At 40.0% G+C, this 72,089-nt stretch overlaps 1 protein-coding gene across 2 annotated transcripts; it reads right to left on the bottom strand.

The window, feature by feature from the left end:
- Nucleotides 1-21,152: 21,152 nt before the first annotated feature.
- Nucleotides 21,153-49,609, bottom strand: LOC133072446 (hyaluronidase PH-20-like). Of its 2 annotated transcripts, none has more exons than XM_061165715.1 (4): nt 49,498-49,609; nt 24,664-25,825; nt 23,871-23,960; nt 21,153-22,471 (listed from the first exon to the last, which is right to left on the bottom strand). In XM_061165715.1, the coding sequence occupies exons 2-4, from the start codon at nt 25,612-25,614 to the stop codon at nt 21,860-21,862; spliced, it is 1,653 nt and encodes a 550-aa protein (XP_061021698.1). In that variant the 5' UTR covers nt 25,615-25,825; nt 49,498-49,609; the 3' UTR covers nt 21,153-21,859. The 2 variants fall into 2 exon arrangements, with proteins under 2 accessions (XP_061021698.1, XP_061021699.1); XM_061165716.1 differs by lacking the exon at nt 49,498-49,609 and adding an exon at nt 40,438-40,523.
- Between the last annotated feature and the right edge of the window lie 22,480 nt (nt 49,610-72,089).

Here is a 72,089-nt window from a genome sequence, read left to right as displayed (position 1 = left end):
TCCAGGCAAGAATACAGGAGTGGATTGCTATTTCCTCCTCCAGGGGATCTTTCCAACCCAGGGATTGAACCCACATCTCCTGCATTGGCTGGTGATTTCTTTACCAATGCCCCACCAGGGCGGTCTGGCTCCAGAGACCATCTTCTCAAAGTGATAGGCACACTGTGTCTGACTATTATTGTTTTCTGTTGTTGATGACAGTTGCCCTACTCTTTCCCATGAGCTCCAAAATCACGTGGCTTGGGGGAAAAAAAAAAAAAAAACCCTTATATGTAAAACAGATAACCAACAAGGATCTACTATGAAGTGCAGGCTACTATACTCTGTATTTTATAACAATCTATAAGGGAATAGAATCTGAAAAAGATTAGATGTATGTATATACTTATGTATTTATATATATATATATATATATATATATATATATATATATAACTGAATTACTGTGCTATACATCTGAAACTAACCAGACATTGTAAATCAATTATACTTCAATAAAAAGAAAGCAAAATAAGCACCTGTCTGGGTGCTGCATAGGCACCTCAGATACAACATACACAAAGGAAACCCACAAGTCTCCTCTCCACCTGTGCCCCTTTCTCAAGAGTGGATGACACTGGGGAAAACCTGGAGTCACATTAAGTTCCTTGCTTTCCCATTACCTTCTCACCTCCAAGCAATCAATTGTTGATTTCTAGTTCTAGTCTCTTCTTGTTAGGGGAAGCACACTGATTGAAACCGCCCACCCTGGCCAGCCACCATAGTAACCATTTGCATGAGTTGTTTTATGACAGGAGATCCTGATAAGGAATACGGAACTAATAAGCCACCACCAGCAGGAAGAGTTGGGGAAAGGTCAAAAGGAGACACCGCATGTCCGTCCACTTCCCAAAATCCCTCTTGCTAGCATCCATCTTGGCTGAGCGATGTGTGCGCCACCAGGAAAGACTCAGAATTAGAATGATTGGCCAAAGACCACCCAGAAACTAATCCCATCACCATAAAACCCAAGACTGCAAGCCACGCAGCAGAGCAGTTTTCCTGGGTTCCCTTACCCTCCTGCTCTCCACGCGGGTGCCCTTTCCCAATAAAATCTCTTGCTTTGTCAGCACATGTGTCTCCTCGGACAATTCATTTCCGAGTGTTAGACAAGAGCCCAGTTTCAGGCCCTGGAAGGGGTCCCCCTTTCTGCAACATTCTCTTTATCCCTAATATTAACATTTACTTTGTTCAAGCTGTCATCATTTCTGCTGTAGATAATACAGCCTTGTCACCAGTATTTCTGCCTCCAGGCTCCAAAACTCTTCAGATTTAAAATATAAAGCTGACCATCTCAATCCTGCCTAAAGAATGAATTATGTGTTCATTAGCAGAACCCAGAAGATCCCTCATATCTGACTTCATTCTACCTTTCCAGCCTCAACTTCCACCTCACACCAAATATCACTTCTGTCTCTTCTCTCTCTCTTTCTCTCTCTCTCTCTCTCTCTCACACACACACACACACACACATACACACACTATTACAACTAGTATATTAGTGTCTACATTTAAAAATTTTATTCAGCTCACTAAGAATACATAAAACAATCACTCACAAGGAAATGATGATCACTCAATTTCCTACCCACTGTTTTCCTTCCTGCAAAAATACCCACAAAATTAACCTTCTTTTTATTTGCAGAGAAAAAAAAAAATCACTTTTAAATCGGTTTTATTAGTAAGGAAAATTTTTTTTAAAGTCATCTTTCAAAGACAGAACCTACAAAACAATCACAAACCAGCAATTGTATTTGTGTATTTTATCATCTTAACCCACATTTTCTGTCTGAAAGAAAAGCTGACTGATTCTTCTAATGACATAAATGGTTAGCATTTGACTAGATAGTTCTGCTTGCTGAAACCAAAAGCTTCAATGATACAGAGATTTATTGTTGAAGAAGCCAAGGTGGTTGACCCTGCCCTTCTACTGCCCCTTGCTGCTGAAAATGTGAGGTTTTCCATTTTGTTGTGTATGAGGCTGGGGATAGATCAAGGTGATGCAAAATCCTAGTAGCTTTTCTTAAGCTTTCTTCCTTTGAATGTCATTTTCTCCTTTAGTCTGCACAAGCTGCACTTTGAAGGTATATATAAAAAATTAAGTGTCTCCTGATCACCTGTGCCCTAGGATCAGAAAAGTCTCAGCAGTTGGCAGACATCCATGGTCAGGTACTGTTGTGGAGTAGAAAGAAGGAATTGGAAGTAGTTTTAAGTTCGATGTGCTGTAATGTTACTTCATCTTATAACTTTATGGGAGAGCTTCGTTGGGTGATAGTGCAGAGCACAGGCTTGTGGTCAAAGCCACTCACGTCTTCATTTCAGCTCTGCCACCTATGGGACCTATTTTAAAGCTCAGTTTCCTCACCTGGAAGAAAAAATAATCAAATAGAAGTTGTAATGAACATTAGAGTACATGTGTCTTTTTCAGTTATGCTTTCCTCAGGATATATGCCTAGTAGTGGGACTGCTGGGTCTTATGGTAGTTCTATTCCTAGTTGTTTAAGGAATTTTCATACTGTTCTCCAGAGTGGCTGTACCAGTTTACATTCCCACCAACAGTGCAAGAGGGTTCCCTTTTCTCCACACCCTTTCCAGCATTTATTGTCTGTAGATTTTTTGATGATGACCCTTCTCATTGGTGTGAGGTGATACCTCATTGTAGTTTTGATTTGCATTTCTCTAACAGTCAGTGATGTTGAGCATCTTTTCATGTGTTTATTAGCCATCTGTAGGTCTTCTTTGGAGAAATGTCTGTTTAGGTCTTCTGACCATTTTTTTGATTGTGCTATTTATTTTCCTGGTGTTGAGTTGTATGAGTTGCTTATATAGTCTGGAGATTTATCCTTTGTCTGTTGTTTCATCTGCATTTTATCCCATTCTGTAGGTTGTCTTTTAATCCAGTTTATTGTTTCCTTTGCTATGCAAAAGTTTTTAATTAAGTCCCATTTGTTTATTTCTGTTTTTATTTCTGTTACTCTAGTTGGTGGGTCAAAAAGGAGTGTACTACCCATGTTTTCTTCTAAGAGATTTATAGTTTCTGGCCTTATATTTAAGTCTTTAATCTATTTTGAGTTTATTTTTGTGTATGATATTAGGAAGAGTTCTAGTTCCATCCTTTTATATGTAGCTGTCCAGTTTTCCCACTATTTACAAAGACTAGGACATGGAAGTAACCTAGGTGTCCATCAACAGATGAATGGATGAGCAGGTTGTGGTACATATGTATTCACTCATAAAAAAGAACACATTTGAGTCAATCCTAATGAGGTGGATGAACCTAGAACTTGTTATACATAGTGAAGTAAGTCAGAAAGAGAAAAACAAATATCGTATGTTAGCACATACATATGGAATCTAAAAGGATGATGCTGATGAGTCTATTTGTAGGGCAGCCATGCAGATGCAGATATAGAGAACAGACTTGTGGACACAGTGGTGGAAGGAGAGGATGGGACAAATTGTGAGAGTAACATGGAAACGTATAAGTTAGCATATGTAAAATATATAATCAGTGGAAATTTGCTATATGACACAGGAAGCTCAAATCAGGTGCTCTATGACAATGTAGAGGGTGGGATGGTCAAATTAAACATATTTAGGTCTTTTAAATAAAGAACAACTGTGCATATATTTTAGTTATCCTATTCCTCAAACTGAAAATTTTACAATCAGTTTAGATTTCAAATTTAAACTCACCTCTCAGAGGGAATACCCTGGAAAGTATATCAAGGCTTCAGATAAATGATGATCACTATCAAGTACCTACCATTTTCATGACAAACATTCTGCTGATTCCTGTTTATTTTCTCTAATCTTCTCAACAGCTGGCCCTTCAGGTTGAGGCAATAGACTCGGAATATAACTATCTAGCCCAAGGTCAACAACTTGCAGATGACTAAATTGGGATTAGTTTGTCTTTTCCCTATATCCTTCAGCCAAAGATAGGACTTCTCATGAAAAACTACTAGATTTTTCTTTAAAAGACATCTTGTAAAATAATTATTTGCCAATTTTATTAGATTTTATGGCTACATGAGTGCAAAGAGATTCATTGGATAGATGAACTGGTAGCTCCTAGTGACTGATATCCCTGATGACTCATGGTAAAGAATCTGCCTGCAATACAGTATACTTAAGTTTGACCCCTGGGTCAGGATGATCCCTTGGAGAAGGAATGGCAACTCTGTCCAGTATTCTTGCCTAGAGAGCCCCATGGGCATAGCAGTCTGGCAGGCCACAGTCCATAGAGTCACAAAGAGTCGGACAGTATCAAGCAACTAAGCGCATGTGCACATACACATGTGTGTGCGCGTGCACACACACACACACACACACACACACACACACACACACAGTGACTGATGTGGGCTTCCCTGGTGGCTCAACAGTAAAGAATCCACTTGCAATACAAGAAAGTTCTTGCAATTCAGGAAACTCGGGGTTCAGTTCCTAGGTCAGGAAGATCCACTGGAGGAGGAAATGGCAATCCACTCCAGTACTCTTGCCTGGGTAGTCCCATGGACAGAGGAGCCTGGCAGGCTACAGTTCTTGGGGTCAAGTGTATGACATGACTTAGCAACTGAGCCACCACCACCAACAGTGGATGAAGCTGGTTTAAAAATACAGCAATAACAAAGATCAAACACAAAGAACAAATATTAAAAGCAGCAAGGGAGAAACAACAAATAACACACAAGGGGATTCCCATAAGGATAACAGGTGATCTTTCAATAGAAACTCTTCAGGCCAGAAGGGAATGGCAGGACTTACTTAAAGTAATGAAAGAGAATAACCTAACCCAAATTACTGTACCCAGCAAGGATCTCATTCAGATATGAAGGAGAATTCAAAAGCTTTACAGATAAGCAAAAGCTGAGAGAATTCAGCACCACAAAACCAGCTCTTCAACAAATGCTAAAGGATCTTCTCTAGACAGGAAACACAGAAAGCTTGTATGAATGTGAACCCAAAACAACAAAGCAAATGGCAACGGGACCATACCTATCAATAATTAGCTTAAATGTAAATGGGGTGAATGCCCCAACCAAAAGACAAAGTCTGGCTGAATGGATACAAAAACAAGACCCCTATATATGCTATCTACAAGAGACCCACCTCAAAACAAGGGACACATACAGACTGAAAGTGAAGGGCTGGAAAAAAATATTTCACGCAAATGGAGACCAAAAGAAAGCAGGAATCGCAATACTCATATCAGATAAAATAGACTCCCCCCCCCCACCATGGAAAAAACTCTCTTGTTTATTTGATTAAACAAAAATAAAATAAGCTGCATAGGAACAATTTTAAAGTCCAAAGAGACACCAACTTTGTTTTAAGCCTGCAATAGCTGATACATCATCTCCTTGCTACCTTGTCCAGCTTCCGCTGTGGACCACAGAGATACATTCAGAAGCATGTTAGCTAACACAGGAGTTTTTGAACACTTTACCATCGGTTCTTCACCTGCTAATTGCCTGTCATGCCTGAGACCTGCAGTGTATCATTTTGCCTGAGGCCTGCAGTGTATCATTTAAAAGTAAAACTCCAGAAGGGAGGAGGAAATAAAAAAAAAACACACCCCAAACAAGAACCCACCTTAAAGGTCTGAGGAAAATCCTTCAGTTCCCCTGTTCTCCACTTAATGGACAGGATCCACACCACCGCTGCAATGCCCATTTTGAAAATAGACTTTAAAATAAAGGCTGTGAAAAGAGACAAAGAAGGACACTACATAGTGATCAAAGGATCAATCCAACAAGGTATAACAATTATAAATATAAATGCACCGAACATAGGAGCACCGCAATATGTAAGGCAAATGCTAACGAGTATGAAAGGGGAAATTAACAATAACACAATAATAGTGGGAGACTTTAATACCCCACTCACACCTATGGATAGATCAACTAAACAGAAAATTAATAAGGAAACAAACTTTAAATGACACAATGGACCAGCTAAAACTAATTGATATCTATAGGACATTTCACCCCCAAACAATCAATTTCACCTTTTTCTCAAGTGCACATGGAACCATCTCCAGAATAGATCACATCCTGGGCCATAAATCTAGCCTTGGTAAATTCAAAAAAATTGAAATCATTCCAGTCATCTTTTCTGACAACAATGCAGTAAGATTATATCTCAATTACAAGGAAAAAAATATTAGAAATTCAAACATATGTAGGCTAAATAACACACTTCTGAATAACCAACAAATCATAGAAGAAATCAAAATATGCATAGAAATGAATGAAAATGAAGACACAACAACCCAAAACCTGTGGGAAACTGTAAAAGCAGTGCTAAGGGGAAGGTTCATAACATTACAGACTTACCTCAAGAAACAAGAAAAAAGTCAAATAAATAACCTAACTCCACACCTAAAGCAACTAGAGAAGGAAGAAATTATGAACCCCAGGGTTAGTAGAAGGAAAGAAATCTTAAAAATTAGGGCAGAAATAAATGCAAAAGAAACAAAAGAGACCATAGCAAAATCAACAAAGCTAAAAGCTGGTTTTTTGAAAAGATAAACAAAATTGACAAACCGTTAGCCAGACTGATTAAGAAACAAAGGGAGAAGAACCAAATCAACAAAATTAGAAATGAAAATGGAGAGATCACAACAGACAACTCTGAAATACAAAGGATCATAAAAGACTACTATCAACAGCTCTATGCCAATAAAATGGACAACTTAGGAGAAATGGACAATTTCTTAGAAAAGTATAACTTTCCAAAACTGAACCAGGAAGAAATAGAAGATCTTAACAGAACCATCTCAAGCAAGGAAATTGAAACTAATCAGAAATCTGCCAGCAAACAAAAGCCCAGGACCAGATGGCTTCACAGTTGAATTCTACAAAAAGTTTAGAGAAGAGCTAACACCTATCTTACTCAAACTCTTCCAGAAAATTGCAGAAGAAGGTACACTTCCAAACTCATTCTATGAGGCCACCATCACCCTAATTCCAAAACCAGACAAAGATGCCACAAAACAAGAAAACTACAGGCCAATATCACTGATGAACATAGATGCAAAAATCCTTAACAAAATTCTAGCAAACAGAATCCAACAACATATTAAAAAGACCATACATCATGACCAAGTGAGCTTTATCCCAGGAATGCAAGGATTCTTTAATATCCACAAATCAATCAATGTAATACACCACATTAACAAACTGAAAGATAAAAACCATATGATTATCTCAATAGATGCAGAAAAAGCCTTTGACAAAATTCAACATCCATTTATGATAATAACTCTCCAGAAAGCAGGAATAGAAGGAACATACCTCAACATAATAAAAGCCATATGTGACAAACCCGCAGCAAACATTATCCTCAATGGTGAAAAATTGAAAGCATTTCCCCTGAAATCAGGAACAAGACAAGGGTGCCCACTCTCACCACAACTATTCAACATAGTTTTGGAAGTTTTGGCCACAGCAATCAGAGCAGAAAAAGAAATAAAAGGAATCCAGATAGGAAAAGAAGAAGTGAAACTCTCATTGTTTGCAGATGACATGATCCTCTACATAGAAAACCCTAAAGACTCTTCCAGAAAATTACAAGAGCTAATCAATGAATATAGTAAAGTTACAGGATATAAAATTAAAACACAGAAATCCCTTGCATTCCTATACACTAACAATGAGAAAACAGAAAGAGAAATTAAGGAAATAATACCATTCACCATTGCAACAAAAAGAATAATATACTGAGGAGTATATCTACCTAAAGAAACAAAAGACCTATACATAGAAAACTATAAAACACTAATGAAAGAAATCAAAGAGGACACAAATAGATGGAGAAATATACCAGGTTCATGGATTGGAAGAATCAATATTGTGAAAATGAGTATACGACCCCAAAGCAATCTATAGATTCAATGCAATCCGTATCAAGCTACCAACGGTATTCTTCACAGAACTAGAACAAATAATTTCACAATTTGTATGGAAATACAAAAAACCTCGAATAGCCAAAGCAATCTTGAGAAAGAAGAGTGGAACTGGAGGAATCAACCTGCCTGACTTCAGGCTCTACTACAAAGCCACAGTCATCAAGACAGTATGGTACTGGCACAAAGACAGAAATATAGACCAATGGAACAGAATAGAAAGCCCAGAGATAAATCCACGAACCTATGGACACCTTATCTTTGACAAAGGAGGCAACAATATACAATGGAAAAAAGACAACCTCTTCAACAAGTGGTGCTGGGAAAACTGGTCAACCACTTGTAAAAGAATGAAACTAGAATACTTTCTAACACCATACACAAAAATAAACTCAAAATGGATTAAAGATCTAAATGTAAGACCAGAAACGATAAAACTCCTAGAGGAGAACATAGGCAAAACACTCTGACATAAATCACAGCAAGACCTCTATGACCCACCTCCAAGAATATTGGAAATAAAAGCAAAAATAAACAAATGGGACCTAATGAAACTTAAAAGCTTTTGCACAACAAAGGAAACTATAAGCAAGGTGAAAAGAGAGCCTTCAGAATGGGAGAAAATAATAGCAAATGAAGAAACAGACAAAGGATTGATCTCGAAAATATACAAGCAACTCCTGCAGCTCAATTCCAGAAAAATAAATGACCCAATCAAAAAATGGGCCAAAGAGCTAAACAGACATTTCTCCAAAGAAGACATACAAATGGCTAACAAACACATGAAAAGATGCTCAACATCACTCATTATCAGAGAAATGCAAATCAAATCCTCAATGAGGTACCATTACATGCCAGTCAGAATGGCTGCTATCCAAAAGTCTACAAGCAATAAATGCTGGAGAGGATGTGGAGAAAAGGGAACCCTCTTACACTATTGGTGGGAATGCAAACTAGTACAGCCACTATGGAGAACAGTGTGGAGATTCCTTAAAAAACTGGAAATAGAAGAACTGCCATATTACCCAGCAATCCCACTTCTGGGCATACACACAGAGGAAACCAGATCTGAAAGAGACACGTGCACCCCGATGTTCATCGCAGCACTGTTTATAATAGCCAGGACATGGAAGCAACCTAGATGCCCATCAGCAGACAAATGGCTAAGGAAGCTATGGTACATATACACAATGGAATATCACTCAGCCATTAAAAAAATTTCATTTGAATCAGTTCTAATGAGATGAACGAAACTGGAGCCCATTATACAGAGTGAAGTAAGCCAGAAAGATAAAGGCCAATACAGTATACTAATACATATATATGGAATTTAAAAAGATGGTAATGATAACCCTATATGCAAAACAGAAAAAGAGACACAAATGTACAGAACAGACTCTGGGACTCTGTGGGAGAAGGCAAGGGTGGGATGTTATGAAAGAATAGCATTGAAACAAGTATACTATCAAGGGTGAAACAGATCACCAACCCAGGTTGGATGCATGAGACAAGTGCTCAGGGCTGGTGCACTGGGAAGACCCAGAGGGATGGGGTGGGGAAGGAGGTGGGAGGGGGTTCAGGATGGTGAACACATGTAAATCCATGGCTGATTCATGTCAATGTGTGGCAAAAACCATTACAATATTGTAAAGTAATTAGCCTCCAACTAATAAAAATAAATGGGAAAAAAATTAAAAAATAAAAAATAAAGGTGAAGAATATTGAAATGAATGTGCAAAAATAAAGTGCCATCTTAAAAAAAATAAATAAAATAAAAATAAAAATACAGCAATGAAAATCAAAGCTGATGCCACATGAGAAGTAATAGACAGAAGAAATAAAATCTTCTTTTTAAACCTGGTCTTTGATTTCCAGTTTCATACTGTAATCTGTTGATCTCTGAAAAAGGTATACCTTACTTTTCATAAATGGCAACATCTCCTAAAAATAGACTTTGAGCAATATGAGAAACAAAACAAGCTTTACTCCTAGGGAAAAAAAAAAATATGGCAAGAAAAACAGAATACCCTTAACGAAGTATGAAAAAAATATGTACTTTACTTTGTAAAATCCTAGTTCTTAAACTGGGATGCCATTTTTACTTATGGATAACAATACAGAATTTGATAGCCCCCAGTGCTGGTAAGTAAAATTGGCCCTCCCATTCACTGTTGGTGAGATCCTTAAATAGGAACAAACTTTCAGAAGAAAATTTGGCAATAACTCTCTAAGTTAAAATGTGTACATCTTTTACATTAGCCATTCCATTTCATCCTGGCAAGAACATGTATCATCTAAATACAAATACAAATTTGTTCTAAATACAGATCTCTCAAAGCTGCATTTTTGATAGAGGGGGGAAAAATTCTCCAGAACATGAAATGTCTGTCAATAAGAACTTTCAAAAAAATTTTCATGTGACATAGTGGAATATAGCATGGTCACTACGAAACATCCTGATGTGGACAGACACCTAAAATATACAGTCATGTGGAAGAGCACTATGTAGACAACTATGGACCATAGCCTTATTTGTGTTTAATATGTTGTTTAATTAATTAAACAAAGAGGCCATTAGAGTAAGGTGGTTCTTAACATACATAAACAAACCAAAAATCTAAGCCTGTAAGTGCCTCAGTGTTACAAAGTCAAGACACTAAGGACAACCAATCACAAACAGCCATCTAGGTGTTAAGCTCCAACTTTAAAAGAATAAAAAAGCCTTTAAACCAACATAATATAAAAGACTTATGTGTTTCTGGGTTTCTGTTTTTTAAAAAAATATTGGAGCTTAATATTTCAAACGGATGAACAATGAAGTCCTACTGTATAGCACATGGAACTCTGCTCAAAGTTATATGGCAGCCTGGATGGGAGGGAAGTTTGGAGGAGATTAGAAATATGTATGGCTGGGTTCCTTCTCTGTTCACCTGAAACTATCACAGTATTGTTAATTGGCTATATTCCAATACAAAATAAAAAGTTCAAATTAAAAAAAAATTATTGGAGATTAAAAATGTAAAATAAGACTTTGAATCATCTTGATTGCTCCATCTCGACTCAAATATTAAACAAAGTTTAGACATAAAGAGACAAGTTCTGTAATAAAACTTTTTCCTCTCAGGAAATACAATGCCTCAAAGTGTTGACTTTTTACATTTTTATTGGAATATAGTTGCTTTGCAATGTTGTGTTAGTTCCTGCCATGCAGCAAAGTGAAGCAGCTACATGTTCACATGTATCCTCTCTTTTTTAGATTTCCTTCCCATTTAGATCACCACTGAGTAGAGCGCCTTGTTCTATATAGCAGATTCTTATCAGTTATCTATTTTATACGTAGTACGGTATACATATCAATCCCAATGTCCCAATTCTTATTCGTTATCCCAATCTCCCAATTCATCCTCTTCCCCCCTTGGCATTCATAATTTTTTCTCTACATCTGTATCTCTATTTCTGATTTGCAAACAAGTTCATCTGTACCAGTTTTCTAGATACCAGATTCCACATTGGTAAGTGATATTATATAACATTTGTTTTTCTCTGCCTGACTTACTTCACTCTGTCTCTAGGTCTATCCACATCTCTGCAAATGGCACTTTTTCTATGACTAAATAATGTTCCATTGTGTATAGGTACCTTTTTTTTTTTTTTTTTTTTTTAACTTTTAAAAACTATTTTATTTGACTGTAAATCTTAGTTTAGGCATACAGGGTCTTAGTTGAGGCTTGTGTGGGATCTTAGTTCCCCTGCATTGCCAGGTGGATTCTTAACCACTGGACGGCCCAGGAAGTCCCCATGTGGACCACATATTCTTTATCTTTTCCTCTGTTGTTGGACATTTAGTTTGCTTCCATAGCCTGGCTATTGTAAATAGTGCTTCAATGAACATTACAGTGCATACATCTTTTCGAATTATGGTTTCCTCCAGGTATATGCCCAGGAGTAGGGTTTCTGGGTTTTATGGGAGTTCCATTTTTAGTTTTTTTTAGAAGCTTCCATACTATTCCCCACTATGGAGATTGTACCAATTTACATCTCCCCCAACAGTGTAGGAGGGCTCCCTCTTCTCCTCATCCTCTTAGGATTTATTGTTTGCAGATTTTTTGATAATGCCTTTCTGATCTATATAAAATGATACTTAATTGTAGTTTTGATTTGCATTTCTCTAACAATTAGTGATGTTGAGCATCTTTTCGTGTGTTTGTTGGTCATCTGTGTCTCTTTGGAGTACTTTTAAGATCTTAATGACTTTGTACCACAACCTGCAAGTATACAGCCCCTTGTGAATTTGTTGCATCCCAAACAGTGCCACCACTTCGTGCCTTCATCACTTTTGCCTCTTAAAGGAAGTCTGAGGCAAGGGAAGAAGGAGACATTTATTCAGGTGAGCCCAAGTAGGGCATTCAAGTACAACTGCTCTTGGCTTTTACAGGGAATTGAAGACTGATTGTGTCTGCATCAGATGTTTCTTTTAATCCTGTGCAAATTACAGTCCTCAGCAGAATCAGAGAAAGCATTCTAGTTCTTTTTCTTTATCTCTTCTCTCCTTTTATTTTCTTCTCTCCCACTCTTCCCCACCTCCTTCCTTCCCTTACCCTCTGACTGCAAGCAGAGGAGAAAAGATAAGAATCCAGGTTCTCAATTTCATTGATGGGTTTTATCAATAGATTTTCACTTTCCAAAGTTTAAACACACTATATGAAATTTCAGTGTCATCAAAAATGTCAGTATCTTGTGCAGGATGACTGTGTTGACACAATCCCAGCAGCTTTGCCTGTGAAACAGATCATGTAAGTCTTAAGTCTTCTAAGCTGGGGCAACTGGTGGGCAAACTGCTGAATCCTGAAATATCAGTCCTGGACCCAGGGTTGAGATTGCACTGCTTGTCAAGTTCAAAAGGAAATTGCCATTCACCAGGTATGGTGAATTCAAAAAGGTCTTTCCAAAAATGACCTCTCCATGAGAGATGAGCCTTTCAGAGTTAGTCTACAAAGAACACTTTAAAATGGGCATATTGTTCATTTACTCTGATAGGTAGACTTATGAACTTACACAAAAGAACAAAATACTACAAAGAGAAAAAGCATTTCTGCTTCCCCATTTGTTCTGTGAGTCTTCATTTATAAAGGAAACTGAGTGGCTATGCAGAGGACCATGTGAAGAACACCAGGTTTTGGACAAAACACAGATGCAGGAGTAGGGGAGAACGGGTATTTATTCCAGGGTAAACAGGTAAGTATTGGCTCATTTGAACAACTTTAGCAGGCTTTGGGCTGCAGGGAGGAAAACATTCTATTTGATCCTCTTACTGTCCTTGCATGTGTGTGTGTGTGCACGCGCGCTCACGCTTACTGGCTCAGTCATGTCCCAGTCTTTGAGATCCTATGGACTGTAACCCACCAGGCTCCTCTGTCCATGGGGATTCTCCAGAGAAGAATACTGGAGTGGGTTGCTATGCGCTCCTCCAGCTTGGAGTCTTTAGTTGGGTCTAAAAATTAAACTGACAAAGGTGGATTAACAGGAGAAAAGCATACAAATCTATTAATATATTTTATGGGACACCAGTGCCTTCATCAAAAATATGAAGACCCCAAGAAAACAGTTCAACCTGTGCAGTTTTATTCTAGGCTGGATGAAGAAGGGCAGTGGGGGAGAAATACAATGAGTTAAAAAGAGTATGAGCTAATTGTAGGAAACTGGAGGAAACAGCAAGGTGAGTTGGTTAGGTTCTTTTTGGCATTCTTTGGTCTTCAGAGAAAAGTCTGCTTCTTTCCTCCAGGTCCACAGGGGACACCTTTCACATGAGGGTCTTTTGGCCTATTTCAGGGAAGAAAAGTGGAATGGGGAGTGACTTAAAGTGAACTTCTTGCTTCCACTCTTTTCTCAAACTCTTTCAACTTAAAATATTCAGTAATCAATGTGCCATAATTTGGGGTTGTGTGTCCTGAACCCCAACAGGGCTAAAGAGGTGCTCTCCAGTTCTCTGGAATCTGGTCCTGGGATGATGAAGGTAGAAGAGTATTGCCTCCTGGTGTGTGCAGGGCCGTAGAGGAGGTAGGACTTGGATTGGTTTCCATATCAAATTGCATGCTTCTTGCTATTCATGAGAATTGACTAGTCCTGGGAAATGCAGTCCGTTCCCTGCCAGAAAGGTGTTTAAGATGCTAGAACATCCAAAGATGTAGAAAATAAATGACTGTTACTATTATTATTAGACAGGAAGTTAGGAGTAAGATCATTTTCAACAAGTACCCCCCAAAAACAGAGAAGAGTGATGGGGAGCATTTCCAAAGTCAAAAATAATTTTAAATGAAGGGTTCCAAAATAAATACCCACTGGCAAAGTAAAGCAAAAATGCATTCATCACAAGGTAGCTAACCAAATGAATTAGAAACATCAAATTTACTTTCAGTCTATAGTAATTATATTCAATAGTCACTACAACCTTTTTTCTACAACTTTTTATTGAGCATCTATTCTGTGCCAGAAACTGTGCTGTGTCATAGGATCCCAGCATGTGGTTATACCTCCGCTAAGCTTATCTGGGAGTGGGGTAGAAAGAATACAGGCTGGAAATCACTTCAAAAGTGCAACGTGAAGATAAGTGGCAATTAAATGTCCTCACAGTCCTCAACTATCTAGTGACACCACAACAGGGTATACCTAATAGTCCTCTTCCTCATAATGGGTCAAACATCTGCTAAAGATCAATTAATTTGCCAACAGCCAATTTATTAAAATTTGAGAAATTCATTTTTTATTACTACTACATTACCAAATAAAGGCTAGTATTTTGGAAATATTTCTTATTTCACATCCTTCTGCTTTTCATTTTTTTCCTATATATTCCTGTGGGCTGTTTCCTGTTAATCATTTTTGTGCTTGCATAATATCTGTGTAGATTAAGAATCCAACAATTAATTTTCCTAAATGGACATACTGATCTGAAGTTCACTGGCAAGAGCTTTTTTAAAAATAATTAATTAATTTTTGCCTGTGCTGGGTTTTTATTGCTTTGCAAGGGTTTCTCTAGTTGTGGTGCATGGGCTTCTCATTGTGGTGGCTTCTCTTGTCACAGAGTACAGGCTTTAGGCATGTGGGTTCAGTAGTTGCAGCACACAGGCTCAGAAGTCGTGGCTTGCGGGCACTAGAGTACAGACTCAGTAGTCGCGGCACACAGGCTTAGTTGCTCGGTGGCATGTGGGGTCTTCCAAGACCAGGGATCAAACCTGTGTCCTCTGTATTGGCCGGCCATTCTTATCCACTGCACCACCAGGGAAGTCCTTAAGGGCATTTTTTAACACCACTTTTCATGATTTCATTACTGCTTAGCAAATATCTTTAAATCGTTTTTCAGCATCTCTTAGGAATGTCTGCTTAATTCTCATCAGTCAGTTAGTTCAGACACTCAGTCGTGTCCGACTCTGCGACCCACGAACCGCAGCACACCAGGCCTCCCTATCCATCACTAACTGCGGGAGTCTACCCAAACCCACAGTCACTGAGTTGGTGATGCCATCCAACCATCTCATCCTCTGTCATCCCCTTCTCCTCCTGCCCTCAATCTTTCCCAGCATCAGGGTCTTTTCAAAGGAATCAGCTCTTCACATCAGGGGGCCAAAGTACTGGAGTTTCAGTTTCAACATCAGTCCTTCCATTGAACACCCAGGACTGATTTCCTTTAGGATGGACTGGTTGGATCTCCTTGCAGTCCAAGGGACTCTCAAGAGTCTTCTCCAACACCACAGTTCAAAAGCATTAATTCTTCGGTGCTCAGCTTTCTTTATAGTCCCACTCTCACGTCCATACATGACTCCTGGAAAAACCATAGCCTTGACCAGATGGACCTTTGTTGACAAAGTAATGTCTCTGCTTTTTAATATTCTGTCTACGTTGGTCATAACTTTCCTTCCAAGGAGTAAGCATCTTTTAATTTCATGGCTGCAATTGCCATCTGCAGTGATTTTGGAGCCCAGAAAAATAAAGTCAGCCACTGTTTCCACTGTTTCCCCATCTATTTCCCATGAAGTGATGGGACCAGATGCCATGATCTTAGTTTTCTGAATGTTGAGCTTTAAGCCAACTTTTTCACTCTCCTCTTTCACTTTCATCAAGAGGCTTTTTAGTTCCTCTTCACTTTCTGCCATAAGGGTGGTGTCATCTGCATATCTGAGGTTATTGATATTTCTCCTGGCAATCTTGATTCCAGCTTGTGCTTCTTCCAGCCCAGCGTTTCTCATGATGTACTCTGCATATGAGTTAAATAAGCAGGATGACAATATACAGACTTGATGTACTCCTTTCCCTGTTTGGAACCAGTCTGTTGTTCCATGTCCAATTCTAACTGTTGCTTCCTGACCTGCACACAGGTTTCTCAAGAGGCAGGTCAGGTGGTCTGGTACTCCCATCTCTTTGAGAATTTTCCACAGTTTTTTTTTAAATAATATTGAATATATGTGAAGAACTGACTCATTAGCAGAGATTCTGATCCTGGGAAACATTGAAGGCAGGAGGAGAAGGGGCAACAGAGGATGAGATGGTTGGATGACATCACTGACTCAGTGGACATGAGTTTGAGCATGTTCTGGGAGTTGGTGATAGACAGGGAAGCCTGGCGTGCTGCAGTCCATGGGATGGCAAAGAGTCAGACACGACTGAGACTGAATTGAACTGAATGCAATAAATCCAGTGGTCTACTATATGTTATTCTCCTTTCAGATTCACTTACAGAAATAAAGGCATATGTTTTCTCTAATAACTTTGGGACTGAGCCCTCTGCCAGTAAAGAGACAGGTTTTGTATGATACTGAAAGTTTAGAAATGTTATCTGCATCTTACAAATTAATTCCCTATCTTTTAAAACTAAATTACTCAGGTCCTTTAGTGAGTGCATGTGTGTGTGTGCCAAGTTGCTTCAATTGTGTCTAAATCTTTGCAACCCTATAAACCATAGCCCACCAGGCTCCCCTGTCCATGGGACTCTCCAGGCAAGAATACTCTGCCCTTCTCAGGGGTCTTCCCAGCCCAGGGATTGAATCTAGGTCTCTTATGTTTCCTGCATTGGCAGATGAATTATTTACCACTAGCACCACCTGGGAAGCCCCAGTTCCATCTCTGTTAATTCAGACTTAAATTGAAGAAAGTAGGGGAAACCACTAGACCATTCAGGGATGATCTAAATAAAATTCCTTATGATTCTACAGTGGAAGTGAAAAGTAGATTCAAGGGATTATATCTGATAGAGTGCCTGAAGAACTATGGACAGAGGTTTTTGACATTGTACGGGAGACAGGGATCAAGACCATCCCGAAGAAAAAGAAATGCAAAAAGGTTGTCTGATGAGGCCTTACAAATAGCTGAGAAAATAAGAGAAGTTAAGGCAAAGGAGAAAAAGAAAGACATACCCGTTTGAATGCAGAGCTCCAAAGAATAGCAAGGAGAGATAAGAAAGTCTTCCTCGGTGATCAATGGAAAGAAATAGAGGAAATCAACAGAATGGGAAAGACTAGAGATCTCTTCAAGAAAATTAGAGATACCAAGGGAACATTTCAAGCAAAGATGGGCACAATAAAGGACAGAAATGCTAATGGCCTAGCAGAGGCAGAAGATATTAAGAAGAGATGGCAAGAATACACAGAAGAACTATACAAAAAAGATCTTCATGACCCAGATAACCATGATGATGTGATCACTCACCTAGAGCCAGACATCCTGGAATGTGAAGACAAGTGGGCCTTAGGAAGCATCTCTACAAACAAAGCTAGTGGAGGTGATGGAATTCCAGTTGAGCTATTTCAAATCCTAAAAGATGATGTTGTGAAAGTGCTATACTCAAAATGTCAGCAAATTTGGAAAACTCAGCAGTGGCCACGGGACTGGAAAAGGTCAGTTTTCCTTCCAGTCCCAAAGAAAGGCAATGCCAAAGAATGTTCACTACTACCACACAATTGCACTCATCTCACATGCTAGCAAAGTAATACTCGAAATTCTCCAAGCCAGGCTTCAACAGTACGTGAACCGTGAGCTTCCAGATATTCAAGCTGCATATAGAAAAGGCAGAGGAACCAGAGATCAAATTGCCAACATCTGCTGGATCATTGAAAAAGCAAGGAGTTCCAGAAAAGCATCTATTTCTGCTTATTGACTATGCCAAAGGCTTTGACTGTGTGAACCACAATAAACTGTGGAAAATTCTGAAAGAAATGGCAATACCAGACTATCTGACCTGCCTCTTGAGAAGTCTGTATGCAGGTCAGGAAGCAACAATTAGAACTGAACATGGAAGAACAGACTGGTTCCAAATAGGAAAAGGAGTACATCAAGGCTGTATATTATCACCCTGCTTATTTAACTTATATGCAGAGTCCACCATGAGAAACACTGGGCTGGAAGAAGCACAAGCTGGAATCAAGATTGCTGGGAGAATTATCAATAACCTCAGATATGCAGATGACACCACCATTATGGCAGAAAGTGAAGAAGAACTAAAGAGCCTCTTGGTGAAAGTGAAAGAGGAGAGTGAAAATGTTGGCTTATAATCAACATTCAGAAAACTAAGATCATAGCATCTGGTCCCTTCACTTCATGGCAAATAGATGGGGAAATAATGGAAATAGTCAGAGACTTTATTTTTTGGGGGTCCAAAATCACTGCAGATGATGACTGTAGCCATGAAATAAAAGACGCTTGCTGCTTGGAAGAAAATCTATGAGCAACCTAGACAGCATATTAAAAGCAAAGATATTACTTTGCCAACAAATGTCCTTCTAGTCAAGGCTATGGTTTTTCCAGGAGTCATGTACGGACGTGAGAGTTGGACTATAAAGAAAGCTGAGCGCTGAAGAATTGATGTTTTTGAACTGTGATGTTGGAGAAGACTCTTGAGAGTTCCTTGGACTGCAGGGAGATCCAACCAGTCCATCCCAAAAGAAATCATTCCTGAATATTCATAGGAAGGACTGATGCTGAAGGTGAAACTCCAATATTTGACAGCCTGATTCAAAGAACTGACACATTGGAAAAGACCCAGATGCTGGGAAAGATTGAGGGTAAGAGCAGAAATGGACCACAGAGAATGAGATGGTTGGATGGCATCACTGACACGATGGACATGAATTTGAGTAGAGCTGGTGATGGACAGGGAAGCCTGGCGTGCTGCAGTCCATGGGGTCACAAAGTGTTAGACATGATTGAGCAACTGAACTGAACTGAACTGTAATTAGATGAACCTGTGTTCTTATAGCCCTTCAATTTTTATACTTTATATATATCACACATTCTACGGGCAAGTTCTGTTTACATGCCAGCATCCCCATCAGTGTGAAAGTTCATAAAGAGCAAGGATACTGTTTTATTCTCTTTGTGTCTCAGACACAAACATGATCCCTGGCAAAAAATTCTGGATCTAAATGGAAACAACTTTGCTTCTATGAACCTAACCATACACAAAGTTGTGCATTATACAAAATATTCCTGCCAAGTGTCTTTTTCTATTTAGTAGCCTCTTTTTCCACGGGGTTCATGGCAAAGTCTGCCTTGATTGAAGTCTATTGTTTTGATACTCCATCCAACAACAGTAATACAGGCATCTTCGATAATCATTAAAAATATGTCCATCCCTTTCCTAAAGACTTTTAGTCTGTTGTTTCTTATTTATTTATTTATTTGACTGTGTTGCACCTTGGTTGTGATGCATGGGCTTCTCTAGTAGTGGCTTGTGAGCTCCAGAGCACTCAGACTCAGGAGTTGTGACACACAGGTTTAGTTGCCCTGTGGCTTGAGAGATCTTAGCTCTGGGACCAGTGGTCAAACCACATCCCCTGAATTGGAAGGCTGCTTCTTAGACACCAGATCACCAGGGAAATCCCTATTGTGTTATTTCTAAGGCTAAATTTCTTTTCGTGTGTTATATGAGCCAATCCTCTCAAGAACCCTTAAAAGATATGTATTGGTGCCGTTTTATTAGAATAGAAGCTGAGCCAGGTTAAGTTTCTCAGGCTCATAAGCTAGTAAATGTTGGAAGTTGGGATTTGCCCTTGTAACTGTCCAACTCCAAAATCTATACCTTTTCCAATTCACCTTACTATCTCCATTCTATCACTTGATGGCCATTTATGCATTCTAAGGAAAATAGTCCAACTGTAGCATCCTTTTCAGATCACTATCAAATTGTCTCTTTTTGTGGCTTTGTCAGTAGAAGCATAATTGGAACAAAGACTGAAGGACAGAACTAAGGAACTAAGCATTAGTTCAAGAGGATCCAATTTGTCATGACAGCTCCCACACCTAAAATTTCTCCCCATTGTCTTTTATTTGTTCATAAAATATTCAGTGGGCACCTACTAAGTCTCAGAGGCTATCCATTACCCTGTGGATACAGCAGCAAGAAAAACAAACACCTGTCCGTATGATGTTTACCTTATAGAAAGGTGATGGGAAGTAAAAATAGAGAAATTTTTGTGTGATAATTGTGCATGGGGAAAATGGGGCAGGTCAAGAAGTTTGGCAGCATCTTCCTTGTAAAGTCCAAACTTCATGGTATGGTTTAAATCAGGGCAGGTCAAGAAGTTTGGCAGCATCTTCCTTATAAGGCCCAAACTTCTTGATGTGGTTGACAGCAGCCTTCACCATATGGCCATCGTCTATTGAACACCACTCCAATCATCACAATCAGCATTCTGTTCTAATAAGGCTTCTTCTGTCTCATACCAGCAGATGCATTAATTGCTATTCAGCCTTCAAGGTAATGGACACCTCATATCTCTCATGGTGTCTGAAATCCTTCTCTGACACCCTCAGGCTCCTGTTTGTATACAAGAGAATGCTAAACTATAGCACTTCTCACATGTTTTGTTGTAAGTTTCCACTTTCAATGTCTGTCTTTTTCAAATATACAACAAACTCACAGATAGCAAGAAGCATGCTGCTTCACCTTGAACCTGCTTAATATTTAGCCTAACAGAGAAGAAACATTCAACAAATGCTATATGAAAGATGTGAATAGATGCTTAGATGAAACAAGGCATTTTAGGTACACAAGATTGTCAATTTTGACATCAAGAATTAAAATTAGAATAAGGTATATGTGAACTTTGAAGACATTGTAAACTATGTACAAAAGTTAACAGGATTATTTGTAAAGTTTATCTTTTTATAAAACACAACTTGAACAAATTATCAAGGTGAAATAGCTAAAAAACATAGCTCTGTGCTGACACAGACTAGTACACTTAAGATATTACTTAAAAAAAATATGATGCTGCGCTTTAATATTTTTGATATATTTTTTAATTTTTGATATTTTTATTGCAAATTACCAACTACTTATAAAGACATTCATTTGCAGTACATTGATATTATTTAAACTTTCACTTTTTGCAGAACAACATAGTATCTCTAAGTATCATAGGCCTTATAATCAGTCTCTGATAGAACCAAGACTATAACAGGCATCTCTCAGTATGTATTCATCATTCTATGTGAAATATTTGCCATACACTCACGGCAATTTAAAAAAAAAGTGGTTATCATCTTACAAAGTAAATTCTATGCTATCTTAATTATCAAGAGTCTACTTTGATTTTCAAAGGTAAAATGTAGCATCAGTGGATTTAGTAATAGCACTGCCCTATGATTTTGAATATTAAAGGTGCTGATCACAATTCTTTGTTTATCAACCAATACTAACATCAAGTTAAATTTGATTATGAAAATGCAATCTTTGCTCAAAAAATTAAAACACTATCTTGGCCATGAGTTTTGATTTACATTTCAAATGTAAAACTTCAAATAAATAGGTAACATCATTTGCCTAAAAAGTCATTGAAGTTATAAACTATTATAATGTAAAAAAATCAAAACATAAAACATGCAGGCAGGAAATCTAATAATCACTGAATTTATATTTTAATAGTTTGTCTCATTTTTAATGTTTTGAATGTATAACTGACGGAATGTATTTTTCCAGTCAACACTCTTATGGCCCCTTTGGATGGTGTTGGAGAGGGCTTCCCCTGAAAGCCTGATTTTGAGGGACACATGATCTTTCCCAGGAACACGTGCAGACACTTTGGCAGTTGGTGTGGAGGATGAGACACTGTTAAAAGTGGTAGAAGATATCTTTTTCTGGCCAGAAGAGTGCTCACTGTGGTCTGAGTTTAGAGAAGCTTCAATACAAATATCTTCAGCAATACATACATTAATAGTATGAATGTTTTTTATATTTCTTTTCTTACAGCGGATGTTGGCATAACAACTGCAATAAAATTTTTTAGAAAATTGTAACAGGTCTTCAAGTGTGGGTTTCCCATGTACGGTGTATTTTCCACATTTCCCTCTTTGAATAGCAAAATTCATTGGGTTCAGGTGAAGATAGTCGGGTGAATTCCGGTCTTTCCTTGTACACACTCCTTTCTCCTGGCACAACACTTGGCTACACATTTTGGCTGCTAGAGTGACGTTGATAATATAAGGATTCAGTATGGTGTTCAAGTAATTGCCTAGGTTCATGCAAGATTGCTGTAAAATTGCAAGAAGATCAGATTATTAAGATCCAAGTGAGTTCATATGTGAATTAATTCACTATGTTAAGCAATTTCTTTCATGGAATTCTCCAGGCAAGAATATTGGGGTGGGTTGCCATTTCCTCCTCCAGGGGATCTTCCCAAACCGAAACTAAAGCCCGGTCTTCTGCATTACAGGCAAATTCTCTATCATCTGAGCCACCAGGGGAGGCCAGACAATTTCTAAAGAAGCACGCACATTAAACCAGACTCAGTAAAAGTAGGGAATGTTTTTATCTTTCTTGCCTTTAATAAGCAAGACAATTCTAACTGTTCTTTGTAACATTTGTAAGTTTCACATGCTATTTCATGTCATGAAATAATTAACCAGTTGAAGTTTAATATACCCAGCCTTGGGCTTCCTCAGTAATTCCTACACTAACAGGGGTGGAAGGGGCAGAATATACAGTGTGGGTGGAGGGAGTAGAGCATGGGGTCTGGAATCTTTCTGCCCAGTTTGGAGTCACAGATCCATGAATAGCTAGCTGTGTGAGCTTGGGAATTCCTTAAGCTTTCTTAGATTCCTTTCTGGGTGACCTTGTAGAAAGTAATTAAGCTGGCTATGATTCAGCTTCATCACTGCAAAATACAGATAATTAGAGCACTTACCTCAGAGTTATTGTGAAGCTGAAAGGATGCAATGTATGTAAAAGGACTAAGCACAGAGCTCAGGACGTCATAGTTAAAAGCTTTTTGAAGAAAATGTGTTAGGAGAAAAGTAATACAATTCATACAATATAGAACAAAATAAACATTTTTCCTAATAAAACATTTTTTACTGAAGATATCACTTAAAATAGACTCTATTACATATAATCTGTGGAAAATAAAGAAGGATTCCTTTTTCTCCCCCTTAGGGAAGCTTTGAACAATTTAGTAAAATTTTCAGAAACTAACTCCTAGCTGCCCCCCACTAGTTGCTGGTCCATGAAATAAACTGACATTTAATGACTAAATAAATAAATAAGTGCTCAATAAACAGTAACTGAATGAATGAAAGAATGAAGGAATGCATATGGGCTAGTTGAGCTCTTCTGAGAAACAACACAACGTGATATAGTAGAAAAAACACCAAAGACCACATAAGGAAACTAAGAAGGGTAGTCCTGTTTTTGCTACTTCTTAGTCATGTAGCCTAGGCAATTTCAATTAATCTCATCAAACTTCTGTTTCCTCACTGGAAAACAGCCTTACAATACAACCACACAAATGACAGTTTGATTTAGCCACTATTAACTGAGCAACTACTACTTTGTGCCAAAGATCATGTTTATTTTATTATTCAATCCCACAGAAACCTTAAAAAACATTAAAAGCAAAAATATTTTCATCTATTTCCTACCATTTCAACTTACCCTATTTCGGCTTAACTTGATGCTTCCCCACATTATGATTCCAGAAGCACCTAGAGCAACGCTCTCACCAATTGTATTCACAAGGTCGTCCTGGCAAAGGTGAAGAGTTAACAGGGAGGAATAAAATGAAGTGTTATACATTGGGCAGTAACACCAAAGCCAAGAATGCTGACCCTACAAAAATTATGTAAATATTTCTCCACTATTCATTTCTATCTTTTAAGCCACCACTGCCCTACTATAACAAAAATTCAGATTTTCTGCTATTATTTTAATTACTTCTATTGACAAGAGAGCGGGTCTGTAAAAGAAAAGAAGAACTGAATTAATACATTATCTATATTATGAAATCCTCCATGGTTGCTATGACATTATATGATTACATTAAAATGAAATAGAGTCTTATTTATTTTACATCCATATAATGAGGCAGAACTAACTGAGTGCATATTCCTAAAGGTTGAAAAGTGAAAGTGAAAATGTTAATGGCTTAGTTGTGTCTGACTCTTTGAAACCTCATGGACAGAGGAGCCTGGCAGGCTACAGTCCATGGGATTCTCCAGGCAAGAATACTTAGGCAGATTGCCATTCCCTTCTCCAGGGGACCTTCCCGACCCAGGGATCAAACCTGGGTCTCCCGCATTGCAGGCAGATTCTTTACTGTCTGAGCCACCAGGGGAGCTTAAAGGTTATTAAACCTAAATTTCACTCCTTTCAAAAATGATGTTCAATTGCACTAAATGCCACTAAATGCGGACAATATTCCAAAGCCTTCTCTCCTTGCTTTTCTTACCTGAGAAAGAAATTTCGAAGGCATATCGGTAAAAACTGGACGGGTGTATACAAAAACTGGAAGCGGACTTTTAACACTGGCAATTTTAGACATCCGAATGGCTTCCTGAACACGATTACGAACGAAAAGGACAGCTTCTGGAGAAGATTTTAGCTTGGTATTCAAATAAATAGAGGGGTAAAGGGCAGTGCTTTCCTTCCACAACCAGTCGAGTGCATCATTTCTTCTTTTCTCTACATCAAAGCAACTTCCATTGTAATTAGGTTGGTTATATTGATGATTGTAACAATCAGGAAAAAGATAATAACCCCATAAGCGGTTTGGCCGAAGTAACTTTCCCAATTTTAAAGTCTCTTGCATGAAGCTCTTTGCTGCCTTTTCAAAATCCGCTTTCGCTATCTTGGTAGCCTCTTGGAAAGTAAGTTGTAGATTTTGCTGCAGAACCAACTCAATAGACTCATCCCGGTAAACATCTTTAGGTTTCCAGTTTCTTACCCAGGTAGGCCTCCAGTTTTCCCAGTCAATGACCGCCAAGCCCACGTTGTTGGTTGGCATGTAATAGGCAATGTCTTTTGCAGCTTTGTCCAAATGATTTTTTAAGGAACCCATCTGAGGGATTCCTCCATTCTTACAGGCACCTGTTCTTTCATCTATGTGAGGATAGTAGCCAAGCCTATCAGCATAAAATAATGTAATAAGTTGTCCTGTAACATTTTTTTGGGGATTTCCTACTAAGGAGAAGAGGCTCAGATCTGGAGGCATGTCATATACTTTACCACAACGGTCAGTTGGGGCATTCCAGGCCCACAGGAAAGGAATATTTGGAATAAGAGGGGGTGCTGTAAAGTCCAAAGCCAAACAACATGGAACAAGAAGGAAGGTGAACACTGCCTGGGGTGCTCCATTGGACCCAACAAAGTTCCTAAAAGAGATATACTGGTGCCTTAGCATTCCCACCACAAAGAGTAATGATTTGAAAAGCACTTTTTTTCTCCTACACACTTTGGTTTATCTAATATTTGATGTAGGATATAAACACAGAAGAGAAAGTGTGGAATGAAGCCACTTTGACAGATAAAAATGTATAATGATGATATGTATGTAAATATTATTCTTCTTGCTTCTTGTTTTAGCAATGTTTTGCAAGTTGCTTCATCTGTAACTGAAAAAAGAAAAAAAGAAATGTAGAATAGATTGTTATACTCATTTCTGCATAAGAGATTGTAAGCTCTACCAAGTTCTCAAGTTCAAGCGCAGGAAGTTTAAGTCAATGTTTGAAAATGGAGGACTTCTGTGTTTGAATCCATAAAATTATTTTCTCTCATGCATGATACAAAACCTATAATAGCTAACAATTTTCTTGTCTTTCCAATCATTATTGAATCTACAGAGAAGTGAATGAAGCTATTTTTCCTTGTGCTTTCCTAGTTGTGAAGAATGCTGTATCAAGCAATTCCTTAGCAAAAGACTGTTAAGTAAAAATAAATTCCAAGTTGAACCTCTTAAGCTTGTTTGTTATTTCCTAAAAGACCACTTTATAGTGGTCTGCCAAAAAAAGTGAAAACATCCTCAGAGAATTTTGAGGTTTTATATATATATATATATATATGCTTTTTAAGGGAGGAGGAGGCAAAAATCACTTTTGCCAGAGGTAATAACTCTAAAATTTGACTGAAACTATTAAATCAAACAAAACCTCCCACTGAGGGGTAAGTTGAAGTGCTATTTAGAACGACGCTCCATCATATGTCAAAGAAAGTAAAAGTGAAGTCCCTCAGTTGTGTCCAACTCTTTGCGACCCCTTGGACTGCAGCCTACCATGCTCCTCCATCCATGGGATTTTCCAGGCAAGAGTAATGGGGTGAGTTGCCATTTCCTTCTCCAGGGGATCTTCCTGACAAAGGGATCAAACCCAGGTCTCCTGTGTTGCAGTCAGATGCTTTACCATCTAAGCCACCAGGAAAGCTCACTCTACTATATGTCAAAGTAATGTCCAATCACGTTTACAGTTGATAAAATATCTTATGAGATTATATCATCCACTGGAAGGATTGGTTCTGGTTTTGCTTAATAAAAGCAATATATGAACTTTATTCTTTTATAGCCTTTGATAATTGAGATTGTAGTGTCATTCTTATTGTCACAGTATGAAATGTTAGGGTATATTTTGTGGTAAAAGAAAATAGTCAAGGATAAGAAATTAAGCTATGTGTTATTTAACACTTGGTATCTGCAAAAATTACCTATAAGAAGGCATATTTAAATATGCTACATTTCTAGGAGGAAACTATAGAATGCCTATTTTAACTAGATTAGTAGCATGAAAAGTGAAAGTGAAGTCATTCAGTCATGTCCAACTCTTTGCGACCCCGTGGACTGTAGCCTACTAGGCTCCTCCGACCATGGGATTCTCCAGGCAAGAATACTGGAGTGGGTTGCCATTTCCCTCTCCAGGGGATCTTCCCACCCAGGGATCGACCCGGGTCTCCCACATTGGAGGCAGACTCTTTAACCTCTGAGCCACCTGGGAAGCTGATTAGTAGCATACTGCTATATAAAGGTACAGTGAGAATTGTACCATTTTTTCCCCCAAACATGTGACCTTACCATAGCAAATTATCCCCATTGCTATAAAAGGAATTACTCTAAAGAGGACATCACAAACAGAATAAATAAAATCCTAGGAATTGTTATAGTCTCATTCTTTGAAGATAATGGATTTTTTCCCCTTAATGTTTAGAACATGTAAAGGACCTAAAGATTTTTACAGTTTAAGCCCTTCTAAACTTCCTTATTTAGGACCTAGAAAATCTTCACCTAAAATAATGGTGGAAGAAAAACTAATTCCTTTCAACTACTGATTACCAACACAAGTGCCTGAATGGTAGCTAATGAAACAAATACATGGAATAAAGAAAGGATTGGATGTCCCTATATCTCAGTGAAGGAGTAAGTTAAGCTTATTTATATAATTAACATTCAAACCTAATTTCTACATGGTCATTTTATATAAGGAAAACATGGGACAGAATGAGCCTGTTAGGAAGAATTCTACCCACAGAAATCGTCAAAAAAGAATGGGCATTTGTGTCTTCCTTATGAAGAAATAATCAAATAGAGCAGATTGTTTAAAAAAAAAAAAAAAGAATAGACACTTCTATCCTTGAAAATTGTGAATCTAAAATTTAAAAAGTAATCAAGTTGTTGACATTTAAAGAAGGCTGGGTACTCTACTGGGTTTAACATGCGCCCCCCCCCAACCCAAATACACTTCCACCTCAAACCTCAGAATGTGACCTTACTAGGAAATAGAGTCTTTGCAGATAAAAATAGTTAAGGATATTAAGATGATATCATCTTGGATTTAGAGTTGGACCTAAATCCAGTGACTGGTATTTAAATAAGAAGAAGAGAGGACACAAAGATAGAGAGATACAGGGAAGAAGGCTGTGTGACTATGGAGACTGAAGTAATGCAGTGTGGACCAAGGAATGCCAAGGATTTCCAGGAGCCAACAGAAGCTAAGAAAAACCAAGGAAAGGCTATTTTCTGGAGTTTTGAGAGGGAAAATGGCCCTTCTGACACCTTGATTTAGAATTGCTATCCTTCAGCACAGTGAGATAATAAATTTCTATTGCTGTAAGCCACCAAGCCCTTGGCAATTCATTACGGTAGCCCTGAGAATCTCATTCTAATCACCAAACGTGAAGAACGGATTGTAGTTTCTACAAGTCTGTTTTCTCAAACTGGTTTCAAGAGAAAGATTAGTATACAGATATGTATCATGAATTAACTCATTTACCCAAACTGACCTAAAAACAACAAACCAGTGACAGAGCCAGAACCTGCATCTTTCAGACTCATTCTGTGGAATAAAACCTTCTTGAAGTCTTCAGAGTTTAAGGGGGAAAGGAGAATTCCTTCATCATTTGGGCCACCTGATGATTGTCAACATAACCTCCTCAAATGTCACTGTTTCACACAAAGCAAGACAACTGGTATCTGTGTGAGCCAAGGTAATGATCAGAATCCAAAGCACATGAGGCCAGGAAGACTCACTTGAACTTGAATGCAGGGTTGAGTCCCAGAGGTGAGAAGAGTTCTAGAGAAATTTAATGTCTCTGGGCAAATAGACAGATAGTTGAGAGACTAGGGTGTTAATATATAAGTGAGAGAAAAGAAAGGAGGCAGAGAGAAACAGTTTTAGGTCTGAAGTACAAAGGCCATATCCCAAAATCACAGATCATAGATTTGTAGTCAAAGACTTAAATGAATCCCACCTAAACTGTTAGCAGAATCTTAGGGATTCTCAACATTCATTTCTGAGGCCCAGTTAGAAGAACCTGCATAATTCCAGAGTAATATGAGTAGGAAAGGTACATTTGGGCTGGCTGAGGTTTTAATTGTCCCAAATACCTCTCAATATACTTGGGGCCTTATTACCTAAAGATAATAATAAAATCAGCCAATCATGCATGCAACATTCACTGAACCCCCATAGTATGCCAGGTACTGTGGCAAGCAGTAGTAACAAAGAAGAAGAAGAGGGTTGAGGGGAAGGAGAGGGAAGAGGAAAAGAAAAAGAAGGAAGATGAGATGAAGAGAAAGATGATAGCACACACTTGCTGACAGGTATTCGAAATGCAGAAATTGATGGCCAGATGTAAAGGGCACAGTAGTGCTTTAGGATGTGTCCAAAGCTCCATGAGAGTCAAATACCAAAGACCTCTGGGTAGTTGAGCTATGGCTCCACACAGAGAAGAATGCTCAAGCTGGACAAACCGAAGTAGGAGTGGGGGCTGGGAATGGAAGCAGGGATTAGACACAGAGGAGTAGCGTTTGGAGCAATATATTCAATAATCCAGTAGGGAGAAAGAAAGATAATGTTGGCAATGAGGAGGCTCAGATATCATACCAAGGATTTCTGATTGTAGCCCTTAGGCAAGTGACAGAATAAGTGAAAACGCAAGATGTGTGGAACTATGGCCAAGGTCAAAGGTCATATCCTGTTCTAAATGAACATCTGCTATTTGGCTTGAGTTGTTTGGAATGGTGCCAAATCCTTCAAGTTTTAATATGAAAAAATTTTTAATGTGGAAATAATTTTACATAAGGACAAATGTCTTATATATAAATGTTGGTAGTGTTCAAACATTGTGGCGGGGGCGGTGTAAAATATATCAGCTAACAGAGCTTTGGGTTGTCTCTCAGGGATCTTTGCTCCAAAATAGTGTTTTGTTAGGGTAGTGAGATGATCATATTTGTTTCATAACAATTATTATAACCATGCTATACCCAACTAGAGAGAGGCATGATAAAAGGAGTAGAAATGAGTTAGAGAGTAGAACAGTGATAGGGGGATTTCCCTGGTGGCCCAGTGGTTAAGATGCCACACTTCAAATGCAGGAGGTGAGGATTCAGTCCCTAGTCAGGGAGCTAAAATCCCACATGCCTCATGGCCAAAACAAAAAACAGAAGCAACATGGTAACAAATTCAATAAACACTTTTAAAAAGGCCCACATCAAAAAAATCTTTTAAATTTTACATTAAAAATAAGAAGAGTGATAAGGATGGGAAAAGAACAAGACTTAACAGCCATTGGTCACCAATTGCATTTGGAAGATTAAGGAAGGTGGTAACTTGAGACTCTTTGGTTTCTGGCTTGAACAGTTAGAAGGGATCAGACTGAATCAAAAAGACAGTCACTCAGTCTCTTTATCCCCATAATTCTCCATCTGTTCGAAAAATAGTAACAAACTTGACAAAGATAATGGTAGTAAAATTTTCTATAAAAATAAAATATCTTAGATATCTGAAATATTTTTAAGCTCTTTTTAGATGTCATTTTATGCCCTGTTCAGATCTACTACAAAATAATTTGGGTTGGGGAAGGGTGACTAGGTGGGAAGGAGAAGATTTGAGTTTAGGTGAAAAAGATCGGCCATGGATTAATAATTGTAGAAACTGAAGGAGTCTTTTGGGCCTAGAAAAGAAAACAACAGTCTCAAAGGCCCTTGCTGAATCATCTAACTTCGGAGAAAACAAAACAGAACTTTAGGTCCCGCCCTGATGCTCCAGGCCAGTTGCATCTATCTGGGACTTATCAACCCCTGTCCAGAAACCTTCCACTTCCTACACCTGCCCGGAAGACTTATCACCCCCTGCCCAACTACAAATGCCATCTCAACTAAAGAATACCCAAAACATCCTGCCTGATTAACGTTCCCCTTATCACTTTCACAAACCTTCCCATAAATATGGAGCCTCCCTGATCCCTTTCGGCGCTCAGCCTGGTCGTTAGGCTGACTGTCGCCCCTCCTTGCCTGAATAAAGGTAACCTACTTCTGTTGAGATCTTCTTTCCTTTTCTGCCTCGGCCCTAACTATACCTTACATTCTTGGCGCCGAAACCCGGGAGGGGGTGAGGCACTCATCTCACTCTGTCACTCTCCCTCCCTCTCATTGTTTTCCCTTTTCCCGGAGTCTGGAAGCACGAACATCCATGGAGCTCACTTTTCTGCCAGGGCTCTTAAGTTCCCCTTGGGGATGCCTAGTGCCTTCTTGAGCGGTGCAAGCCTCGTGCTAAGGTTTTATTGGTGCTTTGCATACCCCCAGGCCTCGGCTCTACCCCCTTCCCCTCTCTCTCTCTCTCTCTGAAGACTTCCGGAACAGGGAACTCTTGCCATTCGATTGCTCTACATGCAACACTCCACTCAAGCCGGCCCCTAGATTAAGGTAAGATCCAGACGGTGTTCTAGAGGCACCCTAGAACTCAGTCCTCTCCGGGTCCCGGGGACCCCTGGCCCAGGGCCACTCTGTAGGCAACAGCGGGGGACTCTCCACCTCGACACAGAGCTTTCTTCTCATAACTCCTGTTGCAACTTTGGGCGATGACTTGACCTCCCAATAGGAACCTCTGCTTGCCTTTCAATTATGGGGTCTGGCCAATCTGTCCCAAAAGATTCCCCTCTGACCTGTGTTCTCAAAAATATCAAACCACTCTCACTCACTGAACTCAAAGCTAACCACTTAAAACAACTCTGTACACAGATTTGGCCTCAATACCAATTAGACAACCAAGACCGCTGGCCTGAAGTTGGCACATTTGACTTTAACATTCTTCAAAATCTCACCAACTTCCTTAAATGGAATGGCAAGTGGTCGAATATCCCATATGCCCAAGCCTTTTGGGCTCTTCGGAGCAGGCCCTCCCTATGCCAGGCCTGCTCCACCCACGAGATCCTTCTACGCACCTTGCCTCCCAAGCAAAAGGGCTCTTCTTCCTCAACTAACCAAGGACCGCAACCTTCTGCACCCCTAGAGTTCAACCCCATGGACGAGTCCCCTCCCTACCCACCACCCAGCCAACCCTCTCCTTCCCCTTCATCCAACTCGCCCCAAACCTCTCCTGACTCCCCCTTGACCCCGCTAAGTCCATGTGCCATTTTCATTGTCAGATATGAGCCAGATAGAAGAAAAGTTAGGATCATTTTCTGAAAATCCTACCAGATACAGAAAAGAATTCCTGAGACTCTCCCAGGCCTATAACCTCACATGGAGTGACATCTATTATATCCTAAATGCCACTCTCACCCCAGATGAAAAAGACCGTATCTGGCAAGCGGCAAAAGCCCATGCTGATCATTTACATAACCAAGACCAGGATAGCCCAGTTGCTGATGAAGCGGTGCCTCAGTTAGATCCCTACTGGACTTACCAGCCTGGTGACCCAGGTATCAGAAGACTCAATCATATGATTATCTGCATTCTAGAAGGAATGCAGAAAAATACTCACATCCATATCAGTTATGACAAAGTCAGAGAAATCACCCAAGGGCCAGCCGAATATCCAGCCAAGAATAATCTTGGCACGCCTCGCAGAGGCAGTCCAGAAGTATACCAACCTACATAGCACCACCCCTGCTGGGTTACTCTACCTTCAATTCTATGTTCAATTCTAATTCAACTCTACTTTACGTTCAATTCATTAGCCAGTCCGCCCCTAACATCAGATGCAAGCTTTGACAACTAGAAAAGGGCCCTGAGACCCCCCCCCCTCCCCCGAAAGATACCTTCTAGAAGTAGCCTTCAAGGTGTTCAATAAAAGAGAGGAGGAGGCTAAGAGAGAAAAAGAATGTGAGAGAAAAGCTAAATATGCCTTTTTGGCAGCAGCAATTAAGGGAAGAGATCAGCCTGGCCCAAGTCATCCCAGAACGGGGCTTAAGAGCCCCCAGCCCCGGACCCTGCTTCCGATGCAACAAGTCAGGACACTGGGCAAAGGCATGCCCAAACCCAGGGCCCCCACAAAAGCATGCCCAACCTGTGCCAGGGACACCCTGGCACCCCTGGGGAGGTCCCCACCTCCCAGACCTGGAGAGTGGAATGTCCACAGGGACACCCTGGTGCCTCTGGGGAGATCCCCACTTCTCCCCAGAACCCCAGCCCAACCCTACGAGAGTTGTTCCAATGATGGGGCCTGGGTTCCAGCCCCCGGCCCGTATCCCGAACACGAACTTGGAACTTAGGGCCGACGGGGTAGTGGCCGGAAAAAAGACCTCTTTTATAGTAGACAATGGAGCCATTTTCTCTCTCTTAACCCCTTACTCTGGCCCAACTCAAGACTCAGAACTCACAATCAAGGGGGTCTCTGGAGTTCCCCTAAGGCCAAAAATCAGCCCTCCATTACTCTGTCAATTTGGAAAATCGACCCTTATACACTCATTCCTCATAATGCCTCAGTGCCCAATGGCACTCCTAGGGAGAGATTTGTTATCTAAATTGGGGGTCTTTATTACTATACCCCCGTCGAAATAGTCTCTATATTCTCCATGCAGATGGCACCTGGATGGTCACTATCCCTCACCCCTGACCTTCCCTTGGATCTACCCACCTTAGACCCCCAAGTCTGGGACACTGATCACCCATCCATAGCCAAACATCATCCCCCAGCCCACATTACCCTAAAAGACCCCTCGACTATAATCACCCAACAACAGTACTCTCTCACCCCGGAGGCCCACAAGGGACTTAAGCTTATCATAGACCATCTTCTTCAAGCCTCTATCCTAATTCCTACCCATTCACCACACAACACCCCTATTCTAGCAGTAAGGAAGGGACCAAACTCTTGGACACTGGTCCAGGATCTGCGAAAAATCAATGAGGCCATCATGCCGACATTCCCAGTAGTCTCTAACCCTTACACCCTTCTGTCTGCCATATCCCAGACTGCAACCCACTTCATGGTATTAGATCTCAAAGACGCCTTTTCCACCATCCCCCTCCACCCCCTCTCCCAACCCCTTTTCGCCTTCACCTGGCAAGACCCTGAGACTCAGGTTTCCCAACAACTAACATGGACAGTTCTCCCCCAGGGGTTCAGAGACAGTCCCCACTTTTTTGGACAGGCTTTACAAAAGGACCTACAGACATCTGTAGGTAGACATCTACCTACAGACCTAGCCCCGAGTCATCTCCAATACATAGATGACCTCCTCCTTTGTAGCCCAACCGGAAAACTCTGCCTCCAACATACTGCCAGACTCCTTGGGGCCATGGGATCCTGGGGTTATCAGGTATCCCAATCTAAGGCCCAAATAGCCCAGACAAACGTCACCTACCTGGGGCTCTCCATAGCCCATCAACAAAGAACTATTCCCCCAGATAGAATCCAGGCCTTAATTAGCTGTCCATTTCCAAAAACAAAAAGGGAACTCCTGTCTATCCTCGGCCTCCTAAATTTTTTCTGTATCTGGATCCTTAACTTCTCCCTCATTGCAAAGCTGCTCTATGAGGCAACTAAAGGATGTCTGGATGAGCACCTCTTTAATCCCTCCTCGCTGGCCAATCTTCTTTGCCAGCTCACCTAGAGTCTCCTCTGAGTGCCAACTCTCCACCTGCCAGATCACACCAGACCATTCTTTCTCTTTGCACATTCCAACCAAGGACAGGCCCTGGGGCTTCTGTGTCAGCGGACTGGGGACACCTGGGGTCCCATAGCCTATCTATCAAAACAGCTGGACATGGTGACCAAGGGGTGGCCCCCCTGCATACAGACCATGGCTGCTATCGCAGCCCTCGTACCTGAAGCAAATAAACTCTCTATACATGCCCCTTTAACAGTCTGTTCTCCACACACCTTCTGAGACTTACCATCACATCGGGCTTTCCTCTCCCTTCCCCCTTCCAGGGTACAGGTCCTACATGCCTTTCTCCTCGACCCTCAGGTCTCATTCTCCCCCTGCTCTCCCCTTCACCCCGCCAGCTTATTACCCATGTCCTCTACAACAGACTCCCTCCTACATAGCTGCAGCCTAACAGTAGATCTTACCCAAAAGCCCTTCCAACATTTAACAGATCAGCCCATCCTAGACCCAGACACCCCACACTGGTTCGTTGATGGCAGCTCTCAAAAATCCCCACCTTTTGCAGCAGGATATGCCATCATCCAGGGGGACCTTTGACACAATCATGGAACCCAGACAATTGAAGCTTCACCTCTGCCACCTCACACCACCTCCCAACAGGCAGAAACGATAGCTCTCACCAGAGCTTTAACTCTGGCTAAAAATCTAAGGGTTAACATCCACACAGACTCCAAATATGCCTATAACATACATCACTCAAACATCCTAATGTGGAGAGAAAGAGGTTTCCTAACCCAAAAGGGATCCCGCATTATTAATTCAGGCCTGATCCACAAACTTCTAGAGGCAGCACTCTTACCAAACAAAGCCGCCATCCTCCATTGTAGTGGACATCAAAAGGGAAGTCTCATATCAGCCTACAACAATGCTGCCGACCAGAAGGCAAAGGAGATAGCACTGTCCCACCCTTCCCTCCAGTCCCCTGTCATCTTAGCTCTGACTCCACCCGACCCTCCCACCACCAGAGAAATCCTCTCTCCTCTACACTCACTTTTTCATTCCTCGTCCAAGACACTCCAACAGTTCCTCCATAGCCACTTCCCCATATCCAATGCTGACCAACAATATTTAGATAACCTTACCTTCTCCTGTCGAACATGTCAATGTACTAACCCCAATTCCAACCTTAAACTGACATCCTTTCCAACCCATCAAGTGCGAGGCAACCTCCCAGCACAGGACTTTACTCATATAACTCACATAGTTACTCATATAACTCATATTTACTCACATAGACTTTACTCATATGCCCCTGGTCCGGAGAGTCAGATACCTCCTGGTCCTTGTGGACACCTTTTCGGGATGGCTAGAAGCATTTCCCACTACAAACAAAAGAGCCCACACAGTGGCCCAAATCCTCCTCACAGAAATTATCCCCAGGTTTGGCCTGCCTTCATCCCTACAGTCTGATAATGGCCCAGAATTTACATCCAAGGTCACCCAACAACTTGTCCAATTCTTACAGATACCCTGGAAATTTCACATTCCATACCATCCCCAGTCCTCAGGAAAGGTAGAAAGGATGAATAGAATAATCAAAGAAACCCTTACCAAATTAACCCTCGAGGTACATCTGGATTGGACTAAACTTTTGCCGATTGTTCTCCTCAGAATACAGGCTTTGCCCAGAAAGCCCCTGGGGCTGAGCCCCTTTGAGGTGATGTATGGAAGGCCCGTGCTCCCTCCTGGACTCCCCCCTGAACCTCCTCCCATACCAAGCTTTCTACACTCCCCTCCGCTGGTGGAACTCCGCAATGCCCTCTGGAAATACGTCAACCACAATCTGCCTGCCCCTGACCCCCAAGCCTCCCTGCCCCCTTTACAAATTGGGGACATGGTCTATCTATCTGATAACCCCCAGGGTAACCTAACCCCAAAGTGGCAGGGACCATTCAAAGTCATCCTCCTTACCCCAACTGCAGCTAAACTCGAGAAGGTCACCTCCTGGGTACACCTCTCTCGCCTAAAACGGGTCACCTCTAATCCTGCGCTGCCCTCCTTAAATGACACCTATCAGGTCTCCCTCACAGGACCCACCTCCTTAAAATTCACCCGGCGACAACCCCTGTCAACCATCGGAGAGGACACTGAATGACCTGGACTCTCTTCAACCTACAACAGTTCCTGACCCAACTACTACAAGACCTCTAGATCAGCGCTCCAACAGGAACCTCCTTCAAAGACCTGACTACACTGGTGTCTCAACTGTGGCTCCAGGGAACCTTCTACAACCTGACTCCAGACGAAATTGATTTCTTTACTCTCATTCTCTACATCATTCTACATCCTAATGAGCACTGTTCCTCCTCAGATTCAAACAACCACCAACCTGGGGCCTTCTGCCCCTCGCCCTGACTGGCCTCTCCCTGTCTCTCTAACTATAACTGCACTCTTAATCTTAATCCTTGCAATAGGCCTAGTAACCGTCTCCCCTCAGGACTGGCCGCCTATCCTTCGTCTTTCCGTGGGCATCGCCTACGTTGCTGGCTGTGTTCTGCTCCTAGGGCGCTATTTCCTCTGCACTGCCTAACTAACAGCCCATGGCCCCTCTGTTCCTCATCCTTGCTGCGCTCCCCAGCCTTCTGGCCACTCCCTGCCCCTGCTCAGACATTTATTCCTACGTACATTCCTCCTGTTATAATACAGCTCCAAAACCATGCACCATGAACCTCGGGGGCGGGAAGTCCAAATCCCTACTCACTGTTAAAGTACAAAAGAGAGGGAGTTTCATGAGTATCTGCCATAAGCCAAATGGAGGAAACATATGTTTCTATCCCATTACCTACTGGGGGTACTCAGATGGGGATGGGGTACTAGATCAAAATCAGGAAAAGAAACAAGAACAAGTCATAAAGAACATAATTTCCCCGTTACAGGCGACCCCTGAGACTTACAAATGCCTAGACCTCCTTTCCCAATTACGGCCTGTCCTAAAATCTCCCTCTGGCAATCAACACCTTACTCGCCTTTTCAGCTCTTCCTTCTAATTCTTCCAGGACACACAACACACACCCCAGTGTTGGATATGCATGTCACTGTCTCCCTCACTGCACATAGCAATTCTTTACCTTCAACCTGGCTGTCACAGGGCAACTACACCTCCCCTTCCCAACAAAAAACTACGCAATTCATTGGGCCAGTCTCTGACAATGTCCTACTCTCAGGGTCTTCAAACCTAACCTGTATTAACTACTCTAGTCCCAACTACATTGGTCTTACAAACTCCGCTCTCTCCTTCTGTTCCACTTGGGTTCTCTGGAACAGCACAAATAATTGCACCAATCCGGGAATCTTCATTCTCTGTGGGACTTATGCATATTCATGTCTCCCCTTGGACCCCCCTGGACCCTGCATCTTGGTCTCCCTGACCCGGGCCTAACATTCCTCAAAGAAGAGGTAGAACAAATAGTCTACCCCCAAGGGGAACTTTCCTACAGAAAAAGACGAGCTGTCGTAGCCCCCCTCCTGATTGGGACTGGCAAAGCAGCAGCCCTAGGCATCGGGATTGGAGGCATCTCGACCTCTGCCCATTTCTACTATAAGCTGTCCCAAGAACTTAATGAAGACATGGAGCAAGTAGTGGAGTCCTTCATTTCAATCCAAAGACAAATTAACTCATTAGCTTCTGCGGCCCTACAAAATAGGCGAGCCCTGGACCTTCTCACCACAAAATGGGAGGGACCTGCCTTTTCCTAGGAGAGGACTGCTGCTATTTTGTTTATGAAACGGGCATAGTCCAGGGTAGAGTCAAAGAACTTAGAGACAGAATTGAACGCCGCAGAAAAGAGTTACAAAACCTTTACAGTCCCCAAAACCTGTTCCAACAGATACTCCCTTGGTTGCTCCCTTTCCTGGGGCCATTGGTACTTATCATTCTATTCCTCTTATTTGGACCCTGTCTCTTCAATCTCTTTCAAAGGTTTCTCCAAGAACGGATTCGGGCCATCTCTCGAGATCAGGTCAAGACTATTCTTCTTCTCAGGAGCCTCACCCCAAGCTCAGAAAAAAGAGACCCTGGGCCCTAGGACAATCCTCCATTCCAGACCCAAAACTGTCGCCCCTATCCAGCAGGAAGTAGCCCGAGAGATACGGCACCCTTTTTCCCATTTTTTATGATTTCAGGGTCTGGAATGAAGGAGTCTTTTGGGCCTAGAAAAGAAAACTCAAAGGCCCTTGCGGAATCATCTAACTTCAGAGAAAACAAAACAGAACTTTAGGTCCTGCCCTGATGCCCCAGGCCAGTTGCATCTCTCTGGAACTTATCACCCCCTGTCCAGAAACCTACCACCCCCTACACCCGCCCAGAAGACTTATCACCCCCTGCCCAATTACAAATGCCATCTCAACTAGAGAATACCCAAAACATCCTGCCTGATTAACATTTCCCTTATCGCTTCCACAAACCTCCCTATAAATATGAAGCCCCCCTGAGCCCTTTCAGCTTGGTCATTGGGCTGACTGTCGCCCCTCCTTGCCTGAATAAAGGTAACCTACTTCTGTTGAGATCGTCTTTCCTTTACTGCCTCGGCCCGAACTATACCTTACAGAAACTGGTGATGAGGATATGGAGGTCAATTTTTTCTACTTCTGTGTATGTTTAAATTGAAGGAGATGAGGATGTGCCATCTTCAAATATGCCCCTTCAGCGTGTTGATGATTTTGAGCTGAAGACACTTGAGAAACAGCAAGTATAGGAAAGACTTTCTGATCTCCCTATTTCTACATAAAAGCAGGAAACAAAATTTTCCATAAGAAAGACGCCCTCTTTGGTACCAGAAAGATAACATTCTTATCACTGGCAATGGGGAAACGGTGCCAAGATAAAATCTTAATCGTCTATGAGCTTCCTTTTACGTCTTCTTTCCTAAGCACCTCCTCAGTCTCCATTACCTCGCAGTCCCCAGATCAACCAAGCATGATAAACACACTGTTACAATACCCAGCAAACAGCCTCTAGCCTCATGATACTGAAAGGGATTATATATATATAGTATAAATATATATATGAATTATATATATATGAATATATATAATATGGATATAAATTATATTCATAAAATCTTTGGGAACCATTCTTTAACATGAAAAATAAAAAGCATAATTCCAAGTGAAGCAGCAGTTCCCAGATGTATTGCCCTGATAGCACTTATATACTAATCATATCAGAAAAGCATGTGCCCTTTCTGAACTGTTTAGTTTATTACTTCAACCCAAAGGCTGCCTTCTACCTCCAATAACAAGTTAGTGAATCCAAACTGAATTCTGAGTAAACTTCTGAAATAAGAGACCAGTGTAATATCCTCAAAGCAGAAAAATCCCCTAAGCAGTTTCTTCTTTTAAAGCAGAAATTTATGTTTTCAGGAAAGAAAGGTGCTTTCAAGCAAGACCTTTTTCCTAGAAAATTTCACATTAAGCTATGATATTTTATAATGTAACTTGGCCAGAAATAGATAAGGTGATAAACTTAGTTCAATAAGAGAAGTTAGTAGCATTTTTGGTGGCATTCCATCAACTCCTTTTCCTTCCCCATTCCTATCATTATTATTACTATCATCATCAGTATTCCTTATTATTGGTTCCTTCCACTTTGTCTCAATTTTGTCAGTTTCTCCCCCAGATAAATTTTGCACAGGTTGGAGATCCTCAAGACTAAAACATATTGCTAATCCTTAATCTGTGTATTCCCTACAAGGCACAAGTAAATGCAGAAAAATTTTCCTCCTAAAGTCAAATACGTAGCTTTAAAAACGCAGCACATTATACAACTTTTAATTATTTTTTTTCACAGAAAGCCATACCTCATTTTCCCTATCAGGCTATGCAGCAGAAATTTGAAAAGACTACTTACTTTTGAAGTGAAATTTAAGTTTTCTTCTAAAAAGTCTTTAGGTCAGAAACAGTTCCAGATAATCTAATAGTTCTGCAGTATTTAACCTGCTGGATGAGAAAAGACAGCTCTTTGCCCAGTCAAAGAAAGATTTAATTTTTTGAGATGTTATTGTGTGATGGGGGAAAGGGGAATTTTGTATGTGTGGGTGGGTGTATATATTTCAATATGTGTGTTTGAATTCCAGCAAATTCAAGTGCCTTCCTAGTAGAAAGAATTAGCCAGGATAAGTTAATATAAGAATGCTATAAATGTTTCATTGGCATTTGAAGTAAGTTTAAGAACCCAATGATAGAACAAACTCTTACGGCAGTTGTTTTGATGGTTAAACATTTTGTGATATAATGACAGATTTCTGCAGTGTAATATAGATGAAGAATCAACTTTAAGACACTGGTTTCAAGGAAATATAGCATTCAGTGTAAAATTAGTATTTTACTACAAAGTTTTTAAAAATTAATTAGACTGAATATTTTCAAAATGATGAAGAAAGCTATGTTTGATATTTGTTAGCCATAAGAAAATAATTTTCTGAGTTCTGCTTCATTCCATAAGGTGGGACTGGAGAGGGAAGAAGAGAAAAAGAAGAGTCAAATAAATAACATAGTTCCTCAAGAGAAGTCCCCAAAATCTAATTTTATTCAATTGCTGTAGTGGAACAAAGAGATGTAATTTATACAAGCTCATTTTACGCAATAAAAGCTTGCCCTGTTGAGCCATGGCATAATCAGAAAGTAATATAGTTAAGAAGCTAGAAAACCATAGTATAATTAAACATGAATTCTAAATATCGAAACTGTAAACAAGTTATGCTGATATATTGTAAAAGGTATAAATATTAACCTATTGAAAATGCATGATAGGGTTAATACCAACAGTGTTTAATTGAAAATAAGAAAGCAATTCCTCTTATTCTTGGACAACAGTTCCTTTGAAAAGTATGTGAATGTGCCTACTAAGGATTTTCTGTGTCCAAAATATCTTTGTACACCCTAGAAGTATTATAAAAGATGTACATAATATACCTTTAACTGTAGGATTAGGTTATTGTCAACTTTCTAAGTCACTTATTTGATACTCAATAGATACACATAGGAGTTAGTTATTAAAGGAATGGACTCAACATACTTTGAGTCCCAGTAAACTCAAAACCATGGCTTATGATGACACTTTAAAATGAAGATTTTCAAATAAGAACTGAAATGTATCATCCAGAAGCCTCAGAATTATCAAACAGAAACCATAAGGAGACAGCAATTAAAGCAGTAAAAACAAATTTTGTGAAGAAAAACTACTGCAATAGGGGAAAAAAGACCTCAGCATACAACTGGGCTCAATTTTTGAATACAGCAAGGACTCTTAGAATTTATAACCGAGGAACAGAGGGCTGAGGGTGGTCAGTGGGTACAAAATTACTAAAGGAAACATCAGGGGTGAGAGGAGAGTCTGGCTAAAGTCACCCGACAGGATTCTTGCTGATGCAGGCCAGGTGGTCAGAGGTCACATGGGGGTGGTGGCACATGAGGAAGCTGCTACACGTCCCGGGGATCAGAGGAGGAGGATGGGGGATTCGTGGTAAGCTGCCTTCCCAGGGTTCCTGCTTTAATTGGACTCTATGAGGAAGGCCACAGAAGCCCAGTGTTTGAGGCCATGGCAAAAAGATACTTCAGTGAGCCTGACACGTAGGGTCCAGTGGAGAATCTTTGTCAGCCCCCTGTTTGTGGATGCAAAGTGAGTTAGCTAGTTAATGAAATAAATGACTTTGATGTACCTGGAATTTCAGTAAACTCAAAATCATGGCTTGTGGTGACACTTTAAAATGAAGATGTTCAAACATAAAAAAAAAGGTATAGCATCCATAAGCCAGAATTCAAACATTACTCAGAAGACAAGTAATATCTTCTATAGCCAAGCATGACTTCCTGACACACCCAGATATGACTGAAATGAAGTAATTGAACAGTGGAATAGAGCCATGAAGAGCCCCTAAATCCTAGAGGCTAATTAGAAGCACAGTAGCTTCCCGGGGGGCGCTCCTGTCAGACCCCAGGCTGAGCGCCATGACTCCTGACTTGCAGTCATCCCACTAACATTCCATCACGTAAATCTGGGACCAGGGCTGGTTTTTCTGTGGTTCCAGTGCCTCAGCTGCCTGGTACTGATGGACAAAGGGGGCTTAGCAGGTTGGACTTAAGGGCACATAGCCTGTCCCCAAAGATGCCAAAGCTGCATATTGATTATTTCTAGTTAAAGTTACTTGGAAAGCAGCACATATATGAACCCTTTGATCCTTCTTTGTCTCCCTGAATACAGGAGATAAATCTCCCTTGTGAAGAGTACCCTCCCAGTAACAGGATCCTAATAGAGACATCCGTATCACCAGAGATAATTCATTTCAGGGCTGAGAAGCCCATATACACAAACCCTGTTCCTTCTTTAATACTTTACTATCCAAGCCTAATTTTTGCTTTATTTCCTTATTTATTAAGGCCTCAAACCTAAGCCTCTTTGTCTTGGCAAATGCTCACAAATGTATTGTTTCTTTACATAAAAAGATACAAAAGCTTTCCACTTCATATCACTCTCTGAGCATCATTTTATGATCTCTTGTGCACATGAAATTTTCTCCTGTTAATGTGTCTTGTGTAAATTTTATTACCAGTACAGGCACAAGAACTCAGAAGGGTAGCAAGGAATAGTTCCACCTCCTGGACAGTACCAGTCAAGTTCAAGTTTAAGAAAAATAATGAATACCTCCATCATTACCAGTGCTTTGCACAATGAAATTCACATCAGTAAAATAGCTATAACATGAGATATGAGTTTGCACTTGATTTCCTATTAGCCATAAGAGTTGTCTTCCCTGGACCAGTCAGATGACATTATTTCTCTGAATCGTCAAAGTCCTGGTTACTATATCTTCTACATATGAGATTATATCAAAGGTCCAAATGGTCACTGTAGTCTAACACAAACAGAAAACACCTGCGTATTCATAAATTTCCTTTGTCCAAAGACAACAAGGACCCAATGGCATTAAATGTACCTGAACACATTTACTAAGGGTGAAGATAAGTACCATTAAAGAACAGATGGGCTCAACTTCAAAAGACAATGCGACAAACAGATGTTTTCTTCTTATCTGCTTAAGATATCTGGAGCCTGTAGAGATAACTTCTACATGGAGCACTCAGGGTGCAGACTTATTTTTTTCTTAGGATAGAGGACTGGTTCAAACATGTTGTCAAGAGTTTTAAGTGACTTAGCATTTATCATCCTAGAAAGCCATGTTCTGCAGTCTGCCTTAAGAACACATATTTGGGGGACTTTGTTGATCCAGTGGCTAAGACTCCACACTCCCAATGCAGGGGTCCCAGGTTCAATCCCTAGTCAAGGAGCTAGATCCCACATGCAGCAACTACAACAGCACCGCCATATAAATGAATAATTTTTTTTAATGCCTATTTTGTGAAAGCAAAAGTATGGTTAAAGTCTCAAGCAATCAAGTCTTCCCAGCAGGAATGTGTGGCAATCCAGTCTAGGCCAGCTTTTCAGCCAGGATGTAAACAAAAATAAAAGTCAAAATTTTCGTTACCCATGAAAGTCCCTATTCCTTTGAAGGAGAAGTTTGGGGAGTTACAGGTTCTCATGGACAGAATTAATTACATATGGGAATTCTATATATCTTATTCCAGTGGGATCCTGTTGTGCACCTCTCATGTTAATCTCTTTTTCTTAAATTTTAAAAATCTCTATTCCGAGCCTAAAAATATATCTCTCCATGTCTGTTCCTACCGTGCAGCCTTTCCAAATACCAATAGATATGATTACTAGGGCTCTCCTGGTGGCTCAGCAGTCAAGAATCTGCCTGCAATGCAGGAGCTACAGGAGACACAGACTGGATCCCTGGGTCAGGAAGATCCCTTGGAGAAAGGCATAGCAACCCCCTCCAGTATTCTTGCCTGGAGAACCCTATGTACATAGGAGCCTGGTGGGCTATAGCTCATGAGGTAGCAAACAGTTGGACATGACTGAAGCGACTTAGCACGCATGACTATTGAAGGGTTAATCTCTGATTGCCACCAAGGTTATTTTAAGTCTATCAACACGGTCAGAAAAATTGTACTTTTTTCTTAGTACCAGCCACACTTTGTGTTCAAATTTGAAATGTCTGCCTCCCTCAGTCAGTTCAGTCATTCTGTCGTGCCTGACTCTGCGACTCCATAGACTGCAGCAAGCCAGGCTTCCCTGTCCATCACCGACTCCCAGAGCTTGCTCAAACTCATGTCCATCAAATCGGTGATGCCATCCAACCATCTCATCCTCTGTCGTCCCCTTCTCCTCCTGCCTTCAATCTTTCCCAGCATCAGGGTCTTTTCCAAGAAGTCAATTCTTCAAATTAGGTGGCCAAAGTATTGAAATTTCAGCTTCAGCATCAGTCCTTCCAATGAATATTCAGGACTGCCTCCTTTTCTAGACTGTTCCAATTCCCAGTACTGTGCTTGGCCTCTAAGTTTTTAACTGGGTGTGTGAGTGAGTGAATCTATCTGCTAATCCTTTCAACTAATTACTTTTTGCTTATCCTAAGTGTCACTAAATTACTTTTAATCTTCTATCATTCTCGCATATCTATTGCATAAAACTCAAGTTATCATATCTTAAATGTTAACCAGATAAAGAGTTGAGGATGTGATAATTATCATTCTTCAGTAACAATAGCTATGTTTTACCTTACCTTGTTATCTGGAAAGTAAAATGTATCTTAGAGGTTATAATTAGCAGAGATTATTTTCTTTTTTTTTTTGGCCACATCCCAGAGGTTGCAGGAACTAGTTCCCCTACCAGGGATCAAACCCCAAGGCTGAGCAATGAAAAGGCCAAGTTCTAACTACTGGACTGTCAGGAAATTCCCTAGCAGGGACTTTAACTAATCTCATTCCCTTAGAATTTTCTTGAATTGCCACCATTCTACCTAATGATATGATATAATCCAAGATTAGAATACAGCATACACAGCAGCAGTGGAAACATTTACTGGTGTTTTCCTTTACAAGGAGACATTTTTTCTCTCTACTTACATTTATTTATTTTTTTTTTTACATTTACTTTTAACTTTTTTCTTTCTGTCTTAACTGAGTCTTCCATTCGCCAGTGGGACCTGAAGGCTGGTGACTTTGGGGATTAAAGAATCTATATTCAAAAAAGGGTTGAGCATTTATTTCCAGGCTCAGATGGTAAAGATTCTGCCTGCAGTGCAGGGGACCCAGGTTTGATCCCTGGGTTGGGAAGATCCCCTGGAGAAGGATATGGCAACCCACTCCAGTATTCTTGCCTAAGAAATCCCATGGATGGAGGAACCTGGTGGGCTACAGTCCATGGGGTCCCAAAAGTGTTGGACACAACTAACACTTTCACACTTTCACACTTTCACTTAGCTTTATTATCCAGTGATTGGATAGCTCAAATGATTCAACCTTTAGGTATTACTCAATTCTTTAAATAAAAATATATTGGTAACACCTAGATTAGCCTAACTCCCAGAGATGCTAAGATGATGATACCTATGAAGTATTCTTCCCAAGAAGCTCTGTATATCTGAAGTGTAGCGTTATTTCCCCTCTCTTACCTGTATTATTAAATCTTGCTTATTGTGGTTCATTGTATTTGGCCCCAAACTATAAGAAAGATAGCAGTAACAAGTGTGGAGAGAATTGCTTTTGACTTATAGGAGCCCATAAAAGCCAATATGTGTAGTTAGACTAGGGATATCTCTAGAAAAAAGTTGGGAATTGTGAATTCCTAGTCCAAGAACGAGGGGCTTCCCAGGTGGCTGAGACAGTAAAGAATCTGCCTGCAATGCAGGGGACCTGAGTTCAATCCCTGGGTTGGAAAGATCCCTTGGAGGAGAGCATGGCAACCCACTCCAGTATTCTTGTCTGGAGAATCCCCATGGACAAGGAGCCTGGAGGGCAACAGTCCATGGGGCTGCAAAGAGTGAACGACCAAGCACAGCAGTAAGCATAGTCCAAGAACAATAAAGAAATGTTTATCATGGCTACTGACATAGCTAGACAATACAGAGAATTTGGGGGGTAATAACAGTAATCTAAGCCTCATTTAAAGAATATAGTCAGTGAAAAGGGAAGAGTCATACCTAGCAAAATTCACTTCAAATGTGGAAATTCAGTACAAGCTGCATTAACAATTTCCTCTTTCTCTCCATCTATAGATTATGAGACTGCATTGCCTGATGACTGTAACTTTGCCTCAACAAAGATCACAGGGCACCGGTTGAAGGAAATAGGAGAGTTCAGTCAGCGCTTCCACAAGAGAGCACAGCTAATCTCTGCACTGAGATCGTCACTAGTCAAAATCCACACACAGTAACTAACATTTCAGAGCAGAAACTAAATCACCTAAGTAGTCTGTGCATTTTAGGCACAAAAGCAGGGTAACTGTGAACATAAATATCTAAGAAAGTGATGTTGAGTAGGCTTATCTCTAGCATTTTCCTCCAAACTGTAGGTCACAAACTATTAGTGGACCACAGGATTGATTTAATTGGTTAGAATAAGCTTTTTAAAGAAAATAAGTGAAACAGACAAGAGTAGAGTGAAATAGAAAAAGATGGAATAGAATGGGACAGAACAGGAAACACAGAAGGCACTATACTCCCATATAGTAAGCATGAGTATGAATTTACAAACCTTTTCAATATATATTATACATGCATGCACTGGGTCACAGTGTAAAATGTATTTTTTTACTGTGGAGTGGATCAAACCACTTTGATTCTTCAAAGTTTTCAGTCTGACACACCTGGATATTGCATCCTCACTGCAGCTGTTTTCTAATTATGTGGTCTTGGGTAACTTATGAATTCTCTTTAATCTCTTCAGCAACCACAACAGAATTCTGAGCTGTCTCAGGGCTCTTTCGTGTCTGTAAATGACTGAACTACTGGACTAGGCAAATTTGTTTTCTATGTGAGGACAAGCAGGGCTGAAACCTGGCTTTCAACTTGAGAGCAATGTGGCCTTGCCCAAACTATTTAACTTCACTGCACTTCAGTTTTCCTTTTTCTTTTTTTTTCAATTAAAAAATATGACTATTAATGGCAACACTCTCACAGGTCTGTTGTGAAATTTTAATGAGATAAAATACACAGATTGTTTAGCACAAAGCCTGTGAATAGATTCCAAACATGCCACCCTAAATGTGCCCCTTTCCCATATTATTGTGACTATTTTGAGATGAAGGTGATTGAGCAACAGCAAATGCAGGCAATCTTTCTGACCTCTCCCTTGAGCAACAGCAAATGCAGACAATATTCTGACCTCTCCCTTGCTGCCTGAAGATTTCCCTTGTGAAAGGTGTACTCTGTACCAGGAAGAGGGAAACATCACCAGAGACGGGTAGCTGATGCTAAAATGAATCTGCATAAACTCACGAAAATGACCCTTATCCCCCAGTAGTTTCCCTCAGATAGTTCCTAGTCACAATTTACTGTCCCTCAAATCTTAACCCCCTTTCCTTTTGTCTTGTCACTTTTTCACAATTTATCATTCTCTGGAAGATCTGTAAACTCTTGATCCTAACTGGTCCTTTGGGTCACCCTTTTTCCTATAAAAACTTACATGTGTGGGTAAAAATATTCAATAAAGTTTGTGTGTTTTTCTCCTGTTAATCTGTCTTTGGCCAGTTGAATTCACAGGCTCCAGCTATAGAACTTAAGAGGATAAAAGAAAGTTCTTTTTCTGCCATTACACCAGACACACTGTAAATACGAAATAAATGTAATGTTCTTATTGTTAATAAATTAACAAGAAATTAAGAATAATAATTAATAAAATTATCCCTTTCATTATCCTGCATCCTCCTCTGTATGAAAGACAAGCACAAAGAAAGGATAGAAGCCCAAGACCATATAATGATTCATAGACATGCTGGCATTAAAGCTTCCTAGGAAACACCAAAATAAGACTTTTTAAAAAACATAAATATATGAGCCATTAAGAAATTGTTCTGGTGGAAATGAAATACTCGGTAGTCACACTGCAGTGAAGCCAGATCTGATGGTGATGGTGGTGCTGTGCCTGAGGGATGGCGTTTATCACTACAATATTCTCCCTGAGTTTGCTCAGTGCTAAAGAACCCAGCTGCCAAGTAGGAGATCTGAGCTCAACCCCTGGGTCAGGAAGATCCCGTGGAGGGGAAATGGCAACCCACTCCAGTACTCTTGCCTGGAGAATTCCAGGAATAGAGGAGCCTGGTGGGCTACAGTTCCCGAGGTCACAAGGAGTTGGACATGACTTAGTGACTAAACAACATGAGATCTACATAGGTCATGACTCTATTTGCAGATCAAACTGACTCAAGCCTTAGTATATGTTGTATGTTGCCTTAACTTAGCTGCCTCTTTTTGTCCTGCAGAAAAGTCCACTTAGAAAACAACATATTCTAGCTCAGACCTAAAACTGTTTTCTCTCAGCCTGACTGAAACATTTTTCTGAACTGTCAAATGTGATTTCTTTTCAGTCTTTCCAATTGGATTAGTGAAATAAGCAAGCGGCATATAAGTGACATTTAAAACAAATATTAGCAAGACAAATTATTAACATAGAAACCAGATAGTTTTACAACCTTAAGTCATTATATCTTAGTTTGGCTAAACAGGCTGGTTCTGTTTCTATTTCACCAGAGAGGAGAAAGAGCAGTTACCAAAAATCAAAGAAGCAGTAGTTAAGAAGAGTATTTCTTGGCATCTAACTTACCTTGGCTATTGACAGGTTTATTACATCTACACAATAAGAGTCATCATTAGTAACCATTATTATTGTTGTTATCAAATTAAACAATATGCCTAGCACATCACATATATGTATCAAATAGGCGACTAATGCTATCAAAAAGAAAAATTAACTAAAACATTGACCTTCTAGTGCCATTATAAAGGTATATGAACAATTCTTGTCATCTCTGCCCCTCTCCGCTATTCCGTAAAAACCTGACCACATTTACCCTTGTAGATGAGCACAGCAGGAATTGCTGTCTGTCTCCACCAAGAACAGAGGTGAACAGGAGTGCCCTATAATTTTCACCTGAGACCAGAGGAACAGGAACTCAGAGCAAGTGTGACAGGAGACTAAGAATCTGGCCAGTTTATGGCAGGATGGGAGTGTCCTTGAAATTCACCAACTGGGAGAAGGCACAGAAGAGAAGGACCTCTGAGAGGCTGGAGAAGTCAGTTATGGAAATATCCAAGAACAAACGTGAAGAAAATTGTAGGCTGTTCCACTTCAGAATTTTTGAAGAGTCTGAACCTAGTGTAAGATCGGGGGATAAACCAAGTATGAGTTTGAGGGATGAGGACAAAATCTTTAAAAGACTAATTTTTTTTGCTTAAAAAAAAAAAGCCAGATTAGACAGATTACAAGACAATGTCAAAAGGTTAAAATTTCAAAGGCACGTGCTCACTTGTCAACATAATTATGAGGTAATGAATCTCCCAAGGTGGTATTTAATTAATACTTCAGCTACTTAATGAATGTTTATGGTCTGAACAAAAAAAATCTTTTATTCAGTTGTGTATGGCTTATCTGCTTTTAATTTTTAACACACAATTCTTATAATTGAAAAAATCCAAGATAATGAGTAATATTTATGGATGGCCTAAATTGCCTTAACTAGTGTGATATTTATTATATTTTAAATGCTAACATGAGTACAGCAAGACTTTCATTAAAATGTCATTAAGAGACAGTGTTTACAGGAAAACAATTTCAACCAAATCCTTAAAATCAGACAATCAACAACTGATTCTGAAATCACCTAAGGGTTTTCTGTGAAAATTAATTATGGAATTTATATCACTCAGTAATGCCCTGGAGTAAGAATAATCCTCATTTTACAAGTGACTAAATAAGCATTAGAAAACGATTCAAAGATGACCACCATCCCAAAGCTAGAAAACTCAGTTCCAGCTAATTCTGATGCTCAAGTTGTGCCCAAGCCTCTCTATTATATGAGCCACTATCATAGAGATGAAAATATGAGACAAACACAGGACATATTCTTGAGAGTAGGCCCAAATATTTTAATTATCTAGTACTGTATGTAGATGATGGACATCTTACTGTTTGTATAATTAACCAGCATATGGATATTAGAATTAGCCTCACTTGAAAGAAAGGAATTAAAATTCAGTCTAAATATCTTCAAAGGTATGCATTTAGATAGACTCCAGTGCTGTTCTCCTGCCCCTAAACGATCTGTTGGTTTTGCTTTAGATAACATTTGCAGAATGAGTACTTCTTCTATTATTTTTTTTCACTCAACTATTTTTGTGCGTGTGCTTTAGCTTCAAATGATTAAAAGTGTTAGCATAGCAGTTGCGCCTTATGTTTTAATTTAGTTTACTCAGTCTTGATCAGGAAAATGGAAATATTGTATTATTTACTAACTTTCCACATACTGCAACCTGAAAGTTAGAATACGTTCTTTAAACTAAGAGACCAACACGTTACCTAAAGTAGAAGTAAGTTGAATTATTTGTGGAGGTCTTTCAACTCCTGGTTAATGTATGTGATCTTCTAACTTTGCCAACAGTGATTAAAGTTAGTTACTGAAACTTGTTATATAACTTTCTCAGAAAAACGCCATAGAGAATGGGCAAGTTCAAGCCTAAACACCTTTGGGGTTTAAAGCATGATACAGTAACTGGACAAAGTGAACTAGTTTGAGCCTAACCTCAGCCCCAATCCTGAGACAAGTTGACGAGTGCTAATATTTTAGCTTTTCTTTTTCTTCCCCACCTCTCTTCCTTCCCTCTCTCTCAGACACTCTACATGTGTCAACACATTTAATACTAATATCAACCCTATGAAGGAGGCACAAGAATTGTCCCTATTTTACAGATGTCACTCAACTTCTTTATACCTCAGCAAATTTCCATTGAATCCCTGGGATTCAGATTTCAGAACTGCTTCTATTTCATCGGCAATGTCCTGGAGTACCTTAATGCAGCAGGTCAGAAGAAGAAAATAAGCCAATTTCAAGAAGGCCCAGTGGATTCTTCAGGTTAAGAGATCTATTTCATCAAAAGTCTGACTTGACTGATGTCTGAGATGTTTCTGGCTATCTTCAAAGATTTAGAATAAAATTTTTAAATCCAAGGAAGAAAACTCAAGAAAGTGCCCAGGGAAGTGTGACTGGAAGCAAAGTCCCCAAACAGAGGTTTGGCTGAACCCAGGCTGTGTCCGGAGCCCTCTTGTCTCCTGGAGCGTTGGTCTGCGGTCAAGTGCAGCCCTGGCAGCAGCTGGACCATGACAGAGGGTCCTACAAGGAGGGACACACCACACCTTAAACTCTTCCATAGTCCTACAAGTGGTAAAATTGAGGGGTTTCTATCATTTATTTCACGTATTTTTGCCAAAATGACTGAAACTTTAAAAGTCTCCCACTTCATCCGGAAACACTGCCATATATTCTACTCTCAGCTTTGCTGGTCTCTCTAGACTCTTGCTCTAACCCGCTACTTCTTTCTGCTTGAACTGTCCTCATACCTTCAATTTGCCTCTGTGCCCTCGGTTTTACTTCTCTGTTTTGAGTGTTCTGATGGGCACTGTAGTCCTCTGCCTGCTTAGGTTTAGACTCTGGTTTCTCCTCTGAACTGTCTTGAGATGTCTCTTGTCTTATTTGGGTTCTGTAATCTCTACAACCCAAGCGAGGCTCCCCAGCTTCCCTCCAATGTCTACATCTACTTGTTTGCCATCAGTTAAAATAGACTGCGTGATTCTGACCTTACCTGGTTCACACCCTCAGTTTTAATTATTTACTTCTCTCTTGCTCTTTTTCCTTAGCTAATTTACTTCTGTTTAGATTTTCATGAAATAATAGTTTAATAGGCTCCCTCAGGGTCTTCGTTTATTGCCTAAGGAAGAATTTCAGACCTTGAAGAGGGCTATCAAGGAGTGACTAGGGCATCTCAAACCACACCATAAGTGTTGACTACTTGATTTATTGATTGAACTATTTTAAATGGTGCATGTCAAGAGCAGACATGGAGGATATTACATGCCAAGAGCAGACATGGAGGATACCATGTAGACTAGATTTTGTTCTTTTTTTTTTTTTCATGTAATATCTTGGTTTCCTGGGTAGGGATCATACCACCCTGTTGCCCCTGCACTGGGAGCGTGAAGTTTTGGGTTTTTTTTAGTTTTAATTTTGTATTAGGGTATAGCTGATTAACAAGCGGTGTTATAATCATTTCAGGTGAATAGGTGCATAGCAAAGCGACTCAGCCGTACATATACAAGTATCCATTTTAAGGGTGGAACCATAACCACCTGCCTGCTAGGGAAGTCCTCAGATTCTATTCTTATGTGGTTTACATTCTAGTAGAGGAATCAGATAATAAGCAAATACCAAACAAACAAATAATTTCAAAGTGATAAATGCTGAACAGTCTGTCTGAGATGCTATAAGAAAATACCACAGACAGGGTAGCTCATGAACAACACGAATTTTTTCTCACAGTTCTGCAGGCTGCGAGGCCTCAGATCAAGGTGCCAGCATGCTCAGGTGAGGGTCTTTTTCCAGGTTGCAGACTTCTCACTGTGTCCTCACATGGTGGAAGGAGGCTTGCAAGCTCTTCAGGCCTCCTGGATTAAGGCACCCATTCTTCATAATCTAAACATCTCCTGGAGGCCCAACATCCTAATATCATCCCAACAGGCATCAGGAGTTCCGCATATGAAGATTGAGGGGTTCAAACATTCAGACTGTGGCAAATGCTATTATAGGATTTAAAGGCAAAAATGAGAAAGAGCAGAGTTAAAAAGGCAATTCTTGTCCATTTTACAGTATACAATATATAAAGTTAATTCCTAAAGAGATTGTACCAGTTAACACTTCTGCCAAAAATTAGGGCTTATTCCCCAGACCCAAACTAACACTGTATTATTATACTTTGCAAGAGTCTTTGCCAATCCAAGTAATATAAAAATAATATCTCATTATTTAATAATTACTATTTTATTTTGAGAAATTGGGTCATGCATCATTTTTTGTCGTAATTTTTGGTCCATGTACTTTTCCCATGTTAGGTTTGAGTTGTTTTGAATTGATTTGCTTCAGAACTCTTTATATATCATCAGAATTATTATTTTGTCATGTATTCCAAATATATTTTTCCAGTTCATGTTTTGAGTTGCCCATGGTATTGTTTCCATGTAATGCAAGCTGCTTTTCTTTATGTTTGTTTCTAAATATTTGGAGAATAAATGGGACTTTAAGTTCCCCAGTAGCAGACCCTAAGATGAGGTTTCATGTGCAAGTGATTTATTAGGAAAGCTTTTTCAGATAGAAACTCTCAGAGAAAGAAAGCCACAGAAGAAAGGGGTTGAAAAAACCAAGAAAGTGTGTAGTTTCGTGTAAAGTCCTACAGAAGGCAGCATTAGCCTGATCACACTGCAGATCCAATTAAGGGCTTCAGGAAGCAAAGTCATGCTGAATGGCCGGCAGCAAGGAGGAAGAAAAGCCACTGAATCTGGGGGAGGGGATGCACACAGACTATAATAGGGACTTTGGGGGACCTGCCAAGTGTCTGTTAAATTGTGTGGGTCAAAAGTCAATGAAAGGAAAGAATCGAGAAGTTTAAATACAGTGTTTGATTTCAATGTTGAAATTTATTATTACTTATTTGTGATCAGTTATTAAACAAGGTAATAGAAGGAATCCACCCAGTCGGGACAATTAAGTCCACCCTGACCTAGTCACCAGTGATTACTCCTTGTCTTCACCTCTCCCTGGATTTCCACAATCAGGCCTAATGGTGACAAAGCTATTGGGAAAATCAGTTTTCAATAAGTTGAAAGACAAGTAAGTAATTTCAGATGCAGATCTTGAGTGTATATGAAAAGATATAATGGACTGAAAGGGGGATGCTTGGTCTTTCAGGAACACAGAATTGAGTCCTGCATCATTACTCAGAAAGAAGATCCTTGCTTTATTTTTAGAGTAGCTAGAAAATAACCCCTGATGTTGATCTTCATTAATATCACAGATTATTTTCTTCTTGGAGAATGCTTAGTCTCCACTAAGGGAATGTCTTAATTCTCTTATGGAGTAAAATTTAATATTGTGAGGTAAATAGCATGCTGATAGCATCTGAAAAACTCTTATGACTCTTTTAATGACAGACCCTTGTCTAGCACAAAGCACTACACAGTTTAGGACTGCCTTTTCCCAACAGTCACTTCCAGGTATGCGCATGTGTGGATTTTTTATCTCCCCTAATGATTTTAATATGCATCTTTGACTAAAAATAACTGAATTACTGCCCTTTGTTTTAACAAATATTTTTCAAGTATCTCCTGTGTGCCTGCTCTGAGCTTGACCTAGGAATACAATGATGAATTCCCTATGACTTAGGAAGCTTTAGTGAGTAGAGGGAGAAAAAGGACATGAAAAAAAGTGTCCATCATGTAGGACACAGTAATGCAAAGAGTGATTATTATTCCCCACTCACCTGTTCCCTTTTTTAGTAGTAATAGATTTTAATCTAATCTAATGGATGCCAGAAATACAGATCACATTTAATAGCCTTCCTTGAAGCTGGCTGGGGGTCAGGTGACCGAATTCTGCTAAAAAATACAAGCTGATGCATCATGTGACAATTTCTGGGAAATTTTCTAAAAAGAGTATGATTTGTTTTCCTAACATTCTTCAGAGGTGGTCAGTGAAGAAGTTTCTTTAGTATCATTTTGATCTCATTCGATATGTTTCAATCTATTGCAGTTATTTCTTTAGTGATTCTCAAATTTTCTCATCTTTGTCAGTGGCTCTTTGAGTTGTCTAGTGAGTGCTTTTGATACAATCCTAGTGACCCCCAGCAGAACCCTTGCTTTATAGTATAACAAAATATTTCAGAAACATTTTGTACCTTTCCTGTCTTAGTCCTGGAATCAGACAGTTCCTAAGAGATCTTAGTTTCTTTTCTGGGTAAACGATATTTAGATGTTTAGAATTTGAGAGCTAAGGGTATATTGCTAATAGTTAATTTGACAGGTTTTTCTCAAATAAATAAATAAAAGAACACTGACTATGTGATATCAGAATCAGTCTACTTGAGGGTTATATTTGTCTATAAATTAATAAGAAGAAATTTGGTGCATTGAGAAATAGGAAGTAAAAAGTGACAAAAAGATAAAACAATCCTGTTCAAAATCACATAAAAAGAGTAAAATACCTAGGAATAAACTTACCAAAGAGATGAAAGATATGTATTCTAAAAACTATAAAACATGGAGGAAATTGAAGCGGACACAAAGAAGTGGAAAGATATCCCTGCCCTTAGATTGGAAGAATTACTGCTACTGCTGCTAAGTCACTTCAGTCGTGTCTGACTCTGCGCGACCCCATCCCTGGGATTCTCCAGGCAAGAACACTGGAGTGGGTTGCCATTTCCTTCTCCAATGCATAAAAGTGAAAAGTGAAAGTGAAGTCGCTCACTCATGTCTGACTCTTCGCAACCCCATGGACTGCAGCCTACCAGGCTCCTCCGTCCATGGGATTTTCCAGGCAAGAGTACTGGAGTGGGGTGCCATTGCCTTCTCCGTGGAAGAATTAACATTGTATAAATGGTCATACTACCCAAAAGCAATCTACATATTTAATGTGATCTCTATCAAAATACCTATGATATTTTCCACAAATAATCCTAAAATTCACATGGAAGCACAACTGACCCTGAATTGCCAAAACAATCTTGGGAGCAAAGAACAAAGCTGGAGTTATCAGGCTTGCAGACTTCAGACTACGGTACAAAGCTTCAGTAACAAAATGAGCCAGGAGGTAGATGGGCTTCCCCAATGTAAAGTGATTGGAGATTCATTCCCTGAGGAATGCTTCATAAAAGTTATTCACACTACCGGGGGATGTGACTCAATAACTCTGTCTCTGAGTCCATCCGTATGTCTAGCCACACATACTGTACCATTTTTCCCTCCTAATAAACTCTTTACTTGCTTCATTACTTTCTGTCTTTGTGGAAATTCTTCTCTGCAAAGCCAAAGGGCCAGGACCCTTGTCACTGACCACTGGTCTAGTGGCTGGGATCTGGTACTCTCACCACTATGACTCAGCCTCAATCTCTGCCTGGGAACCCAAGCCCAGCCTCAAGCTGTTGCAGCCCAAGGCCATCTGAGATCAAAAACAGCATGGTACTGGTACAAACATAGAATAGAGAACCTAGAAAACACACACACACACACTAATGGTCAATTAATCTATGACAAAGGAGGAAAGAATATAAAAGGGAAAAAAGTCTCTTTAATAAATGGTGCTGGAAAAATGGGACAGCTACATGTAAAACAATGAGGTTAGAACATTTCCTCACACCATATACAAAAATAAACTCAAAATGGATTAAAGACCTAAATGTAAGACCTAAAACCATAAAATTAGAAGAGAAAATAGGCAGAACATACTTTGACATAAGATTGTAGCAATATTATTTCGGATCTGTCTCCTAAGTCAAAAAATAAATAAATATATAAAAGCAAAATTAAACAAATAGGAGCCAATTAAACAACAAAAAGAAAGAAAACCGTTGACAAAATGTAAATATAACATGCAGAATAAGAGAAAATATTTGCAAATGATATGACTGATAAGGGATTAATATCCAGCATATATAAATAGATCTAATGAAAACATAACTAGTTTAAGCTCAAAAGGCTTCTAGGCCTGGGTATTTCTTCATGATATTGTCACTTCATTACTCTGAGTCATATAGACTTTTATCTACCTCAAAATAGAGATAGGATTGTCTATCAAAGTTTTTATGAGGATCAATAACATTTGGTTGGGAACTTTTATGTGCCAGGTTTCATGCTAAGTGTTTTATCTACTTGATGTGATTAAACTGTATACAAGGAAAAAAGATACCAAAATGATCTCCCTTTTATGAAAGAGAACACCGAAGATTAGTGAACCTGAGCACCTTGCTGTTTCCATAAAGGGAAGTTAGGACAGTCCCAAGAAACTGCGGTCATTAAGCAGCTTTAGAGGTGGATTTCCTGTCCAGGAGCAGCGAGCCAAATTAAACAGAGAGTCTGCAGCTGGAATATCTAGGAACTGACTGAATATAACCAGTAGTTACAGCCCAAATTTTAAAAAATGTATAAAATTCATGGTTAAAAGTTGAATGAAAATGTTCGAATTCCATTGCAACAAGAGGAAACTAGGCAACTCAGAATCCAGACAGGACTCTTTTGCAAACTGGCTCTTTGACTTTGCCAAGTGATTTATTCTCCTCAGGCCTCAATTCTTCACAGAGGAGTTGAACTATGTGATTTCAGAGGCTCATGGATTTTGATAAGAATAGAACAATAATGCTGGAGAGTGACTTTGCAATAACTCACTATAAATGTGCAGAGTTAAAAAAAAGAAAACCTGTAAAAAATTTATAACTTCCACTGTTCAAGTTTCTGAATCACTGATTCATTCATTCAAATATTTATTGGGCACCTACTGTGTACCAGGCACTGTACCAAGTAGTGTTTCGGCAGTAAACAAAATGAAGTCTTCATTTTCCTAGTTTAGAAGACAGAAATAAGCAAATATGCAATCTATACTATGTCAGACAGTGATAAATGCTACAGACCAGAGAATAAACAGGGGAAGTTGATGGTGAAGGGAAGTATCCCACCCCAGTGTCCTCCAGATTCTTCTGTGAACATATCAGGCCCACTCCCAAATGTGCACCTCTGATCCATTTGGCTGAAATACCCTCCCCCAAACATCCCCACAGTCAACAGTATCTGCTAAATTCAAACAGTGTCTGCTAAAGCTGCCCAACACATGAAAATCCCACTCTCCCCCATTCTGCTTTTTCTGTTTTTTTTTTTCCCATAAATCTAACATCTGAAACAAATTGCTAATTTATGTATTGACTGTCTCCTCCAGAAAGACTATGAGTTCTAAGAAGGCAAGGCTTTTTGTTTTGCTCAAGGATATATTTCTAAGCCTAGAACAGTGCCTGATAAGAAGTAAGGATTAATAAATCAATTCATGTACAAATTGATTAATAGGTGAATAAATGAATTAAGAAGATGACGTGGAAAGACTTCTCTGAAGAGGTGACTAGTAAAAACTTGATATTTAAAACTCAAAAGTTAAGGAAAGTTGTTAATTAAATTTTGCCACATGCAGTTGATAGAGAATTATGTGGCTTTAAAGTACTTAAATTCTACTTATATTAAATAGCAAAAAGCTACTTACAATATATAGTTAAGTGAAAAATATGAGATGCAAGAATACACATATATTATTCTTTATATTATTTAGAATCATGTTTTAAAAATATCTTTATAAGAAAAGCTAGCAAGAAATAGATCAAGAGTTACCAGTATATATTATAGTGATTTTTGGTTATTTTTTGGTTATTTCCATTACATACACAAGTTTTCTATAATGTGTTTTCTAAAAATAAATAATGAAAATATTTCAAAGTTAATCTGCATGTTGCTACCTGTCTCCTATGGTATTATAATTTTCATTTTGTTTGTATTTTACATTTAGAATTAGACCTTCACATTGTCAGTAACCCCTGACAAGCAGGGACCCAGAGCTGCAAAGTAAAATCTATATTACAAATATTTCACAGAAAGATAAAAGAGGTGGAAAAGGAGATTGAATCAACTCTCATGCCTTCTATAATAGCATCAGGCCTGTCTTGAGGTTATCTTTCATAGAGATCTTCTCTAGGAGAAGGAAATTCTATCAACTGAAATGGTGCCTTTCAAGAGAATGGAGAAGGCAATGGCACCCCACTCCAGTACTCTTGCCTGGAAAATCCCATGGACGGAGGAGCCCGGTGGGATGCAGTCCAGAGGGTCGCCAAGAGTCGGACACGACTGAGCGACTTCACTTTCACTTTTCACTTCCATGCATTGGAGAAGGTAATGGCAAGCCACTCCAGTGTTCTTGCCTGGAGAATCCCAGGGACGGGGGAGCCTGGTCGGCTGCCATCTATGGGGTCACACAGAGTCAGACAAGACTGAAGCAACTCATCAGCAGCAGTAGCAGCAAGAGAATACATGTATAAGTGATTATACATAGAACATAACATCAGGAAGAGGAAATTGCCCAAGGCCTCATTTCATTCTAAGTGTCTCTGTTATTTTGGTGATCCAGAGACGATAACTGAAGATTTAGCAACATGTATTAATAGAGAAAGTATGCTTGGGATGTGTTATCTCACTTATTCCTCTGAATAATTCACTAAGAATCATATTACCAAATCATATTACCAAATTTCAGATGAGAAAACGGGGGAATATGAATAACTTTCCCAGAGTCACATAACCAGATGGATAATGAAACAATGATTTAAATTAGATTTAAACTGATTTAAAAGCCCACTGCTCTAAACTCACATATGGGGGCCAAAATACCCAGTAATTCTTGATAAGACCCTTCCCAGTTGCATTTCTGGGTCCCTTAAATGTCATGCATTAAAATAATTTTTAATTAATGATTTTTGCTTGCAAAAGACACCAACCCCACTTTCATTAACAGGTCTCCAGTTTCTACATCTAGAGCAATATCAGCCTAGGCAAGCATGAATACTATCCTGAAGTCTTTCACTTTATTTCCATGACCAGCGTCTGTGAGGGAGGGACTCATGGTGGGTGAGAGAGGCACCATATTGGAATAGATGTCTTTGCAGGGAGTTGATTACATCTCCCTTGCCTCAGTTCCTGAGCCCTTGTGAGAAGTCACAACAGGAACTGCTCATTGAGCAGTTCTGCACTCATTGAGCCCAGGCAAGTAGAAGAAGCCTGAAGAAGTTTGAGCATAAGGCTGGAACAGGAATTCTGCATTTAATTCTCTTCAAAGGACCAGGTGACCAGATCCCTAAGGTGACCCCACTTGGTAAATCAGATAATTGCTTAGTAATATGTCCTTAAGTAAATTGCTAGCTGGAAGGGCAGTCATTGGAATTAATAACTTAACATTTAGATGTATACTTTCATGTATCAATGTTTATATGAAACTAAAATATATTAGTTCTAGGTTAAATACAACTTAAACCTTCCAGCAAGGAAGAAAGGTACATTGGTTTAACTCCTGGATCTGGCTTCTCAGCCAAATTGGAGCCAAAGAATGTAGTGTTTCCTGTTAATATCAAGTGACCCACATGTCTACTAATAGTGCCTCTCAATGGCTTTCATGGGAGAAAAAAATTGTCACAAGTTTCATCTCTTCCCTAAGTGATGACTCTAGAGGCCACACAATTCCCTTTAAGCTCAATTATCTCACCACTGACGGCTCTGATAACCTGTGGAAACCAGCAGACACAGAGTGAGTAGTGAGCCCGAAAAAGAGGAAGGCCCAGAGCAGCCAGCAGCCGTCTTCATTTCTCTGCAGTCAGCCCCGTGGTACCCCTGATAGCAATGACAGGAGAATCTCTCTGCCAGCACTGCCAGGTCTGCGTCAGACGCTCTGCCTTTCACAGTAAATTCTCCGTCCTCGGAGGCCTCAATGTGGTAACTCGCAGGGTTCAGGTGAAGGTAATCAGGCGTTTTCCACACCTTCCTTATGCATCTCCCGGTATTCCTGCAGACAGGAAGGCTGCACGCCTCAGCGGCTCTGGTCATATTGACTATGTAGCTCCCTAAATCAGAACTCACAAACTGCTTCACCTTTAATATAGTTGCCCTAGAAATGTAGAAACAAATAGGATGTAGTGTTTTTCTAGTACTGGTAGGGTTAGGGCATCTGGACCCACAAGGCAGCTCTTTGGACTTGATTGACACTTAATGGATTGGTTCCAGCCAGTGAGCTCAGGCTCAGGTGCTGTAACACAGGGCACCCAGACCAAAAAAGATGGAGGTGGTCATGACAGGAGATGGAAAATCTATTGTCTTAGGCTAACTGAGCTCGGAAATGGGCCCAGCGTCAGCATACGTGACCTTGGGCTGTGCTCAGTCGCTCAGCCCTGTCTGACTCTTTGTAACCCCATAGATTGTAGACCGCCAGGCTCCTCTATCCACGTGATTCTCCAGGCAAGAAAACTGGAGTGGGTTGCCATTTCTTCCTCCAGGAGATCTTCCCAACCCTGGGGATCAAATCCATGTCTCCTGTGTCTCCTGTATTGCAGGCAGATTCTTTACCTCTGAGCCATTAGGGAAGCCCCATAAGTGACCTTTCCTTCTTCCAATTTATATTATTTTTTCTTCTTCCTTCTAAATCCCAAGTTAATGCATGTGGAAGAAAGAGGAACAAACCCAAATTTAGAAATCATGCCAGAGTTCTTGTTCTCTGGCCACCTTTCAGCTATGTGTACTTTTCAGAGTTGCATTAGAACCTGAATTATTCTGTTCTACCAAATTATTCTTGACCATCAACCTGAGCCTTCTGGATTTTCCTGTTATGCTCAAACATAGACTGCCCTGGGATCTAGCCTCCTCTATACAATTCAAACAGAGGGATGCCTAGAAGGCTGGCCAAGTCATTTGTGTGTGTTCCTATTGTGTGTTCTAAACAGAGACTCCTGGTTTTGCACCCAACTTCCTGATGACTCGTCAGGAGCCACATGGGCTAGAGGGGAAATATCACATCTGGAGAGTCAGGTACTGACCCTCTCAGTGTCTACGTAATTCTTATATGTGGACAGAGGAGGCTTTTAACTTTACGTTGTCACAAGTAATTTCATAAACAACATCTTGGTAGCAACAAATTGAACATGTGAATGAGATTCTAAGAATAATATCAGATTACCATGAACTTGCAAAGAAATAAATTTAACAAAAAGCATTGAGGATACAAGCATTATAATTCAAGGCAAAATATGCTATGGAGATATAAACAAAAAACATCTGGAAATACAGGAGAGACTGTGGTTAATGTGGATTGGGGAAAACTAGGAAAATTTCTTAGAAATAGGTAGTTTTTAATTGGAAGAAATTTGAAGAGAAAAATCTTACTTTAAATGGTGTTATTTTTTCCACTAATTTCTCCATAGAAGATAAATAAGTTCAGTGTGGATATTAGAAATTACTGTCTAATCACATTTTTCAAAATATGATATCACACATTTTATGTAATGGCTAAATGTAAGGGCTCCAGAGTCGTACCATTTGTGGTTAGTGTCAGCTTCACCATTACCGAGCCTAAGTAGCTGTTACCCTAGTTAGATTTCTTCTCATTTTCTCTTCTATAAATGAGGATGCTAGTCCTTACCTCCTAAGGGTTTTATGATCAGTAAGTGAGCTAACCCAAAATAAAAAAGCACTTAGTACAATCCTGGAATACAGTAAATATTCAAGAATCATCAATATTAGCCATCTTAATACAAGTTCCCTGGAGGGCTTCCTTGGTGGCCTTCCCTGGTGGCTCAGAGGTTAAAGCGTCTGCCTGCAATGAAGGAGACCTGGGTTCGATCCCTGGGTCGGGAAGATCCCCTGGAGAAGGAAATGGCAACCCACTCCAGTATTCTTGCCTGGAGAATCCCATGGAGGGAGGAGCCTGGTAGGCTACAATCCACAGAGTCTCAAAGAATCAGACACAACTGAGTGACTTCACTTTAATACAAGTTCATCTTTATTGAGATAGTTCTATGTATCAGGTGCTTATTTGGACTTGAATTATAAAACAATTTTGCCATGGGATATCTGAGAGCTCTGATTAGAGCAAGTTCTATAGGAAAACAGGGAATAATTTAAATAGTAACTATACTGCCAAGTGGAGAAGGAAATGGCAACCTACTACAGTTTTCTTGCCTGGAAAATCCCATGTACAGAGGAGCCTGTCGGGCTACAGGCCATGGGGTTGCAGAAGAGTCTGACAAGACTTAGAGACTAAACAACAACATACTGCCAAGTTACCATCTTAACTCAGATGAAGTCAAACTCATGTCTCCCCAAATAACAATGCCCACAGTTCTCAGGGCAGCACTTTCTCCAATAGTACTGATTAGATCTTGCAGATTGAAAACAGTAGAGTTCATTATTCATTTGAATATAAAACAATCTGCCAGTAATTATGATTGGAGGCTAAATGTAAAATAATAGGATGACACTATTCTTTAATTTCTTAGAATAATGCAAATGTTAAACAAACCAGTGCTTAAATATTACACTCTATAATTAAATGGAAAAACATATTAAATATATATTTATTGAACTGATATCTTCCCAAACAGGATATCATTTTGAGACAATTTGCCTGTAAATAGCCAGCAAAAGTTGTTTAGTCAAAGTTGACTAAGGATGTATACACACAAACCAGCTATAAGTATATGACCTGGAAACAGAATCCCAAAGTTTTCCATCTCCAAATGTGAGGGATGCCTTGCATTCTTCTTAGCCAAGTTCCCTTGGTTGAAAACAAAAAGCGAAGCTTTCAGTTTGCAACACTCTCCCCAAAACTTCGCCTCCACAGTGACTCAGAGGGCTTCTTAAAACTTTTTTATTTTATATCAGAGGGGTTTTGTGCCGTTTGGATTCCCAGGCTAGGCAAAGGAACACAATGTTTAGGGCCCACAAGATCTGATTTGATCCAGCCCTTATAACTGATCCCTGAATATATTTGTTGTTAATTTTAGAGTACCTAACTTAATGGGCTTTATTTATGATTCATCCAGTCATAGATTTTTCTCAGTTAAGATATGGTTAAGATAGATGAAAATAAAATTTCAGCAGGGAGAATTTTGGTTTTGTAATCCTAAAGGATTACTGGTTTAGTGTTTAAAGGTTAACATAAATCTAGGTCATTTAAGAGGGAAAATAAAAGTAGAATGTGTGCAATTGGTTTCCTAAGTTTTTCTGCAGTTGATTTTCTAAGTAAGTTTGTTATTAATAATCATAATACATTCCCCCATTCTTTAGAATATTAAACGTTCACCTTATACTCTAAGGATCCATTTCCTTAGATCCTAAGGATCCATAGGTTATATGCTGGAAAATGTAATTGGGTGATTTTGTGGACATTAAAAGCAGAACTATAAACAGTATTTTTCTTTTGGGCATTTTATATTAGTATCAATACTTGAGAGAGAAGTCTCCTTACCTGCACTTTTATAGTCTACTAAAATGAAAGATTTTACAATCCAGTTTTTAAAGTTTTTTTGTTGTTGTTTTTTCAGCAATTTCCTTACAATTTTCAAAAATAAGAAAATATTTTGGTTTAAATTATTAATAATTTCTTTTCAGGCTCACATCTATTTCCATTTCCCAGGACCAAGGTATCTGCTGAACAGGTCAGAGGTGACATGACAAGTAAGGGAAGAGTTTTTGTGAAGCTCGAATGAGATAGTGTAAGTGAAATGGTTTAGAGAATTATCCATGATATGACGAATACTGGCAAGAGGCGGACTAAGAAATGCAGAGCCCAGAATGAGGACTCTGCTGGGTCCAGGTCCATTGCCTCTTTTAACAAAGACCCTGAAAGATGATGCTGCAAAAGTGCTGCACTCAATATGCCAGCAAATTTGGAAAACTCAGCAGTGGCCACAGGACTGGAAAAGGTCAGTTTTCATTCCAATCCCAAAGAAAAGCAATGCCAAAGAATGCTCAAACTACCGCACAATTGCATTCATCTCACACGCTAGTAAAGTGATGCTCAAAATTCTCCAGGCCAGGCTTCAGCAATATGTGAACCGTGAACTTCCAGATGTTCAAGCTGGTTTTAGAAAAGGCAGAGCAACCAGAGATCAAATTTCCAACATCCGCTGGATCATCGAAAAAGCAAGAGAGTTCCAGAAAAGCACCTATTTCTGCTTTATTGACTATGCCAAAGCCTTTGACTGTGTAGATCACAATAAACTGTAAAATTCTGAAAGAAATGGGAATACCAGACTACCTGACCTGCCTCTTGAGAAACCTGTATGCAAATCAGGAAGCAACAGTTAAAACTGGACATGAAAGAACAGACTGGTTCCAAATGGGAAAAGGAGTATGTCAAGCCTGTATATTGTCACCCTGCTTATTTAACTTCTATGCAGAGTACATCATGAGAAATGCTGGGCTGGAGGAAGCACAAGCTGGAATCAAGATTGCTGGGAGAAATATCAATGACCTCAGATATGCAGATGACACCACCCTTATGGCAGAAAGTGAAGAAGAACTAAAGAGCCTCTTGATGAAAGTGAAAGAGGAGAGTGAAAAAGTTGGCTTAAAGCTCAACATTCAGAAAACTAAGATCATGGCATCTGGTCCCATCACTTATGGGAAATAGATGGGGAAACAGTGGAAACAGTGGCTGACTTTATTTCTCTGGGCTCCAAAATCACTGCAGATGGTGATTGCAGCCATGAAATTAAAAGATGCTTACTCCTTGGAAGGAAAGTTATGACCAACCTAGATAGCATATTAAAAAGCAGAGACATTACTTTGTCAACAAAGGTCCGTCTAGTCAAGGCTATGCTTTTTCCAGTGGTCATGTATGGACGTGAGAGTTGGACAGTGAAGCAAGCTGAGTGCTGAAGAATTGATGCTTTTGAACTGTGGTGTTGGAGAAGACTCTTGAGAGTCCCTTGGACTGCAAGGAGATCCAACCAGTCCATTCTAAAGGAAATCAGTCCTGGGTGTTCATTGGAAGGACTGATGTTGAAGCTGAAACTCCGATACTTTGGCCACCTGATGTGAAGAGCTGACTCATTTGAAAAGACCCTGATGCTGGGAAAGATTGGGGGCAGGAAGAGAAGGGGATGACAGAGGGTGAGATGGTTGGATGACATCACCGACACAATGAACATGGATCTGGGTGGACTCCGGGAGTTACCGATGGACAGGGAGGCCTGGAGTGCTGCAGTTCACGGGGTCGCAAAGAGTCGGACGTGACTGAGTGACTGAGCTGAACTGAAGGGATCAGAGCTTCTCCCTCCACTCACATCGATACTTTCCTGAATACAGAGATGTGATAGTCACATTATGTGATTCCCATGAGTTCCTGTTACGTGTAAAGTTTAGTTCAGTCTCTAAACATTTCTTATCTCTCTCACACAGTTCTTGGACAGCTGTTCTGTTTTGTTTTGTTTTGTTTTGTCTCAGTCTTTGTTCTCTTTACTTTTCAGCTTTGGAGACTTCTATTGAGATATCTTTGAGGTCAGAGGATCTTTCTTCATCTTTGCCTAGACTAATAAGGCCATCAAAGATATCCTCAATTTCTGTTATAGTGTTTTTGATCTCTAGCCTTTCATCTTGTTTTTTCTTAGTACTTCTGTCTCTCTGCTTACATTGTCCATCTGTTCTTGTATTTGTTCTACTTTATCTGTTAGTGCCCTTAGCATACTAATAGTTATTTTAAATTCCTGGTCTGACAATTCTGACACCCTGATGTATCTGACTCTAGTTCTGGTTCTTTCTGTCTCTGCAATTGTGTTTTTGCCTTTTAGTATGTCTTTAAATTTTTTTCTTGATAGCTAGACGAGATTTAATTTTTCTCAGTAGGCAGATAGCTCATACTGGGGAACAGGAGCTGCGGAATGTTAGTAAAGTGTCGGGAGAATGGAAGCGCTCCCAGTCCCATGATTAGATCGCAGTCTTAGAGAGCCCTTGCCTCTGGACTGTGAACTTCACAACTAGTTGCTTCTCAGTTTCCCCGCCACATTGCCTCTTAGGTGGGACAAGCTGGCTAATAGGGCTAGAGGTGGATATTTCCTTTCTTCCAAGTGGAAAACTAGAGCTGGCTCTGAGACAGGAAGTAGATGGGCCCCCCAGGGTAAAGCGATCCGAGATTCATTCTCTGTGGCCCTCACTCCACCAGTGAGACTTCAAATTGCAGTTTCTGGAGTTCTCGCTTATAATCCCAGGCTGCAAACTGATATCATCATCAGTTTGCATGCAAAAATGCAGCTCTGGCTTTAACATCTTTACAGCATCTTGTGAGTCATAGGATTTCATTAAACTCTAGGCACTGTGGCCAGGACTCCAGGGGCTCAAGAGTTCTGAGACCCACTCCCTTTCTTATCTAAAGTGCTGTGTGGCCAGCCATGCTTGCAGGCAGGTACAGAATCTGGGCAGTGTCTGGGCAGGTCAGAAGCAAGGGCAGAGGCCTGCTTTCCTGCTTCTGAAACCTGAACAAAACTTCCCCCACTTTAATTTCCCTAACAGTCAACCTAAGGATTATTTAGGCTAAAGAGCATAAGAATAAGGCAAAATAACCCAAGCAGTCATGCTGGTTCTACAGGTCAAATGACAATTCCAAGTGGTCAAAAGACACAAGATAATCAAAGAAACAAGCAAGGGGTTAAACAATGCAGAAAACCATTTCTGAGCAGAAGGTGACATAGTACGTAAAAAGTCCCACCATGAATTAGAAATATATTTTTGTACATTAACTTCTATATCCATTAACATAACAGTGGTAACAATAGAATATGTTATCAAGGTATGACTATATTTTTCTATGAAATTTTTGAATACTTTCATTCCCTGCAAAATTATACAGGGGTTCTAAGGAAAAGCTAATATTAGGAACAGACAAAGTAGGAAATAGCATTTGAGTATATAATGTCTGAGTTTTCATGGGGGGAAAATAATAGGTGGTCCCTTCCCAATATAAATGATCAACATGTATTAGGAATCCAGAGAAAGTGGTTCCTAACTGATACATAGAGGTAGTGTTTACAACATCAGTTACAATATATACTAGTTGAGGGACTATTTCAAAAAACATACTGTAACTTTTAGGGAAATTAGTCTGTTCACAATAGTTGATGGAGTTCTCCAATAAGGAGTGTTTCCCAAATGCGAGAAGTTGGTCCACATAGCCATCCCTCATTAGTCTCATCACAATTTATCCGTAAATGGGTGTGACTATTAAAGTAATACATGAAATTGATACATACTACTTGTGTTCAAGGCTTGCACTATATCTTTACCACTGTTGTATAACCTAGCAGACAGATTTTGTCCCTAAAAAGGCAAAGTTAGTTGGGACAGGCCTGGTTTGCTGAGCAAGTGAAGTTATCCTGAGTTCAGGTTTGGCTCAGGTTTCTCCAGCTGAAGATTTCCAAGTAGACTTCTTCATAATTTTCTTTTAATTGCAGCATATCCTTGAAGGTTGAGCTGTGAATGACAATCCACATTACAGTCAGGCTTCTGAGAATAATCTACTCATGAGAATAACAGTGGGTTAACGGCACATGTTTCCACTTTTCCTGTCTGGAATCATCACTAACATGGTGTTAGTCTTCCTCTGTGCAATCACATCAGCAGGTATGGGAGGACCACTAGACTGATTTACCCAACTTTGGCTCCAATTGCATGTATTTCATTTGTGGATCCAAACCCTCCATCATCTCTAACTGTTAATACGGTGGGAGGTTCTCCATTGTGTACTTTGCCAATCACACATGGAAGAATCAGCAGTTGGATGATTCAATCATGTTTATTAATAAAGAAATTATTCGTTCCTTCATTTTGTAAAATTGCTTGGATTTCTCCTTAGTAATCTGGGTCTGTAACTCCCCCATAGACACAGATACTTTTAATACTAAACTGGAGCATTCTTTGATTAATCCAAAGTGTCTGGGAGGCATTTTTAATTCCAGTAACAGCTGAAATAGCACATATCAAGCTTTTAGTAAATCTGTGGTCAGATACAGAGTACAAATTCAATCCGGCAGCCTCAGGAGTTGCTCAGAAAGGAGCTAGTGCTCCTGGATTAATTTCCCAATACTTGATTGTCTCAGGATAGAAGTTTATTTTATAAACATGTAAGTTTGGAATTGTTATTCTCATTAAAGAAATTTCTAATTCTCCTGTATGTTTATTATTTAAACTATTGAGGGCAGTACTTAAGTTAGCCCTCCAGTTTTTCATAAGAGCCCTCTCCAAGCTTAATTAATTGCTGTTTAAGCAAACCATTTGTTTCATCTTCTGTCTAGTCTCTCACCTCATTCTATGCTCAGAAATCTACTATAAGAATTTCTCTGCCTGCTGACCCTCAAACCTAGAACCCTGGGTCATCTTCCATTCCGCCCAATTCCAATTTCTCCAAGGGTTCCTCTTTGCAACTATCAATCAGACCCTCTTCACTCCAGGCCTTGGTAGCCTCCACACTGCTATGGACAGCCTATCAAGCTGGCCACTACCCAGAAGACTGAATTATGAACTTTACAGATGCTCAGTCTCAAGGAATACCCCAGCTTAGGAAGACTTATCACAGGCATAAACTCTATAGACAAGGGATCCCTCCAAAAGAAAGTCCTGGCAACCTGTGGCACTGGTTTAAAAACCTTTCTCTATCCATGCCAGGCTGGGCTCCTTGTGCAAGGTCACAGGGAGGGCCAGAGATGTCTGTCCAAAAGTTGATGGGAGTGTAAAGTACATCTGAAACTCCACCAGGTTCAAAGGGAATTTGGGGGATGCCCTGAATTCCTTCAGGTTAAAACCTCCTGGTAAATGTTTCTGGGATGCCAGATTCATTCTAGGAGCACTCTCTTGTTCTCAGTTGTAGGTTACTCAACATGGGAGGTCCCCTTTCAAGCCAGAAGAAACACCTCTGGAATGTATCCTTAAGAACTGGATTTTTTTTTTTTTTAATTGAAGAGTTAAAAAAGGAAAAACAAGTTCTACTGTAGCAGTGCCCAAACTTTGTATAAGTTGGGGAGTGGATAAAAATGGCTTGAAAACAGGTCTCTAAATTACAGTACATGCTGCAATTGGATCTTTATTGCCACAGCATGAGAAAGTTGAGTGAGATTCCCTATATTCCCTAGAAAGGCTTTTGTGGTCCTTTACCAAAATCCTGCCCCATCCGGCTCTTGTAACTTAAAACCTGGAGAACCAGAAGGCTCTCCCAACATTTTGGATGATCCCCTTCTAAGCCCTCCTGTAGGAGAAACTGAGCTCTTTTTGCTCCAAACTTAGGTCTTCCTGCTCCTGACAGTATTCCCGCTTAGCCAGTCTGCCCCTGATATTAGGGAGAAACTCCAAAAGTTACCATTGGGGCCCACAAACTCCTAGATGTGGCCTTGAGGGTATTTAATAATTGAGACTAAGCTCAGGAGGAAGAGAGAATCCAGTGTGAGAAAAAAATAGGTCAGGGCTCATGCACAACTGATAGCCATTGCTATCAGCCATGCTTTGTGACTTTAGGACAACCCAATGGGACCAAGAAAGTCCAACTATTCATCCAGGGGTAAGATCAACAAGGGAGAATGTTACAGATGCAAGTCAACTGGCCACTGGGCCCAAGATCACCAGAAAGAGCCCCCCCCCCCCCCCCCAGGGCATGCCTAGACTGCAAACAAACAGGTCACTGGAAGAGGGACTGCCCTCAGTGCCAAAGTGGGAAGGGGGACTCCTACTCCCAAGATGGCCATACTGGATGACTGAAGCAGCCCAGGGATTCTGGCAGCTCCCCTCAATAAGATGTCTATTACCACGAGCCCTGGGTAGTCTTTGAAGTGACAGGTAAGAAGATCCATTTCTTAATTGATACAGGAGCCACGTAAATGATTTTAATTTCTCATGCTGGACCTCTCTTCTCCAAAAGCCGTACTATGATGATGGAAAGCCTTGTACCCATTATTCTACTGGACCTCTCACTTGCCAATGTGAGCAGTGGTTGACTTCCCATGCCTTTCTAGTTGTGCCCCAGTGTCCTACCCCTCTTCTTGGGAGGGACCTTCTGGGCTCCCTTGGGGCCATGCTCTGGTTAGGAGGTCCCAAGAAGCCCCTTATCTTGACTTTGACTAAGACACACCAGCCAGAAGAGCAAGATTCTATTCCCAGCCATATTCTACAAGCAGTTTGGGACAAAGAAATCCCTGGAAGGACCATTAACAATCAGCCTGTAAGAATTAGCCTAGGCCAGAAAGCACCTTTCCCAACTTTGAAGCTGTCTGAAATTGGAAAAGGAGTACATCAAGCCTGTATATTGTCACCTTGCTTATTTAACTTATACGCAGAGTACATCATGTGAAGCGCCAGGCTGGATGAAGCACAAGCTGGAATCAAGATTGCCGGGAGAAATATCAATAACCTCAGATATGCAGATGACAGAATGCCTTATGCTTTATGGCATACGGCCATATGCCTTATGGCAGAAAGTGAAGAGGAACTAAAAATCCTCTTGATGAAAGTGAAAGAGGAGAGTGAAAAAGCTGGCTTAAAACTCAACATTCAAAAAACTTAGATCATGGCATCTAGTTCCATCAATTCATGGCAAATAGATGGGGGAAAAGTAGAAACAGTGGCAGACTTTATCTTCTTGGGCTCCAAAATCACTGCAGATGGTGACTGTAGCCATGCAATTTTTTTTTCATAGAGACAGGATTTTTATTATCATTCTGAATTTCCAACTGGTCAGTATTATTTTCCACCTGGAAAGCCATGAAGCATCTCAAAATCAAACCATGTAAAGAGTAATAAATGTTTTTATCATCAAATCCTCTATTTCTTTCTTTTCTCTCTTTTATTATCATTTTTTTCATTTATTTTTATTAGTTGGAGGCTAATTACAACATTGTAGTGGTTTTTGCCATACATTGACATGAATCAGCCATGGATTTACATTTGTTCCCCATCCTGATCCCCCTTCCAATTTCCCTCCCCATCCCATCCCTCTGGGTCTTCCCAGTGCACCAGCCC

The sequence above is a fragment of the Dama dama genome, chromosome 18 (assembly GCF_033118175.1).
Source record: "Dama dama isolate Ldn47 chromosome 18, ASM3311817v1, whole genome shotgun sequence".
NCBI lineage: Eukaryota > Metazoa > Chordata > Mammalia > Artiodactyla > Cervidae > Dama > Dama dama.
This window is presented reverse-complemented; position numbering and strand designations above follow the sequence as displayed.

Excerpts from the sequence above, each read along its gene's own strand:
- LOC133072446 (XM_061165715.1), bottom strand. The coding sequence starts at position 25,614 with ATGCTAAGGCACCAGTATATCTCTTTTAGGAACTTTGTTGGGTCCAAT. Across the intron at positions 23,961-24,663 it reads CTTCGAAATTTCTTTCTCAG|GACGACCTTGTGAATACAAT; the intron begins GTAAGAAAAGCA and ends CACCTTTGCCAG. Across the intron at positions 22,472-23,870 it reads TCAAGTTAAGCCGAAATAGG|CAATCTTGCATGAACCTAGG; the intron begins GTAAGTTGAAAT and ends GCAATTTTACAG.